Source organism: Dromiciops gliroides, chromosome 3 (assembly GCF_019393635.1).
Source record: "Dromiciops gliroides isolate mDroGli1 chromosome 3, mDroGli1.pri, whole genome shotgun sequence".
Taxonomy (NCBI): domain Eukaryota; kingdom Metazoa; phylum Chordata; class Mammalia; order Microbiotheria; family Microbiotheriidae; genus Dromiciops; species Dromiciops gliroides.
Window position 1 is genome coordinate 365,586,097 of NC_057863.1, and position 72,089 is coordinate 365,658,185.

The following is a 72,089-nucleotide window of genomic DNA, read 5'->3' on the forward strand; positions in this document are numbered from 1 at the left end:
GAAATTCTACAGAACTTAACACAATTTACCTCATTTTTCCTAAATGCTAGTTGACTTAGGGATAAAGGGGAAGTACCTGAATTATATTTCTCATGATTTAGGTGAAAGAGATGATGTAATTCTTATTACCCAAGAGATCACATAATGTTGACTATTTTTAAAAGAAAAATAAATACAAGTTTCTATAGAATGTTTCTTTTCCTAATTGGATACTTTAAAGAAATGAAATAGCCCTAATGATTGCCAGTGTTTCTAGGATCCATGATTTAATTAATGTGGATTTGCCCTCTGTTTATGAAGGTAGATTTTTCTCTACACCTTAGTAGATGTTCTTCTTGAGTTGTTCTTAGTGAATAATTCCTTACTCTGTAGCCAATGCATTAATGAGCCTCTGTGATTTTACTCTTTTTTTGCTGGGAAATGAGGGTTAAGTGACTTGCCCAAGATCACACAGCTAGTAAGAGTCAAGTGTCTGAGACAAGATTTGAACTCAGGTCCTCCTGAATCCAGGGCTGGTGCTTTATCCACTGTGCCACCTAGCTGCCCCCCGAGCCTCTGTGGTTTTGTCAAGGGTGGTCCTTGGATAAGAAATCCTACCTGCCACTGTGATCATACTTGAACCCTTTCAGCATAGTAGGACCTAAAGAATACAGAGTAATGTCTGTGCCACTAAGAGGTCCTGGAGGAGGAGCCAGTCTATGTATTTCACAAATGGCATTTTATATTTTGGTATTGCTTTATGTGACCAAGTCAAATGAAATAAATTCTAAACAGTTTCTTTCTGAACAGGCCTATATGATGAAGAGTGAATAGACCAGGGGCTAAAATATTTAAATTGGGATAATTTGCAAATATTTGTTTTAATGACAAATGAGGGAGAACGCTAGTTGTCAGGAGCCAGTTGTACAGCCTTACAATGCCAATGAGCCATGATTATTCAATACTGCCACATTATTTTGCACATTCCAATGTATGATGATATCATCCTGGCCATAGTATCTATGAAGCAAAACATAAGTAGGGGTTGGATAATTATTCAGTTAACTTGATCCATAGCCAAATAATGTAAACTCCAAAGTAAAATTGACAGGGGGTGGGGAACTGAAAAATGTTTTGACTTTCTATATTTAAAATAATAAAATTAAACTTCCATATTTCCTCTTCCTTATAACTTTTTTTTTCAAATCTACAATAATAACTCCTAACCCAAAAAGCTAGCATTTATACAGCACTGCAAGTTTTGCCAACCACTTCTTCACAGTGTTTCATTTGGGCCTCATATCAACCTGATGAACCAGAAGCTAGTCCCTATTTAGCAAAAGAGGAAAATAAGTCTCAAAAAACTTGAGTGATTTTCTTCTGGTCACACAGCTAGTAAGTACTTGATGTGAAATTTGAATTCTGTCTTCATTTAGCCAACGTCCAGTTTATGCTATTAGGGCAGGAATTGTGTCTTGTCTAAATGTTTTTACTCCCCCAGAATCTCGGTCAGTGCCCTGTATAAAACAGCTGCTTAATAAGTGTTTGTTGAAGTAAATTGACAAAAACCATAAAGTATTTGGAAATCATAAGGTCCTTTTTCTGACACTGAATATCTCAATGATCATCTTGGCATGTTCTTAAATAGTCTTGCTTGTGTTTATATATTTAAAAACAACAAAACTACAAATAACTTTCAAGAAAGTGGGAAAATTAAATCAGCTGTAGAGGGACTCTTTTTTTCCATTTTACCCTATCAATAACCAAAATGCTATTTACACTAAAGATACACAGATTTGATTTGAGAAGATACCTGAGAAGTGTTAAAGTAATATGGACAATGAGGCCATGCTCATTAGAAGACTATGAAATTCCACGTGTGGGAGGGGGCATTCAATACCAATCAGCCCTTGCAGTGACAGCAAAAATGCAAGTTGACTTTCCCACTCCCCCCCATGCAATGTGCACATGCAAATGCCTATATGTGCAGTTTATCTTCTACACAAGTAAGAAATGTTGGAAACTACAAATTTTTAATGGGCTATCTTCTAAAATCTAAGCCTTTCTCCACTTTTTTCTTTGGGGGGAGTGGGGGTCAGGGAGAAGAACTATCTCATAAGCTCAGGAGCCTCATTACAGTCTCCTTAATCATTCTTAATTATCTAAACATCCTTCCTCTCTGCTTTTCCTTGTCTGGAGACCTGAAATGCTTTCTCTACGCCCTCCCCCAACCCCATTTTCTAAAAGAGTCTGAACTCCTGACAGGCACAAGTATTTGGGAGGTTGTGTTTACCAGCACCTGACATCATTTTCATAAGTTTATTTTGACACTGATTTTAATCAACAGGATGGTGATTGAATAAGCCTGTCGAATGTTTCACCAAATTTTTTTAAAAGGAATATATTAAAAGCCCACAAAAGTACATTGATTGTGACTACAAAGACATATAATTAAAAAATATAAATCAAGGGCTGCTATTTTACACTTGACTTCAGTTATTTTGAACACTTGTAGCCTAGTTGTGTGTTCACTGTTAAGGATATGATTTTATGTGTTTAGAGTAAATCTGCTGTAAGCAATTTTATAGTTTAATGAAAATAATTATAGTTTGAGTAGTATGAAGTGTATCTGATGCTCCTTCTCCAGAATTAGCTGTGATATAAATCATCATGATTTATTATGGTTACTCTTGTGGTTATGTGTTTGTAGTGGATTCTGGCTAGTAATGATGATTCTAAAATTACAAAGAATAGCATTTCCAGCAATTTTTCTTCCAATATCATTTGTAATTTCTCTACAAAATTGATATGATTTCAACTGTGGTACAGTATGTGCTACCGGTAAGATGGCATTATTGTGCTGTCATTTTGACAGCTTACTTTAATTTACACCATTTGGTGAAAGAATACATTTTTAAATCTTTCTTAATATATCACATGCCACTGTTACCACTTTCTCTCCATTTTTTTTCTAGTCTATCAAATGGCAATGCCATGCCCTGATGCAAAGTCATGTAAACCACAACTTAAGCAAACTGTTTACAGCGGGCTGTGACTACAATCTCATTTTTTGTTGCACTCCATTCTTTATTTCCCTATTTTCTTCTGTTTGTCAAGTCATAAGCTTGCAAAGTCTTAAGTGATTTTTCCCTGAGAAATATGCTTTATCCATGGCCTCTGTATGCTTGAGCGCTCCCTATGGATAATAAATCCCTTGGTGATAATAGGACAGGGTTACGTGAAATCACAAAGTTGTAGAATCAAAGAATTGTAGAGTTGGAAGGACTCTTAGACATTAGCTAATCCAAACTCTTCATTTTACAGAAGGGAAAACTGACACCTCACTTTCCCCAAAGTCAGACAGTGAACTGATAACAAATCATGCCACAGTCCTCTGGGAGATTGGAAGCCAGGTCAATGGATCAAACCATTCAGGCTTCTCCATACTGGTAAGGTTTGTACAGCAAGCAAGCAGGGAAGTCCTATGGGAAGGCCCAACCCTAACTCTTTACTACTACATTTTGAATGTATTCTGTTTATGGAAAATAAAGGCCAAGAGTCATACAGGATTGGCATGAATGTGTGTTATATTCTACATAGTAAGAGGGAATATTCAAATCAGTGAATTCACAAATCCATGAGTATGTCAAGGCTGTAGCCATATGACTTGAACTCCTTGTATTGTTGTACAACTCACGGAAGAAAACTGAGCATAGAATTCACCAACCTTTGCTCCAATCCTTAGTCCTTGGGGGAGGGGAGGAGTTGGAGGGAAAGAGGGGGAAAAGGATGGCTTTAGGGGAAAATAAATTCAAAATAAGTCAACATTATGACAGGGTAGGGAAATAATCAATCAAATAATGTAACAAAGTAAACACTTGGTAAGTATGTAGTAATAGTCGCATAGTGTCAATATAAAAGCCAAGTATAGGTCAGGTAGAGCTCAATAGAAAATATAAGTATTGTGTATTTATTTATATTTGCTTACCACTTTGTGGCAATCAGTTCACCATATTTGATGTCATTATTTGCTTTCACACAGGAAGATAAAAGGAAGTGAAAAAAGTCAGAAGTAGGATGTCAATTTATCTGTCTACATTCCAAAGGGAAGTAATTTAAGACCTCATATTGTGTCCACATTTCAGTACACATATTGAATGGTTAGTACATTATAGACAAGCCTAGTATCAGTTTTAAAAAGTGTATGTGGTGTTCAGGGAGGTCTAGCACCTCTTGTGTGAGGTCTTGCCAAACTTTTTTCAGAACTGCTAATCCACTTTTGCCTTTCACCTGTCACCCAACTTTCACCTGTGGTTCCAAGAAGCTAAAGCATTGCTGCAGTCTCTTATCCCAGTAAACTGTCTCAGCATATGGGCTAATACCAGATAGAGAGTAACCAACAGACCTCAAACCTGTCAATGAGTTGGGAGATGCCTACCTCAAGCATATGAAGACTTCCCCAGTGGAATGCACAGGTGAGAGCAATTTGTCCAGTGGGCCATAAAAGCAGTGGAAGTAGGTATCATAGAACACTGAGAACTTGGTCAGACATTGATGATGTCAAGATCATTTGCTGCATCCTGGGCCATTATCAGTCATCTTCACGTTTATCTCACTGGACTGAAGTAGCAGTGAGATTCAACAGCCCCATGGGTGTCTGACCAACTATTTTTAAGGGTCATATTGATTACCTCCTGGGTACAAGGATTGTCTGCTTTACCCTACCTTGACCTGCTTACCAGAGCAGGTAACATATTTAATATTGCTCTGGCCTTTAATAAATGATGTCATTGTAAGAAGAAACAGGATGTGAGAGTGATGAAGATGCAGAGTGCTGGACTGATCACAGACTTATCTTCTCTAAGGTAAACATTCAAATTCAACAAAAGCCTCAGCCCCCAGGCAAGATAACTCTCAAGAGATTAAATAGATTAGAGCTCTTCTCTGTGTGTGAACAGTTTATTGTTAACCTGGAAAGAAAGTGGAGTCAACAATGGTGGAACAGAAAAGGAGTGGGCAGCTTTCACACATTTGGTGTACAGCATCACATTTGCTCATCTGGGCCAGAACAATTGCAAACATCAGAAGTGGTTTGAAGAAAATAATAGGGAAATTCAGAAGCTACTACAAGTAAAACAAGACTCCACAAGGTTTACCAGCAGGACAATTCATCTGTCTTTTAAGAAGGTAATGCTGGAGCAGCTGGGTGGTGCAGAGGATAAAGCACCAGCCCTGGATTCAGGAGGACCTGAGTACAAATCCTGCCTCAGACACTTGACGCTTACTAGCTGTGTGACCCTGGCCAAGTCACTTAACCCTCCTTGCCCCCCCCCATACACACACACACACAAAGGTAATGCTTAACTCTATCAAAAGTAAAGGGCAAGTAAAGCTTAGTGAGATACAGGATTCTTGGCTCAGTATGAAGGTATATGAGGTTTAGTTTTACATTGATAGCAACAATTCAAAACAATTCCATGATGCCCTGAAGGCTATTTATGGACAAAAAGACTGCTGGTACATCTCAAACACTCAATGCTGATGGAGTCACACTAATTGGTGATAAGGATATGATCCTGGAGAGATGGGCCAAACAATTTCATAGTGTTCTCAACAGATCATCATCAAGCAATGCTGAAGTCACTGACTGCCTCAGGTTGAAGTAAATCCTACTCTAGTCAACCTTCAGTTCAAGAACAGGTATTGAATGCTAATAGAGTTCTCTTGTGTGACAAAGATTTTGGCACTGATTCCATCCCAGCAGATATGTACAAAGCTGGGTGTCCACTGCTCTTTCAGAACCTGACTGAAATCTTCTGAGTTACATGGCAAGAGGAATTTATCCCTTAGGAGATCAAGGATGCCTCCATTGTCCATCTTTATAAAGGAAAGGGAGACAGGTTGCCTTGTGATAATCATAAGGGGGTCTTTACAGAGTCCTCCTTAATCAGCCAACCCGTCACTGGAAGATAGTCAGCTACTTGAGAGTCAGTGTGGCCTCAGAAAGAGCTGAAGAATGGTCAGCATGGTGTTTGCTAGCTGAAAACTCTGGGAGAAATTCCAGGAGCAGTACAGAGGTCTGCACACAATGTTCACCATTCTTACCAAGGCCTTTAATACTATCAGTTGTGAGGGCTTGTGGAAGATCATGGTGAAATTTGGTTGCATAGAGAAGATCATCAGTATTTTATGCTAGTTTCACGATGGTAAGCTTTCATGGATTCTGGATAATGGACGATGCTATTGTGCTTTCCCAGTCACAAATGAAGTAAAATGGGTCGGGTGCTTGCTCCCATACTTTTTAGCATGATTGTTTCCACAATGTCAGATGCCTTCAACAAAAACAAAAATGGCATCAAGGTCAGCTACTACACTGATGGCAAGCTATTTCTCTTGAAAAAGCTGTAAGCCAAAACTAAAATGGAAGGAGCATTGGTATACATTTTTTCTTTGTACATTATTGTACATTCAATGCAGCCTCTAAAGCTGAGATGCAACAGGGCATGGATCATTTCTCTGGTGCTGACAATCAGCACCAAGAAAACAGAGATTCTCTCCTATCCAACACCACACCATCTATATGTAGAATCATTGGTTATTGCAAATGGAGAAATTGTGAATGCTGTAAATAATTTCACTTATGTTGGCAGTATAATTTCTAGTGATGTCCACACAGATGATAAGGTTGATGGATGCATTATCTGAACTAGCTCAGCATTTGAGAGGCTCCTAAAGATACTGTGAGTGAGAAGAGCTATTAGACTGCCTACCAAACTAAAGGTCAACAGATTTGTTGTGCTAGCTTCATTGTCTCATGACTGTGAAACCTGGATAGTCTACTAGACACCATGTCAGATAATTGAACCAATTTCAGTTGAATTGTCTTAGGAAGATTCTGAAATTATCTGGCAAGATATGTTATGAAAACTGAGGTCCTTTCTTGAACTGAACTATCAAGTACTCAAACCCTGTTGCGGAGAGCACAACTTCAGTAGGCTAGCTACAAAGTTCATATGCTAAGTATATGTGTACCTAAAGAATATTTAATGGAGAACTCACACAAGGCAAGCACTCCCATGGAAGTCAGAAGAAACAATACAAAGTCTTTCAAGGTCTCTCTGAAAAACTTTAGTATCAATTTTGAGACATGGGAGATGCTGACAGAAGACTGCCTAGCATGGCATGTGTGCATCAAAGAAGGCTCTGTGTTCTATGAACAAAGCAGAATGGCAGTAGCTCAAATGATACATGAGATGCTACAGTCTAGAGACATCGCCATCCCAAATGTTCAAATGAACTATTTTCACTCAACCTGTGGTAGAACCTTCTGAGCTTGTATTGGTCTGATCAGCCACAGTCGGACACACTCTACTTTGCCCCCAACATCATGGTGCCATTTTGATCCTCTTTAAGGACATAGAAGCATGAACAACAACAATTTAGATTAAATAACTATGAAATTTTACAAAATATTTTCCTATTTAGGCCATTTCTAAATCTTCATTATGTAAGAGATATTTGTGGGGGCAGCTAAGTGGCACAGTGGATAAAGCACCAGCCCTGGATTCAGGAGTACCTTAGTTCAAATCAGCCTCACACACTTGAAACTTACTAGCTGTGTGTGACCCTGGGCAAGTCACTTAACCCCCATTGCCCCGCAAAAAAAAAAATAGAGAGAGAGAGAGAAAGAGATTTGTGGCATAAAGGGTCCTCATTAGATTCCAGGGATATTATAATTCTCTTGACCCCTCCTTCCACCCCTATTCCAATTTATGGGGGCAGCTAGGTGTCCCAGTGGATAAAGCACCAGCCCCCTGGATTCAGGAGGACCTGAGTTCAAATGTGGTCTCAGATACTTGACACTTACTAGCTGTGTGACCCCGGGCAAGTCACTTAACCCTCATTGCCCTGGAAAAAATACACACACATACACACACACACATACACACACACACACACACACACACACACACACACACACACACATATATATATATATATATATATATATATATATATATACAGAGAGAGAGAGAGAGAGAGAGAGAGAGAGAGAGAGAGAGAGAGAGAGGCAATTTATGAGTATTCAGGTCACAGTGTTTCATAAGAAAGTTTATTAAAAGAAAAAAGAATTCCCGGTGAGGTGGGGCTGTTGGATCTTGTGAGCTCAAGAATTCCAAACTTCAGTGGACTAGGTGAATCTTATGTCTACACAAAGTTCAGAATTAAGTAGGCCCTATATATTGATTGTATACATAGAGAAAAGGGAATTAGATGAGAGAGAAGCTATAGAGATATAAATGAGGGGTAATTGATTTGATATTTTTTTGAAGGAGAAGGAAGAGTCAAGGATGATTCTGAGTCTATGAAATGAGATGGAGAGGTGAATAAATACACTGCCTTCTAAAGAAATAAAAGAAATTTGGAGGGGCAACAGGTTTAGGTGGGAAAATAATCTTTTCCTCTTTAGGCATGTTGAGTTTTAGGGATGCTGAATTTAGAAGATGTCTATTAGGCAGTGGATAGTATGGGAGTTGAATTCAAGAGAGACTGAGTATATCTATGTCTGTTTGTAAATAACACTGATGTAGAGTTAATGCTTGACATAACCCAGTGGGAGCAAATGAGCTCACCAGAAGAAAAAGAGAGGAGAAAAGAGGAAAGGACAGGAGAGGAAGGGAAGGGAGGAAGAAGAAGAAAATCAGAAAAGAGAGGGGAGAAGTACAGGTGATATATGCACTAAGGGGAAAAGATGTGGTTGATGATCTAGCAAAGAAGACCAAGAAAAAGTAAGGAAGACCAGAAGATATAAAAGAGAGAGTGCCCAGGAAGACAGGTATGGTCAGTGGTATCACATGCTGCATAGAGGATAAGGATGATGACTGAGAAAAAACAATGATTTAGCACTTGGAAGATATTGGTAAGCTTGGAAAGAGTCGTTTTATTTGGGTGCTAGGGTTGAATCCAATTTGTAAGTGTTGAGAAGGGCATAGGTTGTAAGGAAGTAGAGAAAACAAGCGTGGAGATTCCAATGTGTGGACAATACAATGAAACCAAAGAGATAAAGGATAGAGTATGAAGGAATATCAAGGTCATGTGAAATTTCTTTGATGATGAAGACGACCTGAGCATGTTTTAATAAGTAGGGAAAAGACAGTAGACAAGCAGAAATTGAATTTGTTGAACTGAATTTCCTTTTTACTAGGTACATTTTGCACCAATTTGTTGTAAAAATTTTAAAACTATCAAGTATTTTCTAATGATCTAATTTTTCATAGTTCATATGCCAGACTCTATGAATGTATGCTACTAGTTATAATTATAAGTATATAATTAGTTATAATACATAATTAATATGCCATATTGAAGCTAATCATCCTAATGATTACAGAGCAATCCCTTTGCTTCAAGCAATTTTCTTTCTCATACACCTTTCCATTACCTTACAAATCAAAGAAATTTATAAGCTGATTGGTTTCCCCTCTGTGAAATAATAGTAACTAACAGTTATACAGTGTTTTAAGGTTTGCAAAACATTTTGCAACTGTTTTCTCATTTGATCCATTCAACCAATGGTGTCAAACTCAAATAGAAATGGGGGCCACTAATGTGTACATAAAGCTCCTTTCAGGCTGACTATTGACAATTATAAAACGTAATTTTATTCAAGTTTTATTGTATTTTCTTTTGTTAAATATTTTGCAATTACATTTTAATCTGGTTCAGGTTACACTCAAGAGTATCGTGGGCCTCATTCAGCTCATGAGTCTCATTTTTAACAACTCTGCTCTCAATAAATCTGTAAGGTAGGTACTATTATTACCCCTATTTTACTAAAAGGAAACTGAGGCTGAGGGAGGTTAGGTGATTTGCCCAGGGTCATATAGCTAGTAATGTTATGAAGTAGCAATAACACTAAGCTTTTCCTGATTCCAACATTCTTTCCACTAAGCCATCAAGGGGCCTACAACTATATACATTAACTATTCAACCATTTGGATGAGTCAATTCAAACAACAATAACTTATGAAGCACCTAATATGTGCCAGGTACTATGCTAAGGAAGAGAAGACAAATGCAATTGTGTAATAGTAGTAACCCTTGTTAGTTCCCAGACAATGTAATCCAAATGGCTGAAATAGGTCTGTGCCCGTAGATGTATCTTAGATAAAAGAAAGGAGCAGAGAGGATATGAAGGCATCAGTGCTTTGTGAAGAAAACAAATTGCTATAAATTATTAACCATAAAAGCATTAACTCCCCATTCTAAATAGACATATCATACCAGATTGACATATCAGTCCTGTTAGTCATTTGTCAGAACTATTTCTAGGATTAAGCATGGCTCAGATCTTGAGGACAAAACTTCCAAATTATTTCAGTGTTGGTTAATGTGATGATTTTTCTTTCTATAGTAATCACCTAATCTGTAAGTGAAATGTCATAAATTGATAAAGACTGTCACTTATAATATTTGATATTAAAATCTGGGTTGGGAATGTGTGAAATTTCTTTCTTTCTTTTTTTTGGCCTCTTTTCTTCACGTCAACTAGGAAATGAAAGCCATGCACACACATGGGACATACACACACAGCAGATAGATAAATTTTCATTTGCATAATCTGCTTTTCAAATATTTTTTCTTTTTATCTTTAGAAAATATCTGGAAAATAGAACCCATATGTCCTTCCTCCATGAAATGGAGAGACAGGATATCTGCTAGCAACAAATGTTAATCTTAGAGCCTTCTCTCAGAGATTAACTCCAATTTATCATATATATTTATGTGTATGCATATACATGTGTTTAACAACACATATACATATGTATATATGTGTGTATACATGTATAGACAGACAGACATGAAAGTTTGTACATATTTCTTTGCCTGTTGTCTCCCCTATTAGACTATGTGCTCCTTGAGAGCAAGGGCTTGTCCTTCCCCTTCTTTGCATTCTCACAAGGATATAAAGCATAGTGCCTGGAATATAGCAGGCACTCAATAAATGCTTGTTGACTTGGCTTGATTAATCAGTTACCTCTCGAGGTTGGGAAAACTTATAGCATTCACTGTTGTGCTCTATATCAAAATTTTGATGAATTTCTCATAGAGAGAAATATTTATTGCATGAGCTATAAAGGAAGTATATTAACACTCCCACCACCAGGTTTCTAGTCATTCCGGATTCTGAGTTTCTAATTCCCACATTTCATACACTTGGCATGCCAGGCAGTGTGTTACATGCTGGGGAGCAGAATTAATTGATCAGCATAGCTTTATAATGAAACAATGATGAGAATATTCAGAAAACTCAGTTGTTTATGTGTTTTATAGAAGATAGTTTCTATTTGTGCTTCTGTGGCGTGATTTCACAGGGATATTTAATAATTCATGTGCCAAAGCTGTTTTTTCTATTTTAATCAGAAAGACAGCCGTTTGGGTTTTATCAATAAAACACCTATGAAAGTTTTGAAGTTTCCAATTTGGGAACTATGTGTCAGAAAATATCATGTTTGTATGATTACAAAGCAATTGCTGATGACTACATTCTGACTCCAGAACAATTCTATCACCCCAAGTTAGCTTTAGATCACTCTCCCTCCACCATTATAACCTCCTGATCACTAAACAAAAAAAAATGAAACGTGACATGAGCTAAGAAATTTCCAAATTTCCACTGGGGGCCACGTTTTTGCCCAAGTTCAACTAATTCCTCAATTCCTTTCATTCTTTCATTACTTAAAAACAAGTAGATAAATCAACAAATATTTTTAAACATCCATTATGTGTTAGGCATATGTTCTACAGGATCTAGAGATATAGATAAAAAGTAATAAAATTACCATGAATGATCTTTTATTCACAATAATGAGAGTACGTAAAGGTTTGCAAAGCACTTTACAAATAATTCATTTTATCCTCAAAACAAACCTGAGAGGTAGGTACTAATATTATCCTCTTTTTACAGATGAGGAAACTGTCATTCAGATAAGTGAAGTAATTTGCCCAGGATCACATAGCTAAGTCTGTAAATGTATAAGGTCCAGTGCTCTATCCACTGCACCATCTATATGCCTCCCAGTGGTGTCTCTAGGAAGTGAGAGACCACAACATGCTGCCTTAAGTATGGGTTACCATAAGGAAGAATCCACCTCCTAATTTTCACAGATTTATTACCCTCTAACTAGTAGTATTCCATGTATATTTAAACTCTGTGTGCTATTTGATGAAGGAAGAGACAAAGGCAGCCAATATACAGGCTAGTTAAGCAGTTTGGGATAAAATAAGAACTGATCTTAAAACTTTTCTCAGTTTGAAAGGATGTGATTATCACTTCTCCAAATGCATTGGGCACTTTTGTATGTCCTGAGATCCATCATGAAATCCCCAAATAATCTAAAGACTATTCTTACAGTATTTCTAACCCTTTAGAATCCAGCAAGTAATGGGAATTTTCTGAAAAAGAAAAATTCTGTCATCATGAGATTTCCCGCTCAGTTTCTAACCCAAACAGGCTTCGATGCTTATCTGATCTGAACAGAACTGTCAAGTCTTCTGAATTTTCCCCATCAGTCACTGGCTGATTCATTCTCTGACATTATAAAGCCAAAAAAGAAAAAAGACACAATAAGTAGGTACTGTTGAGGGAAAAAAAATATAACTTTTCACAACCCCCTTCACTATTTACTATTATTTGTTTTTCGAGCAATGGCACATATAAAGCTGTATGACCCTTGGTTGCCCCTTTCTTTTTAAGTGGGTTGCCCCATAACCGTACTTCTTACATCAAAAAGCTTGGATCATTTGAGTTGTTTCTCTTTTATAATTATTGAGTACTCTTTAGCTTATTAGACAAGAAGGAAACTTGACTAAATAATTTGCATTAGATTGTTGTACTTAGAGCCAGGACAGTCATGAATTCAAACTCCACCCACCTTTCTAATACTCACTAGCTATGTGGCCAAAGGCGAGCCAATTAACCTTTAACCAATCAAAACAAGCAAACATTGACAGTGGTTCTTCTGTGCAAAGCACTGTGACTGGCATTGGTATTGAGGATACAATAGCAAAAGAAAGCAAGCAAAACAAAAATAGTCCCTGCCCTCAGAGTGCTTACAGTCTACTAGGGGGAGTCTATGTGTAAACAGATAGGGGTAAGTGTATAAATATGATCCTTTAAGGGAAATAGAGCTCTTGCAACTAAAGGGAGGCAGAAAGGTTTTGCATGGAAAGTTTGTTTCTTTGCAAAATAAAGGTAATAATAGTTGCAATATCTAATTCACAGGTCTATTATGAGGATAATGTACAGGGTTTCCCAAAAGTTTTAGGGCAGTTTCAAGTTTAAAGCTTAAAAGCTGAGTAAATATGAACTAAGACTTTTGGGGTACCTTGTATATGTAAATAACTTTATAGATCTCAAAATGTTCTAAAAGGTCAGCTATTTATTATTATTATTCATCCCTTTCTCAACTTTACTTATAGATTTTTTTTGCAGGGCAATGAGGGTTATGTGACTTGCCCAGGGTCACACAGCTAGTAAGTGTCAAGTGTCTGAGTCTGAATTTGAATTCAGGTCCTTCTGAATCCAGGGCCAGTGCTTTATTCACTGTGCCACCCAGCTGCCCCTTTACTTATGGATTTCAGAAAGAAATGGTTTGAGGACTATTTTTTATCTTTGATGTTTTTTTATTATTGTGTAGGTGAATAAAATATCTTTTTATAATTGAAAACTTATTAGAATATAAACCATTTATGTAGGCTCACTAGTACTAATAGTAGTCATAGTCATATTCTTACTGGTTGTCATCAACGTCGACATTGTCGTAGTGAAACTTATTTTCATCTTATCCAGTGACATTTAGGCAGAAACATAGAAATAGTTATGAACAAGTCACTATCCTGCTAATATTCTTTTTATATTTAATATTCTCTGGACTTGGGATCAGGATAAAATAGTATCTTTTTGTAGCTCAATGAAAGTATGAGTATATCTTCTACAGAGCTGCTGAAAGCATCCTCAGTACAAGTCTACCTAGTGGCACATTTCCCTCTCCTGAAAACAACCCCCACTTGATTCTGCCCTTCTTGCTATCATGCTATTTCTTCTCATGTACCAAAGGTGTCTTCACTTTTCCCCCTCTCACTCTCTTCTTAACCCCTTACGATTTTGCTTTCAACCAAATCCATTCTCTCCAAAGTTATTTTTTGATATCTTAGTTGCCAAATCCAGTGTGTGTGTTTTTTTTTTTTGTCAGTCCTCATTTTCCTTGACCTCTCTGCAGCCATTGACACTGTTGATCACTGCTTCCTCCTTGATACTCCCTTCTCTCTAGGTTTTCAGGATGCCATTCTCATATATGTATGTATAAGTATATATGTTTGTATGTATGTATATGTATGTATACATGTGTGAGTGTGTATATATATATATATACATACACATAACCTTTTACTGTTACCAAATTTTTATGACCCCCCACATTCAATTACATGACTCCATGTGGAGTCATGACTCATAGTTTAAGAGTCTTTCTTCTGAAGCATATGCCCTCTCATCTTAAGTGTCCCTCAGAGTTCTATTCTGGGCCCCGTTCCCTTCTATTGCTATACTGCTTTACTTGGTGACTTCATCTGCTCCCATGGATTGAATTACCATATTTATGCTGATCAAATCTCCAGCTGCCTTTCAAACACCTTGAACTACATATCCAGTAGATATCTTAAATTCAATGTGTGCAAAATCGAACTTATTATGTTTCCCCCTAAACCCTCCTCCCCCACCACACACACATATACCTTTCCTATTACAGTAGAGGGCAACAGCATCCTCTCAGTCCTCAGGCTGGCAACCAAGGAGACATCCTGGATTCCTCATTATCTCTCACCTCCATATCCAAGCTATTGCCAAGACCAAGCTTTGTAATATCTCTCTAATACATCCCCTTCTGTCCTCTGACATTGTTAGCACTCTGGTGTAGGCCCTCATCACCTCATGCCTTGGTTATTAGAATAGGCTCCTAGTGGGTCTGCCTGCCCATAGTCTCTCCTCACTCTAATTCATTCTCCATTCAGCACTGAAGTGATTGTCCTAAAATGCTAGTCTGATCGTGTCACCCCTTGCCCTCACTCAATAAACTCTAGTGTCTTCCTATTGCCTTCAGGAACATAATGCTCTGTTTGGCATTTGAAGCCTTTCATGATATAGCCTTCTCCTACCTTCCAGTTTTCTTACACCTTACTCCCCAACATGCAGTCTTCATTCTAGGAACACTGGACTCTTGGCTATTCCATGAACAAGATCCACCTCTCAGATGCAGGCATTCTCTCTGGCTGTTCTCCAAGCCAACTTAAGTCCCAACTAAAATCCTACCTCCCACAGGAGGCCTTCCCCAATCCCCCTTAATTCCAGTGTCTTTCTTTTGTTAATTAATTCTGATTTATCCAATATATCATAGTTCACTTTATATGTATTTTTTGCATGTTGTCTCCCTCATTAGATTATAAGCTCCTTGTGGGCAGGGACTGTCTTTTGTTTCTTTCTGTATCCCTAATGCTTAGCACAATAATGGTGCTTAATAAAATTTTATTGAATTGAATAGAATTGATACGTACCTCATCCTGCACCCACATGATTCTTTTTCTTCTGCTACATCTCTGTATTTTGGAAGCTTTTCATTTCATAAAACTTCAACAATGTGACCATTTGGTATGGTAAAATCTATCAACGGCATTGTTATTATTATTTTTAATTTCATGGATAAATGTTATGGCTAGTAAATTGTGGACAACATTTTGGTCTGTGACAATGACCCAGTTATAATTCAATTTATTGGTTTAGGTCACCACCTTATTTGTAGTATGAGGATTTTTCATGTGTTAGTCCATGAAAAGTAGTAAGCTTCCAATTCTAACCCCCATGTCATGTCTTTCAAAGTATTCAGCAGGTGCTTAATTTTTGCTGCAGAAAATGCTTTGCTGCCCTATCTCTAATATTTCCTTGTGTAATTTACATTTATCACTAAGTCTAGGCTCTTTAAATATAACACTCCTGTAATTTTTGGAGGTGATGATCTAAAAAATCATCAAAAACACCTGTGGTTCCAAAAACAAATCTACATTATTCAGCCATTTGTTCAATGCTTCTTTGTCAATCTGTTGGCTGTGTTCATGCATATGTCGTCCAGGAAGGGCCTTTTGATTCTGCTTTTGGATCTTAGTCATTCCTTAGGTTCTATTTGGAGGTAAGCCAATTTAGGCTACACTCAATCCATCTAATGGCATGTACCTTTGCTACTGCTTGGTGACATGATGCCTGTTCAAGTATTACTGTAGGTTTTTACCCCTTTGCCATGTGTTCTTAGAACAGCTATCAATCACCTTCCTTTTCTTGTGAAGTGTTAACCTTTCTACACCTGGATTAGCATGATGAGCCCTGCATTTTGTTAATATAGTAAGGGATTTTCCTAAAGTATTTTCCATATCCCTTTAGGCCCATTTTATAATTCCAAAGGTATACATTGATTTAAGTATGTTCTTCAAATTCAGTTTTTATTACAGAATGCCAATGTACATATTCAGTCACAACCTTCTATTTGATATCTTTATGGTCAATATTTCTTACCTTGACATTTTGATATCATTGAAGAAAAATTCCATGAGGTGAAAGATTTGTTTTGGTTTTGGAGGGTAGGGTATTTTGGTAGAGCCATATAATAAGAATAGTTATCATTTATATTGTACTTTAAGGTTTGCAAAGTACATAGCATGGTATAAGTATATACCAAGAGGCTATCAATAGGTTTGGATACAACTGCTTTTTGGATTTGAAAGTCATATATAGCTTTATATAGGAAAGATGATAATAGATTTAAGGCTAAACAGAATTATACTAAACTTAAACTGTTTACGTGAAAAATGGAATATTTCACATAAATTGTTTTTGATACCACCGTTTCAGTGTCATACCTCTTAAAATAGGTTTTCCATGTGGTATTAAGTGCTCTTAGCATTCCCACTAAAGTTGGGTACATTTTATGTATTTACATTATAAGAGTAAGCCATGAGTGGGGGCAAGATCATCCTTATTCTCATTTAGGCCATTTCTAGAAAATGTCAGAGATAACTGAGTGACTACCACAATGTAAAATTAAGACACACTTTAAAATAAACTGTCTGGTTTGTTTTTGCAATGATAAAATACTTTTTTCATCATTTCATCCCACCTACTATCATTAAAATATAGGACAAAAGTAGTAAAAGGCAAAGTAAATATGCACATATCTTTACACCATGTAGTGTGGCTATAAATCTCACTCTTTGATAACAGCTGTACTCTAGCAATCATTTGAGTCATGCAGCTGCCACAACAATATCAGATTTTATAGTTAAAAAGCAGTCAAAACTTTAATGTTACAGGGGAGGTCGATATATACTGTGCCATAAATAAACATTATCTAATGAAGAAGTGAAACATGTTTATTTTTTCTTTGGCAGAGCATTGAATGCCATATATCTCTCTCACTGCAAGCTGCTATAATAGCAGTCATTATACTTGAGCATCTATAACAAAAAATCTCCACTTAAACTAATTAGGTTAGGTTTCATTGAATGACACGAATGCTTGAAAAACCCTGTCTAGCAGGCAAACTTTCATTCTTTACCTCTCTTAGAAAGCCCTTTTGTTGTTGTTGTTGTTTTAAACGTTCTCTGGCATGTCAGCTTCACTTATATTTGGAGGGATTTGGCGCTTTCTCTTTCCATATGCTTTAAACTTGCGGGTTTGATTGGCAGAGGAGAGAGGAATGTGCAGTATGGTCAAACTCACTTTGGCAAATGTTTTAAGACTAAAATGAATAGCTCTATAGAAGTCTCATTCAAAGCCATATGATCTCAATCTAAAGATGGCACTGTGGTACCCCTTCCATCTCCTCCTTACTGTTGTGTGGGATACGGTTTAGTGAATGAATACAAAATCTGCCAATACACAGAGTTAACTCTCTGCACATATCTTGATTAATTTTAGTGTCCCTCTGAAAAAGAGGAGGGGACGGTACAGATATTTATACAAATGATGTAAGAGGAGATTCAGATAGATTCTGAAAAAGAGACTAAATCAACTCCTCTAGCCTACTGAGGTAAACTAAGATGTTTAAGAATGAATGAAGAAAGGGGCAGCTAGGTGGCACAGTGGATAAAGCACGGGCCCTGAATTCAGGAGGGCCTGAGTTCAAATACGGCCTCAGACATTTGACACTTACTAGCTGTGTGACCCTGGGCAAGTCACTTAACCCTCATTGCCCTGCCCCCCCCCAAAAAAAAAATGAATGAAGAAGGAAAAAATGAGACTTCCCCTTTCCACTTGGCTAAAGATTGTTATGTCCAATTGCTTGGCTAAAAACTAGAAGCACAATTTCCATCTTAACCTGACCCCAAAAGTTTTAAAAGGAGGCTTACTTTTGTATCATTCACACCTTATTTACATGGCAGGAAATTTCTAAGTACTAAATCAATAAACACCCAATTCATCAATAAATGATGTATCTACTCCTAAACATGCCCAGAATTAAAAGGGCAAGTGTATATGAAAACAGGAGGATCATAGGGTATAAAGCAATTTGACCAATAAGACAAAACTGCTTCTCTAAATTGTACTCTCAAATAGAGGTACTCACCTCACTCATTGCATTGTATTATAACTCCTTCTAGAGAAGAGAAGCAGCTTTTCTCACCTCACCCAATCCTGAACATATTTGTCCATGAACATATGAAGGGTCTATATGTATGTGTGTATATATATATATATATATATATATATATATATATATATATACACATACATATATATATACATATATATATATATATTTAGTGAGGCAATTGGGGTTAAGTGACTTGCCCAGGGTCACACAGCTAGTAAGTGTTAAGTGTCTGAGACCGGATTTGAACTCAGGTACTCCTGACTCCAGGGCCGGTGCTCTGTCCACTGTGCCACCTAACTGCCCCTGTAGCTATATATTGAAGGAGCTAAGTGGCACAGTCGATAGAACACTGGCCCTGGGGTCAAGAAGATTCTGTTTCAAATCTAGCCTCAGACACTAGCTATGTGATTATGGACATGTCACTTGAATCCTGCCTGCCTCAGTTTCCTCAACTATAAAATAGGGATAATGGTAGTACCTAACTCCCAGGGCTGTTGGGAAGATTAAATGAGATGATATTTGTATTTGTCACAAAGCACTCCCAATATAAATGCTTGTTTCCTTCCTCTCTTATGTAATTTGATTAGATGTTGTTAACCTTCGTTCATCTCTCCAAATTGGGTTTACCCCTAACATATATCAGATGCTATTATCTTTTTGTCCAGTTATGTTTTTGAAGAGTGCTTTAAAATACTATTGCTTACTCCTTGGTCCACAAAAGCATTTTTTGTCTCCACTGACAAGATGGTAGTGCATAGGGACTAGCTCCACAATAATTTTTATGAAGTACATAATACAATGCCATTAATAAATGGGTCCTTAAAAGAAATGGGAAAATGATAATGATATTTATCCTTGGTAGATATTGTCACTTGCCAGGGAATGAATGTACAATGAACCAGAATCAGCATGTAACTAGTAACTAGTCAAAAGTTACAATTTACTAACCTATAATAGCAATTTTGGAGGGGACTTTAATCACTGAAAAGTGTTAATACAGCATTCAAAGTTGCCTTTCTCAATGTATTCAGAGGTAGTTATTGTTTTTTGTTGTTGTTGTCGTTGATATTGCTATTGCTATTGCTATTGCTGTTGTTGTTAGTCCTTCATTCTCAAAGAGGACCCAGGACAGATTCATGACTTGCAATTAATTGGATTTAAGTGAGGAAAGGCTGTGCAAAGTCATCAGTCTCACTCTTTCCTCCAGAGCCACCTGGGTCCAGGGGCAAGATATATTATCAGGATGACTGAAAAATGGCCCCAGATGTTTAAGGTAATTGGGGTTAAGTGACTTGCCCAGGATCACACAGATAAACATTTCAAGTTAGATTTGAACTCAGGTCCTCCCAACTTCAGGGCCAGCACTCTATCCACTATGCCACCTAGCTGCCCCACTGAAAGGTAGAATGAGATATTAGAAATTTCTCTGGACCTAGGTCAGTGACTTACAGAATCTAAGAGTTGAAACCAACCTCAGAGATCAACTAATCCAACCTAGCTCTGAAGAAGAATCCCTTCTTCTCTGTCCCTAAAATGTTATCTAGCTTCTGTAAAAAAAAAAAAAAATTCTAGTAATAGAGACCTTGCTATTTACAAAGACCATTTAAACTACATTTGGAATTCTGTAATTGTTTAGGAGCTTTACCATAAGTCAAACTCGTACTGTATTCCTACAACTCCTTGTCTCATTTTGCCCTCTGGAACTGAACAGAACAAATCTGATTCCACCACCACAGGTCAACATTTCAAAAACAATAAAACAATAATCATGTCATAAATAGTCTTTTCTCTAGGCTGAATATCCCATTTCCTTTAATTCTCACTTGGCATGATTTCCCATCTTGATACCAACCCACTCACTTCGTGTAGATGGTCTCCATTTTGCCAAAGCTATCCTTACCCAGAATTGAACACAATATTCCAAATATGGTCTATCAAAGATGTCTCCCTTGTTGCACACAGCATGCTTACATTAATGCAGACAAAAATATTTCAGCTTTGAATTTGGTTTCTATGTTATACTGTTAGCTCCTGATGGACTAGTAGTCCACAAACATATTTAGGTTGTGGTTTTTTTTTTCATGAATGGTCAATATAGCCATACTATTGCCCTTGCAATCCTGTATTTGTAGAACTGATTTGTTAAAACTACATGTGAGAATTTGCATTATATTTTATTTAATGTAATCTCATTAAATTTTGCCCAAGATTCAAATTCTTTGACCTCTTTTTTTTGGATCATGGCCCTGTTTCCAATAGGTTTTCTATTCTTTCTAAATTATTATAATATGTAAATCTTTTAAGTGCATCATTTGTCCATCATCCAACTGTCCAAATTGACCCTAGACGGTTAATACAAATCCCTGGCGAACTTCACTAAAGAGGTAGCTGGGCAGCATAGTGGATAGAGCAACAATCCTCAAGGCAAGAAAACCCAAGTTCAAATATTCCCTCATACACTCACTATGTGACCCTAAAAAGTCACTGAACTTCTGTTTGTCTCCATTTCTTTATCTGTAAAATGGGGATAATTATATCATTTACCTCACATAGTTGTTATGAGGATAAAAGGAAATAATATTGTAAGCACTTAGCACTGTGCTTGAAACTATGTAGACACACACAGTAAGTACTATATAGATGCTTATTCCCTTCCTTTTTCCCCCATCCCCATCAACTATTACTCTCATATTTTTTCTCTCATTATATTTTAATAGTCATCACTAATCTTTGGTCATTCAAACTTTTTTGAATCCACATAACCATAAAATCATCGATCTCGCAGTTTTCACTGATAGCTTGATAGACTTTGTCAAGATATACTTTTGTTGGACCACACACATGAGTGTCTGAAATAGGACATATGCCCTATAGTATTGGACATGCAGGACCAAAGGGCAAGACCCTTGGGCTTGAGGAAAGGGAAGGTAAATAAAACAAGAGATTATATTGGAGTGAAATAGTGAAATCCTAAGAAAGACCCCTGAGGATGTCCCCAAATTTCAGGTTCCTGGAATGGAGAAGTAGGATGCCTGATTTAGAAGAGATTAGCCATTTAACATATATAAAAATTGGGATAATTTCTTAAATACGTAATAATGGTATTCCATTACATCAGGAATTTGCTAAATTATAGGCATTCTATTAGTTCCATTTCTTTCCAACTGGGACAATATGTGTATATGTATATGTGTGTAAACATGTACATACATGCATATATATACATACATATATTATAATAGCAGTGTCACTGGGTCAAAGGGTATAAGCAATTCAGTGACTTCTGGGCAATAGTTAAAAATTGTTTTCCAAATTGTACTGAGTCATGGTTAAACCACCAGTGCATTAATGTGCCCATTTTTATATAGCCCCTCCAACACTTACCATTTCTCTTTTAAAGTGAAAAATTTTAAAGAATATAAAATCTGAATTAAGAGGGTAGGAGACTCAAATAGCCAAGTTACCAGCTTCTTAATAACTCAGGTTCAAAACTTCAGGCTAATCTTTAGCTTTCCCCTTTCCCTTAACCTCTGTCACCAATCATTTGTCAAGTCAGATCAATTCTACCTACAAAGCTTCTCTGACATTTATCCTCCACTTCCCTCACCATCTCCACTCACATGGCCACTACCATGATATGTTCTGTAAAACAGGTTTTTTTGTACGTGTCAAGTTTTCTTCTTTTTATAAACATATCTTTACAATAAGAATAGGCCCTCAGCACATCTTGCCAAGAATATTGCATTTGTTGCCTCCAGTCTCCTCCCTCTCCAATTCATACATTGATTCACAACTTCTGCCATAACTTTGCTTGAGAAAATAAATCACTTAGCTTCTGTGAATTTCCATTTACTCACATGTTTAAAGTGGAAAAAAAAAGTAATAATATTTGCACAATGAACCTCACAGAGAGGTGGGCATCAAAGAAGACAAAGTACACGAGACACTTTGGACACTGTAAGTTGCTATGTTGATATAAATTATTGTCATTATTATTATTATTATTATTATTTCCAGGGAGTATTTTACACACTGCAAGAACCTGGCTCAAAGTAAGGAAACTATGTGAGGCTTTTCAGAATTGCTATGGACTACAAAGCATCAAGTTTGTTCCCTTCTTCATAGTCCTATGATTCTGAATCAATGTACAAGTAAAAAGAAAAAAAAAACCATACTCCCCTTCTCTTGGCTTTCTGGATAGCCACAAACTGTAGTCATGACCTTGAAAGGAATATGATCTTCCATGGACTTGATATGCTAATATGATGACAGAAAGGATGTGAAGGCCATAGGGCTTGGAATGGGGGGAGGAGAGGGCTGAAGGGACATGGAGGATGAAGGTGCTGTTTACCAGAAACCAATTCCCTGGTAAATCTTTTCCATAGTTAAAAATAGCAGCATGTCCCACTGTCAGAGAGTTTTGGTATGACCAGTCTTTCTATCCACATCTTATTTTTATGAGAAACACCATGACACAATAGCAAATAAATCCAATAACCATTGCCAGATGATGACAAATCTCTGATACCTTTTGTCACATTGACGTTTTATGTCGTTTGATCTGTGTTTACAAGCAAATGGTTACTCCTGATATTAAATGCTGGCATTTAGAGAAACATAGAAATTACTCACTTCCCTGGAATTCTGCATGACAAATTAGTGCTGGGCTTCAACTCTAATAAATGTAGCTGTAGCCGAGCTTTCATAAACATTCTTGAGATGCTCTTCTGGAGTAGCTTTATTTTGGCACCCCACTTTTCCTGCTTAAACAAATGAAAAGGCTGGCTGATATTGTCAAAATACAGCACTTCTTGTGAACCAAGAGTCATTTATTAAAATAATGCATTGATGTCGTGTCATAAAACACAAAATCGTATTTCTGCAGGAAAAACCTATTACCCTAAGCCAAGATTATTTTATTTTAAAAGACAAATTATTACGGTTGTGGATGCTGAAAGTAATATTCCATGGCTCAGCCCTTGGCCTTTCAGGGGCCGACAGGGTGGCTTTTAATGAACCGTGATGTGTTATGTAAAATAGATATTTGTAAAATTATCAAGTTTTCTTGTCTTTATATAAATGTTGCTTCTTTTTTTCTTAACTAAGAAGATACTGAGGATCTGATGGCTCAAAATAGATAACTTAAGAAAAACACCAAGATGATTTTCACTAGTGGCAGAGATGCTTTAAATCTAGCATACAGCCAACTGAAAGAAAAAAAAAATCCCAAACTACTCATGCAGGGTCGGGGACTCTCCAGCGTTGCCTGTTTTCCTGACACAGTCTTAATCTTGTCTTTTGTCATAGCCCTGCAGTTTTTGCTCTAAAGGTTTCTGCACTAAAAAGTGGGAAGGTGAAGCCATAGTTCAATTCAATTTATTTTTATATTGCCTCTCATACAAAGTCTCTCAAAACGCTTTACAGTGAGAGATAAAATAATCATATAACACTCCCCTGCATTTGGAACAACAACTATCATACAGACAGGGAGCAAGAAGGGAAAACCAGGTATTAGAATGAGCCAAAGTCCCCGAAGAGTCATCTCCCCACAATACCATCTCATTTATAAGTCATACAAAGAGCATTCCACGGTATCCTTACAGCATGCTTTTCGTTCTATTCTTTCAATTCTCAGAGAAAAGTAATGGTTTTTCTTTTGGATGCAAAAACCAACAACATGGACACTTAAAAATCTGCCATTATCTCCATTCCTGGCCCTTTTCATTTAATGTATAATTAATTTTTGTCATTTTATATCCTCTTTGGAAAAATACATTAGACTTATAGTTTCCTGCAAATCAGTTATTCTGGGATTTCCCATTTAGAGAGCTAAAATTAAACAAATAATTAAAAGGTAAGAATAGTGGTGGGGGCCATGTGGAACCTCTTTTGGACAATATTAGCTTGGAAAGTAGAAACCTGGAACCCAGCCTGAGTCAATGTCAACTAGGATCAGAAAGAAGGAATAAGTAGAGGGGTTTAAGGTGACTGAAAGAAAATTATTTGCTAGATAAGGCAGCACAAATAAAATAATACTTTCAATTGGAAAGAACTAACGTCTTGGTAAGACAATGAAGGATCCAATCTTGGTGAGGGAAATTAGGTCAAATCAATATATCAAGTTTGCATAGCACTTTTAATTTACAGAAAGGTAGGTCTGGAGTGGCCATAAGGAAATAGACGATGTTACTGTTCAGTTGTTCAGTGAGAACGATACAGTTCTGCTCCTCAAGAAGAAAATGCAGTCAGCAGTCGCAGGCAAACATTTGTAAAGCTGTTCTCTTTGCAGAGTAAACAGCAATTTTAAATCACCAAGACCCAGAAATCATAATTTAGAGGAGAAACCTTCCTTGTTTTGTTTTATTCTAATTTCACTGAAATATCCAGATCTGCAAGCAAAATTTTACCTTTTTAACATGTCTGTATATGTGTATACACATGTATTCGTGTATGTATGTATGTATATATGTATGTATTTAAGTTCAGGAAAAAGACACCTCAGATGAAAGTACATCATATCAATAAATAATCAAAATTTTAGTTGTATAGAGGAAAAATGTTTTCATCAACATATGCTTCCATCTTTATGCCTATGGTTCTCAACGCAAGCCACATCTTTATAATACATAACAACAAAGCAGAATATATTGTAACTCATTTTTTGACCTTTGAATATTTCTGTCACTGATTGTCAGACTTGAGAACTACTCTCTATCCCAAGGTGATGGATTATTTAATTAACCATTGACCTTTCCATAACATTTGTTGACAATGAGTATACTCCCATGAAAGCTAGCTGGGGTTGGATATTGGTTGGCTCTGTGTTGTTTGTCAGTATGAGTTTACCATTTTTTGTAACTTTGATCAAACAACCAAAATTACATTCTGCCTATTTACTTGCCAATTGCTTCCTAACTGACATTTACGTTTCCCATTGACCATCAGTCATATAGTGAGATTTAGGATAGTCCATTTAAGCAAACCTCATTTAAACCAAGACAGGTTTTTCAAGGTAGAAATAAAGTTAAGATTGTGGAAAAGAACACTGTTGGGGGGGTGGTTATAAAAACAAAACCTTGGAGAAAAGCCAGCAGTCATTCTTTACGTAAAGATCTCTTCATATGTGAATCAAAGCCAGGCTATGAGGAGGGGGGAGGGGGGGGGAAGAGAGAGAGAGAGAGAGAGAGAGAGAGAGAGAGAGAGAGAGAGAGAGAGAGAGAAAGAGAGAGAGAGAGAGAGAGTGTGTGTGTGTGTGAGTGAGTTCAGGCTCCTGATAGCCTCATCCCTTGTAGAAGTTACAGGTGTGTCATAACAGAAATAGGGAACCCTGTAACAATGACTAAGGAAGCTAAACCTTTGGGTCTGCCAGTGTAAAATGTCCATGATGCAGAGGCACAAGAGATGCTACCAGGCTAGGAGTCAGCTGCTACTGATTAGACTTAGAGAAACAATCACAGGCATTGTTTATAAAGCAGTGATCCAGCCTATCACCACTGGTGATAGTTTTGAGACTTGACACTGTTATTATGCCAAACCATTGTTCTGGTCTTGCTGAGGAATAGTAACTTAGGACAAAATCTGAGGCTTGGCTTTGCAGTAACAGCATTGGCACCTGCTTCCCTGACTAATCCCGTGTGTGCTATGTATGGCTCCCTGTATATTCTGTTCATATCATTAGAATCACAAGAAAGCCTGTGTGTATCTTTGGGAAAAGTGGACGTCTTTGGGGAACTTGTGCTTATTTGCTCATCTTGTGATTGATAGATATAAGGCAATTGCAATCACATTGGGAATTTTCCCTGATGTTAAGACTAACTCTAGGCTCTATTTTGATAGTGGGGAAAGCAACTCCTTTCTTTACAGCCAGGGCAAAGTAGTGGCAAAGCATCCATACCTGACAGCCTGAGATGGGACTAGTATTGCTTACCTTTTTAAAAAATTCCCTGTGCTTTCTCCCTCCTTTCATCGGAAAGGTACTATAGGTATGGAGTGCTGGATATTGTCATATGGGTAGCAGGTTTTACTGAACTAGTTTGTTTGATTTTTCCCTTTGTTACAAGAGAAGGTTCACTGGAGAACAGAAGGATGAGTATTTCCAGAAAAAAAAGTGTAATGGGAAAAAATCATCAAATAAAACTGTTTTTTAAATTAAATTTTAGGGTTAAAGAAAACATTGTGTTAATATGCAGGAACTGAACATGGCAAACTGTCAATCAGTTATATGTGCTGTTCCTGGTTTGATTTCACTTTCCTTACTTCTCCTAGTGCTGATGATTCACATTGTTGATTTATTGTAGGTCAAGATTCTGCTCTTCAATTAACAAGCATTTATTAAATGCCACCAGTGTGCCAGGCATTGTGGTAGGGACTGGGAAGACAAGGACAATGAATGAAAAAATCCTGATTCACAAGGTCCTTGTATTTTAATGAGGGATGTAACAAGTATGCATAAAAATATATAAAAAATAAATATAAAGTTAATATAAATTTGTATGTTATATATGTATCGATTTGTATGTGTGTACACATATACATATACAACAGAGTGATAGAGGCAGAGACAAAGACAGATTATGTTTATAAATTCCTCTGTATTGAACCCAATCTGTAATTCTTGACTCTCATCACTACCAACTTGGTGACTTTCCTCTACTCTTTGATTGTTGACACACACACATTAGTACACTGACCTTGCCTTGCTATCTCTACTACTAGGTTCCACCACTATTTCCCCCATACTTGGCTATAAACTGTCTCTCCTGTTACCGCTCACCAAGTTGTCACAGGATGTCTGTACATGACAGAAATCACATAAAATAACCTGCTTCACTGGGCCATCACATGGAATTAACTGATTGATATCCTTCTAGTACATAATCTGTTCCATAAAAGCAAAGCAGACACTTTGGAAAGTTAAAGTCATCATTATCTAAGGTCACAAAATCACATAATCTTTTAGAAATGCAAAGGGAACTCAAATTCATCTGGTTTATCATCTTATTCCATGTATGAATGCCTTCTACAGAACCTTGGTTAGTAGACATCTAGCCTCTACCCAGATACCTCCATTAACAGGAAACTCACTACCTCATAAAGCAACCCATTCCATTTTATTCATTTATTGGTACATTCATTTATTTTTTTTTTAAATTGACCATCTAGATGCAAAGCACTGTGCTAATGACTTGGAATACTACATATAACCCATGACACAGTCTCTTCTTTCAAAGAGTCTACACTCTATTATGCATTTGGTATGAATAGATGAACACAGCTACACATATTCTTGAGGAAGGAATAAAAAAATGTTCTAGAAAAATTTGAGAAGGTAGAGAACACTTTCAGCTGGTGGGATCATGGAAGGCCACACCAAGAAGATTGCAGCTGGGCTGAGCTTTGAAGGAAGGGACGAATTTTTAAAAGGAAAAATGAAATTAAAGTGTATTGAAGGCATGGGGTCTATCTAGCCTGCACAAATGTCTAGAGATTGAAGACAGAATGATTAGTTATTGACACAGGAGGTGGTCAGTCTGTACTAGAATATAGTTTATGGAATGATGTCAAATTTTGTTGCAAAGGTAAGTCACAGACAGACTGTAAAGGGTCGTAAATGCCAAGCTAAGCAGTTTTTAAGATGTTCTGAAGACAATAAGAAGACTGTCAAGTGTTTTGAGCAGGGGAATGATGTGGTCAGACCTGTTCTTTAGGTCTGACCCACATCCCATATGGAGATTGTTTTGACTTGACAGCTGTCTGAAGACTGATTACATTTAGAAGTTCTGACTTATATTGAACAAAAATGTGTTTCTCTGTAATTTCTACCCATGGTCCTTAGAATCACAAGATTTCTAGTTAGAAGAGACATTGAAGATTACTCAGTCCAAAACCTTCAAGTTAGAGATGAAATGACTGAGGCCAAGAGTGGCTAAATGATTTACATGCCAATCACACAAGCAGCATATGACAGCACCTGGATCCAAATTCAAATCCCCTCACTATGAATTCAAAGCTCTTGTAGTTAACTACATTAGTCTGTTCAATCTCTTTTCTAATAGCCTTGTTAGCGTTCTCACAGGACCTTACAGTCAGACAGTTAGTGCTGAAAGTGAGTTTAGAAGGCCATGAAGTCCAACCACCTCCTTTTACCAATTGTGAAACTGTTGTTATTCTTTTTCCTTCATTCTCAAAAGGGACCATGACATGGGGGTGATGGCATGACTTACACTGAATTGGATTTAAGTGAGGGACACCTGTGCAATGTCACCAGCCTCACTCTCTCCTCCAGAGCCATCTGTTTCCAGTAGGAAGTGTCTGAGGTGAGATTTAAACTCAGATCCTACTGACTCCAGGGAAAGTGCTTTATCCACTGCACCACCTAGCTGCTGCTGATTAAGAAACTAAGTCACAGATCAGTTACTTGACTTCCCCGGGGTGACATAGCTAGGAAGTGGCAGAGCTGTGATTTGAACACAGGTCTTCTGGATTCAAAATAGGTATTCTGTCCACTGCACCGAACTGTCTCTCATATGAACCTTCCACATCTGCTTTAAGGTGCTGGTGTTCTTTGTTTATCTGTGTACATGTTCCTCCTAATAGCACATAAAGTTGTTTCATTTTTGCCTTTGTATCTATAGGACCTATAGAAGATCTTTAATAATACTTGGTGACTTATACTGATAGATACTCATATTCCTCCCCTACTCTCTTTTTTTTCCCTTTTTTTCCCCTCCCCTACTCTCAATCCTCTCTTCTACAATCTAAACATAACCAGTTCCTTGGCCTTTTTTCTTATATGGCATATTTTTAGTTTCCTCTTCATTCTGGGAACCCTCTTTTGGGTGTATTTTAATTGATCAAAAGCCCTCTGCTTTACTCAGAGATAAGAACAATGTTCCAAAAGAACTTTGAAGCTACCTGTAGGATTTTGCTTTTATTATTATGATTGATTTTGTTTCAGTCCATCCATTTGTGGAAATTTATTTTGATTTGGGGACCCTACCTTTAGGCTGAGATTAGAAAGCCTTAGGCCCTCAGGGTCTCTTCCCCTCCTCCTCAGCTTCAGCTGAGCCAAAAAGCCCCGTGGGCTGTACAAGATGCCAGGTCAGACAGCTGGGGGGAAAAAGCCCCCAGCTCCCTCTGACCTGAGCGGAGGTATCTGAGAGATTCTGGGCTCTGGCATAGCCTGTGCTGAGGCACGTGAAGCTGGAGCACCCTCCCCCCTTCACCAGCCACAGCTCTGGCTGGTGGATTAGCTTGGTGTGTGGGCGCAGGAAGCCCTGAGATTTGAGTAGAGAGAAGAAAAGGTATATATAGACTGGGGAGTTAGACAGCAAGGAGTTCGGTTCAGAAAAGGAGAGACGGGGCTGAGAAGGAAGGGGGCTGCTGATGGAGGGCAGAGAAGAGGTCAAGCAGCGGCTGATGAGATTAGAAAGGTTGGAGCGTGGCAAACTAGAGACGGGGCTACAAGGACGCAAGAGAAGACAAGAAGGACTAGGAAAAGAGAGGCCAAAGGGCAGACTGACGGAGCAGACAGACAGAAGGTCCGTGAGAGAGGAACACAGGGGTTCAGTGGTGACAGTAAAGAGAGGAAAGTTAGAAGCAAGGGGATTTACAAAGTGAAAGGGGCTTGGCTAAGGCCCTTATTGTATTAAAAAGGTTACAGGCCTTATTACAAACAAGGGAAAGTGTATAACGTGCCCTGAAGCCAGAGGTGGCTAAGGCCCTTATTGTATTCAAGAAGTTCAAAGCGCAGCAGGTGGGAAAGAGATGCAGTGGAAAGAGACCCCAGGAGAGCAGTCAGGTTGTACATTTTATTTCCCTGTATTCTTAATTTTCAATAGTATCTCATAAATAAACTCTGCTTGGATTATTTAGTTAAGAGGCTTCTTCATCCTGTGCTTATCAATTTGGGAGTGGAGCAGTGTGGTGGAACTTTATAAACGGCCCATATTAAATTAAACGCAGTCAGGTGGCCAAGTAGTCAACAGTCCCAGAATTAGTACCCCAGTCAGATTAGCCCCCCAAAATTAGCCCATGCCATTTAAAAATATATCTACACACTGTTTCTGGATCCTGATTGTGACTAGCCCTTCTGGCTTCGTGTCATTTATAAAACTGATAAGTATGTTATTTTTGTCATTAGCCTAAGTCACTGATGAAAATGTGAAGCAGAAGATGTCTGAGGATAGTCTTGCAGGATGTCAGTAGAGACCTCCTTCCAGGTCAGTATTGACTCAACCTTCTTTGGGCACAGTCATTTATAAATTCCCTCTGATGTCACTGAGCCTAGTTCTTTATCTTTCCCACAGATTACTTCATGAAAGATAGATTTTTGTCAAACATGATACTGAAAGCAAGATTTTTATTACTTTTTGGGGTGGGGCAGGGCAATGAGGGTTAAGTGACTTGCCCGGGGTCACACAGCTAGTAAGTGTCAAGTGTCTGAGTTCAAATTTGAACTCAGGTCTTCCTGAGTCCAGGGCGGTGCTCTATCCACTGCACCACCTAGCTGCCCCAAAAGCAAGATTTTTAACAAAATAAATGCCTTTACAATCCTTCAAAGCCTTGCCCCAACTTCTCTTTCTGCCTCTCCCTCTTATCCTTTGCCATTCAGCCAAACAGGACTTCTCTCTCTATTCCTGAAACACAGCATTTATTTTCCAACTATGGTACCTTGCCCCCAGCCATCACACATGCCTTGAATGTGTTCCCTCCAAATTTTTTTTGGGGAGGGGGGGCAATGAGGGTTAAGTGACTTGCCCAGAGTCACATAGCTAGTACATGTCAAGTGTCTGAGGCTGAATTTGAATTCAGGTCCTCCTGAATCCAGGGCTGCTGCTTTATCCACTTCACCACCTAACTGCCCCCCCCCCACCGGCCGCCTCCTTACTTCTACTTTCCCAAATCCCTCTTTTCCTTCAGAATGCAGCTCCAGCACCAAAGTCTATAAGATGCCTTTCCAGATTCTCCTCACATGATTTTATCCTTCCTCCTAAACTACTGGTATGAAAGTACTTTAAATTTATTTATTCTATTTACCCTGTATATACTCATATATGACATTTACTGTCACCTCCATTACAACGCAGAGTACTTGCAAGCTGGAATTATTTTAATCTTTCTATTTGTAACCCCAGAACCTAACAGAGTGTAACACATAGAAGCCTCTTAATAGATGCTTATTGATTGATTGATTGAAGGGAAATTGAAGGATCTGTGATTTCTGCAATGTGGGGGACTCCTGGTGTGGGTACTCCCTTCTCCAAAGCAAACCACAATTACAAATTAATAGATAAGTCCTAAAAGAATTGCCTGAAGGCATAAAGAGATTAAGTGACTTTCCTAGTTTAATACAACTAATAAAGATGAAAGGCAGGTATAGTAGGACAGCAGTTTCCTGCTATAGTTTCCATTACACTGACCCAGATTCCTCCCCAGACACAACCTCCCAGACAACTCTCTTCAACCCCAGCTTTCTCATGGAAGCTTCCTCCCTCCATATAACCTGACTGACCTCAGCTTCTCTAGTCTAGGACTAAGAAAATATCCAAGCTATGTGGGGTCCTGGTTTCTCAAACTTAGTAGGTGCCTCAGAATGGGTCACTATGCCTTGATGAGTGACTGATCTAGATGGAGACATTGGGAATGCATACAGTGAAGCTATTATATCATTGTTGCAAATCCTTTCTGTGTTGGGGCAAAGTGATTATCCTCCTTTGTTTAACATTCAATGCTTTGCAAGTGCCCTATTTCAACATCTAACCTGAACTGAGGGTGCTGACTTTAAAACTGCACTTACAACAACAGGATTTGAACCATAGTCTTTCTGGTTCCACTCAGTATGTTACACCACACTGCCTCGATTACAGGGCAGCCATGTGGTGAAGTAGATGGAGTCCTGGGCTTGGAGTCAGAAAAATCAGAGTTTAAATCCGGCCTCAGACACTTATTAGCTGTGTGACCCTGGGAAATCCACTTAACCTTGTCTGCCTCAGTTTCCTCATCTGTAAAATAAACTGGAGAAGGAAATGAAAAACCACTCCAATATCTTTGCCAAGAAAATCCCAAAAGGGTTCACAAAGAGTCAGACATCTGAAATTACTAAACAACAACAACAAAAACAGAGCCTCTATTGCAGTCTAGTATACCTCTCCAAAAATGGAATTATTTATTAGTCAGTCATCTCCCCTCAATATGAGAGTGACCAAATCTTTCCAAAGGGCTTACTTCTCTCACAAGAATTCCCTTAAAAACAGATTGCCAGGATGGTCCAGTGTGAACAAAGATAAGCTCAATAGCCCTCTGGTTGGTCTCTAACTCAAGTCCCTGTCCTGCCCCTTATCCCCCCACACCCCCACTTCTACTCTATCTCCCATTAAGCTGTCAAATTTATCTTCGTCTAATGCAGGTCTAACCAAGTTATACCTCTCCCCCTCCCCCTGCCCTTGCCCCTGCACCCCACTGAAGAAATTCTAATGGCTTTCTTATTACCCCCAGAATCAACTCTCTAACTAAGCCTATGGCTTTTAAAGGCCTACATAACCTGATCCCGTCCCACCTTTCCAGTCTTCTTACACATTACTCCTTTCCACATACACTGCAATCTAGGGACATTAGCTTCCTTGATGTTCCTCTCATGTAAGAATCCACCTCTCAGGGGCAGCTAGGTGGCTCAGTGGATCAGGAGGAACTGAGTTCAAATCCGGCCTCAGACACTTGACACTTACTAGCTGTGTGACCTTGGGCAAGTCACTTAACCCTCATTACCCAACCAAAAAACAAAAACAAAACAAGAATCCACCTCTCAAATCTGTGAATTTTCACTATTGTTGCCTTTTTAGCTTCCTTGGGTTCTTCTAAGTCCCAGGCAAAATCCCATCTTTTACAAGAAGCTTTTCCTTGCCTTTATGCTGCTGTTTTCCCTCTTTTGATTATGCTTGATCCTGTATGCAGCTTATACGTGCATAGTTGTTTGCTTGTTGTCTCTCCCAATATGCTATGGGCCCCTTAAGAGAAGGACCCATTTTAATTTTTTTTTTTTGCCTTTCTTTGTATCTCTTTTCTTCCTTTCCTTGTATAGTAGAAACTTAATAAATTATTGAATAATGGTTTGTTGACTTTCTGAAATTATTAATTAATCATTTAAACTAATAAATTTAAGGTTAAAAAAAACCAGCACTCACATAGAAATGTAATTGTGTGATTCCTCTTCCTATTTTTCCAAAGCTAATGGTACCATTTTGTATCCACAACCTGCTCCTTTCTTTCTGTTTCTTTATCCTAGAAAAGAGATGTGGGGTGTTCAGAAGGACTAGCAATTCAGCTTTGAGGGCTTGCCAAGCTTCTTTTAGGGCTGCTCATCCACCTTTGGAGTCCACCTGATTTACCCAACTCTTGCCTGTGGCTCCAAGAAGCTGTAGCATTCACAGCAGCCACACCCTGGTAAAACCATCTCCCCAGATCAGCTACACCTGGTTGAAGGTAACCAACAAGCTTCAAACCTGTTGATGACTTAAGGGAATGTCTACCAAAAGCATGTGAAGACTTTCCCTGGCAGCATGGGTAGATGAGAATAATTTGTTCCAATAACCATGAAGGTGGCTAAAGCAGGCACTGTGGAACATTTAGAGTTTGGTCCAACATTGAAGATGACAAGATCATCCACTATATCCTGGCCATAACATAGACTTCTGTCCTGCCAGTGGACTTCCATAACTGAGGAAGAGAGTGAGGCTGATGACTTTGTGCAACTCTGCCTCACCTAAGTTCAATTCTCATGCAGGTCGGACAACATTTTTCAAAGTATTATGAGAGTGGGCAGCTAGGTGGCACAGTGGATAAAGCATTGGCCTTGGATTCAGGAGGACCTGAGTTCAAATCCAGCCTCAGACACTTGACACACTTAACTAGCTGTGTGACTTAACCCTCATTGCCCTGCAAAAAAAAAGTATTATGAGAAAATAATTATTAATAATGGATTTCTGGGACAAACTCAGACATTCCTTTTAGCAGCTCTCTCCCCATCACCAGAAACCAGACTGGGATGAGCCTTCAGTTTAATAAAAAAATTTCAGATTAATGTATCTGATTAGCTAGGGAAAGAAGCACAACTAGATGATTGGGATTTGATCTCTAGACCACCCCCCAAGTTATGTCAATCAATGGAGCTCAAGGATGCTCACCAATTAGCTTAGATCAATGTGTGGTGACCTGCCTCTACCAAAAAGAGGATAAAATCCTTGGGCACACTAATGTCTCTCTTTTGTCGCTCAGCACTCTTTTTCCCTGGACTCTTTGACTCTCCATGCTGGGTATGCAATTGTTTAGGCCTATAAACTTGGGACTAGTGGGAAAATCAGGGAGACATGTGTTCAATGCTTTAATAATATATAATATTAATTAATAATAAATATTTACTGCCAAAACTGGCATAATAGCCATTAGTTTATAATTAGCAATATTTTATTTTATTTTAAATTTATTTTTATGTTTATTTATTTTTGTGGGACAATGAGGGTTAAGTGAATTGCTCAGGGTCACACAGCTGGTAAGTGTCAAGTGTCTGGGACTGGATTTGAACTCAGGTCCTCCTGAATCCAGGGTTGGTGCTTTATCCACTGTGCTACATAGCTGCCCCAAGTAGCAATATTTTAGAAAACCCAGCCTAGTCCCCCAATGATTTAAATAACACAATATGAGAACAAATATGAACAAAATTCATAGAACCTTAGGGAGTCTAAGTTTTCTTCTCAAGCATGAAGGAAGCTTTCCTTCTGGCAGTAGACATATCAGCCCCCAGTTCAGCACAAAAATGTACATGTTATATTTCTTCAACAGAAATAAGTTTCTCAAGATCACAAGTCATTTCCTTTTTTGCCTTCATTGTCCGCTCACCAAGCACAATAAAGTGTACACCTCTGGCACTCAATAAATGTTTGTTGAATTGAATTGGTCACCATTAATTTTGAGAAACATAGGTGATCAAGCCCTATCATCTCAAAATGTTAAATTAATTTTTCACTTTATGTTTGGCGTTAAGTAGACAAGCATCTGAACTTTAATGCATCAAGGATCTGTGTTCTCTTCAAGGTATGTGTTCTTTCCACTGGTGCACACATCACAACTTATCCATGCCTTCTCATCCTTGGTAATTTTTGTTCCTGTTATTTCCACAGATGTTTCTCAGAAGATCTATCCAGTATGCTAGAAGACTTCCTCTGTATTTTTTTTTAATTTCCTGAGTTCCAGTGCACCATTCAAACTATGTTTCTTCTATCCACCCTTCTCATAATACAACCATCCACTCCCTTTGTTTATCATACGTTTCCTCAATAACATCACTTACATGTACAATTCATAGGAAATATGCTGCTGGTTGCTTGGCTTGCCATATATCTCTCTATCGTCTTTTTCCCCACAATGTTTTTTGTTTACTTGTGAGAAGTATATTATTTCCTCTCTCTTTCTATACTTTCTCCCTTGTTGATCTCATTCAATCTTTGGGATTCAATTATGCTCTCTTTGCCAATGACTCTCAATACTTCTTCCCAGAATTATAGTCCTACATTTTCCATTGCCTGCTCAGCTCAATATTTTACCTGAATACAAAACTAGAATCTGAAACTCAGCATGACAAAATTGAATTCATTGTCCTGAAAAAAAAACAAACTAAACTTGTCCCTCTTGTCCAACTTCATTATTTATTGAAAATATGACAATTCTCCAAATGACCCAAGATCTCTATTCTCAAGATCATTTTAGACCCTTTACTTCCCTACTCCTTTATCTTCAATCAGTTGCCATGCATTATTGACTCTACTTTGACAATTTTTCTCACATTCATTCACATCACATGTGTTTCTTACCACCACTAGATTTAATCTAGCTTTAGTCTTTTAAACTAGGTGTCTCTTCCCTACATAGTTCACTTACTGCCCTTTCCCTTATTCTCTCTAAACCATTCTTCACAAAAGAGCTTGAGTGATCTTCATGATGTGCAATTTTGATTATTTCATTCTTTTAATCATAAACCCCATTGCCTACAAAATATAAACTATGGTTCTGGCATTCAAGATCCTGCATAATCTGGTTCCAATCTACTTTTATAACTTTATCTCATTTTACTCACCTTCATTTACTCTATTTCCCATTCAGCAAACTTATTTTCTTTCCTCTATTTTAATCTTATTACCTGCTCTCTATCTCTGCTCATACTGCTTCATTCATGGAAAGAAACCCCTTTCATCTCTCTCTGTTGAAGTCCTTCCCCTCTTTCAAGGTCCAATTATCTCCAGGATGCTATTCTTAACCCCACCCATTATCTATCCCTCTTTGCTCTCATCTGAAAGTGGTCTTTTCCTTCAATTTCTTATAACACCTTGTTCAGTACTTTTTTTGCTGTCTCATCCTGTGTGATAGAATATTGTTATTTATATATTCATCTCCCCACTCTATGAGACTGTTAGCTCCTTGAAGGTAAGGGATGAATTGTTCCTCAGCTCTGAATAGTCAGCATATAGCAGAGTGCCCTGAACATTGTAGACATTTAATAAATTCCTGCTAAAATGTAAAATTGCAATTGTATTCCTCTGACAGTGATGAAAATAGCTAGAGAAATGCTGTAAAAATGTTCCAGTTTCCATATATTTTCTGTCTTACTGCCAATTTTATCTATTAATACTCTGGGGATCATGTGGCTCAGTGGGACTCAAGCCAAGATTTCTGTAGACTTGTTTTCACTTCCATTGCTTTTTGTTATTTCCTAAGGAAATGGTGCTTATAATCTTCCACTTTTGTCCTCTTTTGTAGTGGTTTAACAAATGAATTTCCAATATAAACCGGTTTTCTGCTTGGCAAGGAGGTTGAGTGTTCCGTGGCAAATGCTCTTTTTGAGCTCTTTTGTCCTCCATGTTGTGATGACTCTGACATCATATAGGCTTTCTCAGTAAACAATGATTTGATTCAATCCAACAGTCATTTTTGCTTATTTTTTTAGTGATAATCAAGGTTAATATCTTTGCCTTTTTTCAATTTCCCATTTTTCACTGCCAAATGTTTGAATATCAGGTTGAATATGCCTCAGTATTTTACTGTAACTCCTTATCTTTAGCCTGTCTTTCAGTTTGATGTCAACTTTAACCTTTGCCCTAATTAGTTTATGATATGACCACACAAAGATAACTATTTTAGATATCAATCCCATATCAATAACTAGGTGTTTTCACTCTCACATCTATTTAATTTCATTTTTCCCTGTGATGTTATTGATTGACCACTATATCCAGGACCTTTTATTTTCTTTTGGAGAATGAATATGTGTATGTGTGTGTGTACATATGTATATATATAGATATATGCATATATGTATATTTTTATTTGTGTTTATTTATATATGTACATGTACATATATACATTCATATATTTGTATCCATACATGTCTACATTGTGTGTATGTATGATATAGTTTTAGAGCTTCACAGTTACCTATAAGCCTGTGGCCTACTTTGCTTCTCACATCTGAGCTATACTTTCCAATACACTGTCTTTTTCTTTCCTCATCTTTACGATGGCATCATCAAGAATCAAAGGGTATCTTGATCTTTATGTAGAATCTTAAGTTCTTCAAGTCAAGTCAATAAGCATGTATTAAACATTTATTCTATGTCAGGGACCACATAAGAATTGTACACACACAAAAAATAATTTTTTAAAAAGTTCCTCCCCACAAGGTGTTCACATTTTAATGGAGGAGATAAACAACTATATCTATGTATCTTTCTTTCTTTCTATCTCTCCCTATCATCTACCTACATACCTATCATCTATCTATCAATCTATTGATCTATCAAACATGTAGAGAGAGTTAGTCGGAAGTTAATCAGAAAGAAGGCACTAACATTGAGGAAGACCAGGAAAGACCTGTAGCAAAAGGTCCAATTTAAGCTAATACTTGAAGGAAGCCATCGAAGCGACTTGGCAGAGATGAGGAAGGAGGGCATTCTGAGAGTGGCGGAGAGCCAGGGAAATGGTACAGACTGAAGAGCTGGATAGTGCCCTGTGAGAAAAAGGAAGGACTGCAACTATTGTCACTGGATTGGAGAGTACATCCAGAGAATACAGTGTAGGAAGACTGGAACAGTAGGAAAGAGACAGGTTGTGAAGGGCTTTAAAGTTCTTCAAAGAAATTCTCTACTTCATCATATACTATATGTTAGCACAGAAGCTGTAAGTATCATGGCATTTAAATGTTTCTGCTCTTGATCCATTTGGATCCATTTGAGCACTATAAGACATGATGACATAGCACCCTATAGGGCTTCCGCACAAAACAGTAGTCCTTGTTGCCTTTGGGCACATGATGAAACCAAATCCCCCAGACATTTTGTCTCTCTCTCTAGAGAATCTTTGAGTCATCTTCCTTTTATTTAGCTGTTACTTCCATTTGTAGTCTTTTTATTATAAGAATATTAGTATTACTCTGGATCAAGCAACATACAATCCACTCATTAATCATTAGCAAAGCAATTCACATTTATAGTTAACACTTATAAATGGTCTATAAAATGTTTCTTAGCACCCCCTGCCCCTTTCTTTACACCCCTCTATCTTCTTACTGTGGAAGAGAAAGAGAGTTGTAAAGGACTATTTTTTTTTTTAATATTACCATGGTCAAGAAATTGATCACCCAGAGGCCAATTCACTGATGGCAATGTTCAGTCAATCTATCATCAGGAATTTATTAAGCATGTACTATGTACCAATCACTGTGTTAAGCATTTGGGATGAAAGAAAAAGCAACAACAGTCCCTGTCCTCAGGGAGCTTGAATGGTCTTCTATCATCAAGTCTATCTATACTTGGAACCTTTACAGCAGAGTAAAATCTACTTGTACTCCACTAACACAGACTTTGAGAATCCCAGGGTCATCTGCACCTTGTAAGGCAGCATTCGTGGAGGACTTTGTGGAGCTGATGGGACAACCGACTAAATTTTCCAATTTTCATCTGAATGGACGTAGTCATTATCTCTGCTGAGTGAAAATACAATATACAAGATATCTTCTACAGCAACTGAAGTCCATTTCCCAGTCCCTAGAGTTTACAGGGTTTAAAGACTAGATATTATGGAAGTATATTGTCTTAATTAATTTATGTTAATTTTTAATGCTACAGGGAGGGTATAGCATAATACATACACTAACCATGAAATGCATATCTACATATATATGAATATAGCAGAAAAAGAAAATCATTTAGGGGTTAATGTTATAAGGTTGTTATTATTGTCAATAAATGCACATTGACCTAGAAAGCATCAGTAGTTCTTGTATAGTTTTCTATTTCATTGAAAGAAACAAAAATTCCTAAGAATGAAAGATGTTTAATAAGCAGAAAAGTGGTGGGCAATTTTTGTTTGTGTTTTATGCTGATGGGGCTCCTACATTGGACCCTGGAGTTTTAAGTTTCATGTCCAGCAGAAAAGATTATGCAATCAGCACTTGTAACATTCCTGCTTGGCCATACTGTGGATCTTTTAAATCACATGCTTCCTTTTGCAACTGTCAATTTTCTTTCAAACTTAAACATTTTAGCTACTGGTGGAAATGATCAGCCCCAGCATGTTATCAAGGTACCTAGATGCTTTAAGTTATAAGCGTGATACATGGGTGACATTAATGTAATATTATGATAGATATCTATTAACACGTACATCACGGAAACATATACTCTCTAATGGGTTTGACGGTGGCTGCTCTTCCCTTGTCAGTGTCAATCCACACCAGAATCACAGGGATGAACAAATGTGACAGGAGAGGGCTGTACCAATTATGGATGAAGGGATACTATCTACTCCCACTGTTTGATGTGATTTATTCGGCGGTCCTTCTGCATTTGTAGTGTGGCAGATTGTAGCTGCTTATGGAGTGACAAATAGTACTCAATGACATTGAATGACTTGCCTGATCAATTTAGCTTGTCTAAAAAGTGGCCATGAATTGCTCTCCTCACTGAATGTCAGTAGATACAGACCTGATTGAACTTTGTGCACCCAGAGCACACATGCCATTGAAAACAGTGGAGAGAAAAGATGTTGTTAAGCTTGTTGCAGTGATGACTATTCAGGAAAGGAGCTCTAAAATCATGCTTTGGGTATTTTATATACATTTAAAGTGCTTTTCAGGTGAGGAACACTTAAATATTGGATACTGTGTCTGCAATGAATGTTCTCAGGTAGTTATTTTTCAACTTTTGTTCATTTAACCAAAGGTATAAATCACTAGGAGGTAAAAAAAAAAAAGTACAACTTGATGACATATCTTAGGTAGCCATTAAATTGTTTAATTATTGGCTTACTGTTGTGATATAATAAAAACAAATTTAAATCTGTGTTTCTAGTACTTTAAAACTATTTTCATCCAAGTGTGTGTGTGTGATTTTTTAAATGTATTTCACTGTCAATGGGAGTGGCATTGTGCTGTCATGGTTAGAGACCCAGCCTTGGAGTCAAGGAAGACCAAGGTTCAAATACTTTCTGTGATATCTACTGAGTGACCACTGGCAAGCCATTTAACCTCTCAGTTCCCCAGATGCCTTTCTATTACCCTGTTTTGCAAACAAGTTCTCCATGAGTTCTAAATAGTAAAAGCTCTGTATCATGAGCTTCTATAGGAGGAGTTTCTTATGGAAATGAAAACACAGATCCAGATTTAAAAAAAAAAAAAGACTACTAAATTAACTATTTTATCAAGAAATTATTATGTATGTGCTGCTTATTAATTACATGGACCTCACATCCAAGAATATTTTTTTTTCATATAAACAATGCAAGTACGTAATCCTGGGGTGGGGGAAAGCTTAATGTCTTTTTCTCATTGTACCTACTTATCTACTTCCACATAGACTAATAGAGTATTAAGCTTTGCTCTTCTCACACAAGTATATTTAGATATATATTTCAATTTCTCAGAGCTAGGTAGTCCTTAACATCCTTAATACAAAGCACCAGCAACATAAGCCAAGAACCATTTTTCCCTATCTCAGTATTATTCAAATTTATTAAACAATATTTCACATTTGTTTGACACAATGTCAAACTCAAGACTCCTAAGGAACGGCTGCAGTTTTGGAACTGTTATGCTTTCTTGGACTTTAATCATTTTTGGCAAGGGTCCATTTCCTGTCAGAAAGTGAAATAGCTTTGGAATGTCATTTTCACGAAAGAAAACAGAGAGAATCCGAGCGGAAGTTGTCCTCCACTCCAGAGCCCCTAAGATACTCAAACACGCTCACAGGAGGGCTGGAATACATCAAACATTAGCAGAGGGAAAAGGACACACTTTTCCCACATTAAAATACATGGATAAAGTTGAACTTCTGCTAAAAATAGTTCCCATGACTAATCCTATTAAGTTTAAAAAATTGGGCAGTATCCTCCTTGAAGCAGAATGATTCTTCGCCACCCTAGTGCCCACCCCCATTCCCTGCCTCTCTTTACTCCATTTGTAATGACATTAACAAAATAAAGGAGGACTAGAACCTGTCTTTTGACTTAAGTCCCAGAAATCTTAGGAAACTGGAAAATGAGAATTCCTTTATTGAGGAAAGACCACAATTCAGATGGCTGAGCAATTCACTGGACTTATTGACTCTCTGATAGTTTTTCACTTTTTCTTGGCCTTAATACATTCTCTGCTCTTAAAAACAGGATCCCTAGAGAGAGAAGAGGTTATAGGGACAAATGGAGACTAACTCTGAGTTATTCAAGTTCAGTGCCTGTACTGTGTTGAATGTACAGTTTGAAAGGTAATTTGGAGAAGGACAGCACATCGCTCTGTAGGTAGGTACCTGTTATTTTGTTTTGTCTCATATAATAGTGTCATACTAAAAATAAATTGGGGAGTTAAAAAAAACGTTAAGAAAGTAAGTCTGTAGGAAGTGTGCTATGTTGAGCACATATTACCTTATCCCCCTGGATCCCAGAGAGAAGTGAGCACTGCTGGTTACATCACAACTAACACCAATAGTAAATGTTGCTATGATCTTAAAATGGAGAGATGGGAATATAAAGCAGGTTGTGCAGAAGGAGTCATTTGGTACTGTGGAAATGGCATATGTTAGCTGAGTGATTAGCAATGGTGAGGTTCAGCTGCAATGAAACCTAAGCCCAGCTGATGCCACTAAAAACACTAGCTCTAATGAACCCCAAAGACAGCATTAAAGCAAAGAAAGCAAAATGACAATAGAACAGCTTTTAATGAAACCATCAATCCAAAAATTTTTAAAAAAAAGTATAGGTTCCTGACACTTGAGAAACCTTTTGTGTTGCCAAATGTCAGTAACTTAGGTACTGCCTAAAAGACAGGACAACCCTAATAATTACTGCACCTCTCAACATTTATTTCCGGCTAGAAAAATCTGCTGCTCCTTTGAGCATTTTGAGTCTGCTTGTTTCTTGATTTGTTTGAACATCTCGTGTAAGAAAAAGAATCAGATAGGTCAACTGATTTGGAATACTTTTATTCATTTATTCATGAAGTTTTTATTAAAGCCTATTATGTTCTGGGCTCAGTGTTAGTAAAGACAAAACAGAAACTGTCCCTGTCCTCAGGGGGATTTCATTCTACCTTCTTCTGAATTTTCACTACAAAGTGTAAATGTCTGAAATTCACCTCTGACAAAGTGGAAACAAAAAATCATTACAGCCTAGATATAATTCGCTAGACTTACATTTTGGGTCACATTTTGCCCTGTAGCACACATAAGCAACTGTTAGAGAAGTCAATGGTTCCAGTTTTGGGAAAAGAATTCAACTTTCAGTTTATGCTTTTGTCCTATTAATTTAAATGCCTTTCATTAGGATAATTCTGGAAAAGTCATGAAATTCAGGGTTCAAGGTTCTTCGGGGATCTGAAGTCTAAAGGCTAGAGAAACAGCACCTGTCTTAATGAATACGCTTAATCTTCAGAATAATCATATCCTGTGATTTGGCTTCTTTATGTTATGCTCTTTCATGCCTACTCCTTGCTGATGGAATTTAAAGCCAAAGGCAGGATCGAGCATTTAATTATTGGGGACTAATGATAAAATTAAATTCGATTTGTGGAAAAACCTAAAAATAGCGGTTAGTATCTCTCAGTAAGACTATATATCTGTTATATTTTTAAGTTTTCATTTGTATTAGAAATAGGTCTGTTAGCATCAGCCCTGGGCAAAAATTGTGAAGCAAGTCACTTTGACCTTGGCACCCTCAGCTTTTTCTATGCCCTTTTCTTCTCTTTCCAACTTGCCCTAATGTTCCCTCTTCCAGAATCCCCTCTTCAAAAGGTGTTTCTAATGAAGGCATCTGATATCAGTCATTTGCACTTTTACTGTGAATTTAATTTGAAGTGTTACATTTCCCATAGTTGTTAACTTTCAAATTCTAATTGTGGAAGAGAAAGTTCTGCCTCCAATTAGAGGAATTCCATGCAGCAGTGACCATGGTTCACCTGGAAAGCAGAAGTTTTAGTGAGGGAATAATGGATGTCTTCAAATAGGTGAAGGGCTTTTATTTTCAGAGGAAATAGAGAGGCTTCATCTCTTCCAAGAAAAATGAGGATACATTGATGAAAGTATTGTAAAAGTATACTTGGAAGTTCTTTTGTATGTGGAAGAAATTTGAATCCCTTTGGATTAATCCAAAAATGGATCAAAAGTGAATAGCACTGAGAGGTAGTAAATTCCCTGTCTTTGGAAGTGTTTTATGCCTAGATTGGATAACTAGTTATTGTAGATACTGAAGGTTTTCAGGTATTTAGTGGGAGAAAAAGGGAAAACTAAACTAGATGACCCTTAAGGTACCTTCCAACTCAGTTATTGAATGGTTTTGTGATTATAGTCGGCAAATCCCATGGTTCCTACTTTCATAGCATCGCTTGTATATAACTCGCCCATTCCTTCTGACACTGTCACTGTCACTACCACCACCTAGTTATAGGCCCTCTTCACCTCACGCCTGAACTATTGTAATAGGTTGCTCTCCTTGCCTCAAATCTATCCCTACTTCAGTCTGTCTTTCACTCAGTTAACAAATTAATTTTTCTCCCATTTAATAAAAGGCAGTGGCTCCCTATTACCTCCAGTGTCAAATATGAAAGCCTGTTTTGATTGCAAAGCCTTTCATAACCTTATGTGTTCCCAGTTTTTCAGTCTTCTACTTTGTGATCCAGTGACACCAGCCTCCTTGCTGTTCCTCTCACAGGACACTGCATCTCCCAACTTATTGCATTTTAACTGGCTTTCTCTACCTGCAAGTGTCTCTTCCTCATCTCCATTTCCATCTCTATTGGCATACTTTAGTCTCCAAATAAAGTCCCATTTTCTGCAAGAAGTGTTTTCAGGTCCTTTTTAATCTTAGAGCAGGACTGGTGAGCAGGGACTGTTTTTTTTCTTTTTTCTTGGGGGGTAGAGCAGAGGGACTTTCTTTGTAACCCCAACACATAATGGCTGGCATATAATAGGCACTTAATAAATGTCTGTGTGCTTACTTGTTGACTTCTACACATTATTGGGGAAGAGAGGTTCAGTATTTGTGGAAGAGCATCACAAAGAGGTTTGGAACACAATCTACTTAATCCTACCTATCTCAGATGCTTATTTCATTTCGCATAAAGACACCAAGTTTGAAAAGAATTGGGAAAAAGAAAAAAAAAGGAATTGGGCAGGAAAGGAGAGAAGGGTCATCAGGGAATAATCTCCACAAGGAAGTAGGAGAAGCAAAGACTGGAAAATATTTCCAATTGAATCAGACTTCTCTGAGACCTCAGGTCTTTTCTGCTTTCTTCCTTGTGCTGAATTAATGCATCTTCCAGTATTCTCACTCCCTCCTGCTGGTAACCCCCTCCTTCCTTGAGAAAAATCCTGTTTATTTTCAGTATGAGGTTTTAAAGCTGCTAACAAGAGAGCTTGCAGAGAGGTATTTCTGCCTTGCTCTGACTGGTTTATCCATATGAAAATAACTACATCGATGGTATGTTAAATCCTTCTTTCTTGAGTCTATGTAAATAGTACAGACACAGGAAAAGATGACTTAGGTCAGATAGGCTTTTCTCCCATAGACACAGGCTAAAAGATGACTAAGCATATATTTACTGTGGAGAGGTCTGCTGCACACATCTCAGTCTTTTCCATAACACTCAAAAGCATAGATGAAATTACTCCTGTTAGACAATTCATCTTACAAAGTCATAGCCAATAACAAAGGTATAGCTATACATGTGCACATCTGTATATACCAGGGTTTTAAGACTGGGGTTATACCTGAACTCGAGTTGCTATGATTTTTACTGACTGTGTAGGAGCTACAAAGGGGGCAAGAAGGACTTTGAGTCAGGACATGTGAGGAATAACTGACTGTGGGGGAGAATCGCTTTTCTCCCTCTTCTGAGTGGCTGATCTTTGACTCCTTCGATGCTGACTTTGACTTTTTTTTTTCCTTTTCCCCTCATGACCTTCTATGGACATACAGAGTCTGTCCTCTGCCTGAACCACTGAACTATAATATCAGAAATTGCTTTCCTCTGGGGACCAGGGGATTCAGATCCTTGCAAATTCAAATTCCTGAAATAAAGATCAGAGCATTGTAGATCTAGCGGGAGAAGGAATCTTGGAAACCATCTTATCCAAATCCTTCATTTTACATATAAAGAAACTGAGGCATGGGACTACTTAAGTCACAAGTCCCACAGCTAATAGCTAACATTTATATAGCATTTTAAGGTTTTCTAAGAACTTCAGACATGTTAATGAATTTAATCCTCACAACCACCCTGTGGAGTAGGTGCTATTTTTGTCCCTCTTTTTAAAGATGAAGAAACTGAGACTGATAAATTAACTAACTCGTCCTTGGTCACACAGGCACTAATTGTCAGTCAGGATTTGAAATCAGGTCTTCTGGACTGAAAGTCCAGCACTCCCTCTACTAAAACACCTAGCTGCCTTAAAACGATCAGAGATGGGATTTTAACCTAAACCTTCTAACCCCAGAGCTTGTGCCCTTTCCAAAGTACTGCTCAAGGTACTGAATGTTGATAAATGTCCAGATAACTCATCTGGACTAGTTGTCAGTCTTTGGAATAAGGACACAGAAATTCAGAAAAACAAAGCTGGCATTATAGATACCTTAAAAAAAAAAAACAACCTGGATAATGTGATGCACAATCAAAAACTTTTTAGTGTTTATTTTAAGGGACAGAATTAAGGTAGTGGTTTTTAACAATGATTTTAAAATAAGCAAGTGAATCATGTTTTAGCAACATGATCTAGTGGAAAGAGCACAGGTCTGGGAGCTTTGAGAGGTTTGGCTTCTAGTTTGGGTTTTGTTTCCAACTAGTTGCATTAAGCACAGACAAGTCATTTAATCTATACCCAAGCCTTTATAGCCTAGATCTCGGAAAGGAAAGCCACATGATTCCAAAGGATAATTTCCCTAAATTAACTTCTGAAGTTTCATTCCTTTAGGCCCGCCTTGTAAGTAACCTGTGCTATGCAATTTAAGAGATTATTTCAAGTCCCTTTTCTGGGATTGCGTGCACCCGGGCTGACCCTGTTTGTAAACGACTTGCAAGACCAAAGATTTTTTTCCTTCAGTTCCTCCTCAAACCCTACCGGCAGCAGCAACAATTAATCTTTCTAGGAATCCAGTGAAACTGTGATCTCTTGCTCTTCACCTTCCCACTGCCCTCTTCCCCACCCCACCCCCCATAACCCCACCCCATTGCTTCATTGCTTTCTTTAGCTTTTGACTGTCAACTTTGGTGTCCCTGCCTTAAACAGCCCTGGCTTGCAGAGGGCACAGCCGAAACTTCTCTCTTTTTATTGGCTTGAGGAGTCCCACTTTTCTCTCATGTTTTATAGTCGCTTTTGTGTCTAGGTCTCTGCAAGCCCAGCACAAGTCTAATGAGTGATCAGAGGCTTAAACCCAGATTGCTTAAGAATGCCTGTAGGGGAATAGTCACCAAAGTTCGACTCTCTGACAGAACAGCTTGCTGCAGCTCTAATGGTAAGGCATATAAAATGCATCATACATTAAATTTAATGTTGCCTCATTAGTCTTAATTAGATTCCTACATTACACCAGGATTATGGTTTCTTCGTGTTTATGTTTGCTCCTAAAATAAAGTCTACACCAGATAATACTTTGGTGGTCTTTTCTAACCTTTGAATAAAAATGTCCAGTAATGAATTTATATCAATAATCCCTGCAACATTCAAAAAAAATAACAAAAGAAAGACAACAAAATTATGAAGTTTCCAAGTAGTTTGGTGTCAGTTGCGGAGGCTATAAATGGCAAAGTCCTAGAACACAGGAGTAAACTTAAAAGTGACAAACATTTGTTCACAAAGAAAAGTAATTGGCCTATTATTTCCTTTATTCCCCTCTCTATCATTATGTGTAATATGTAATATGTTTTTCAATAAAAGAGTTATTTCCCCCTCCCTATTCCCCCATATATCCTAGCTTCTCTTCCTAATGGAATCCACCATGAAGTCATTATGCTATGTTTATGACATCACATTTCTCTCTCACAGACCGGCACAGCAGCACTTAGCTTGGGGCCCAGGAATTAAGGACTCTGGGTTCAAATTTCTACTTGGCCACTACTCAGGGCTAAGCACTGAAATGCTGATTGAATGACCTTTTTTTTTTTTCCCTTTTTTCCCTAAATGTCTTTAAAGAAGAACCAATAAATCAGGATAAGCAAAGCTTAGGAAATGTTTTCTCGTGTTTCTCTGAGCACCATAGTTATAACCAGGGACACTTCTGCCCCGAGAGAAGCCTTGAGAAAGTTTGCCTCATTCCAACAAGGAGAAGGTGGGGAGGTGAGACATGACCCCATAGTGGGAAGGGACAGTAACTCCAAGTTACTTCTGGTTAGGCCACCTCAGGCCAGTGAGGAGGCGCTCACGTCAGCATACCATCTGGTATAAGCTATATAAAATAGCTCACTATTTTAACTAATTAACTACTAACTAGGTACTGAGCTAAAGCTCTGTTTCTATGCTTCGAAAGGACTGAAAAATGCTGCCAGCACCCTCTAAATTTGGCACCCTGGGGCAAAATTCTATTCACAATGCTCCAGTAGCAGCTCCTCTGAATACTTAGCTGCTACTTTCCTCCCCATCCTAGAATTTTGAGGAAGATTTGAAGAACAGAGACCTCCACCTTCAAGGCTCCCTGGTACTAATTTAATTGACAGGATAATGGGCTACCTAATTCATAACAACAACAACACCCTGCTTGAGGTAAGCTATTGGTGAGGAAAAGTTATTCTCTCCTTTAAACCAGTCTGCTAATAGCTATTGCCCTTAATGAGATCAGGGCAAACTGATCAATCTACCAATCAATAAACATTTATTAAGCACCTACTAATTGCCAGGCACTTTGCTACATGCTGACCCAGAACAATAACAACATTTGTAGTTTACTTAACATACATTGACTTATTGTATCTGTATAATAATAATGATTAGAAAAATATGTAAAGCATTTCACAAAGTCTTATAAACTTGCAAATTACATTAAGAACTGACCATACTAATAACTGTGGTTATTATTGTTATTAGGTCATATTTGGATAAAGCTTCAAGATTTGCAAAGTACTTTACATGTCTAACTTATTATTGTTGTTTAGATCATATTTGTATAGGAATCTAAGCTTTGTAAAGTGTATTTCATATAGTAACTCATTTGATCCAGTTTCTCTCAGAACATTTGGTCATATTATGATCAGGAAAGGGAATGAAAATGATAGGTGAAACCTAGTCCTGACCTCTCCATAAGAGACTTCATTATCATAAGCACACACATCCATCATATGTTCTTATTATCCATATATGCATATGTTTGTAAGTATATAAATATGAGAGGGGGAAAAGTGGAGAGCTAGGGTTAAGGCTAAAGAAGCCAGTATGATTTGCAAAAGCAACAATTTGGCATAGACCATATTTTGACAATCTCCTTCCATTGCAATAAGAATTGGTTAGAGAAGGGAGAAGTACTAGTGAACATAAAAGGCAAATTTTTCAATCAATTTTTTTTTCTTTGGGTGCTGAATAAAATAGTTTTAGTCCATTTGCAAAGCTACCAAGGATGCTTATTGCCTAGTTGTTCTTTTGTTAATCAGGCATTTCACTTATGAACTGTGCTCATTTATATGTGCCAGGTACTGAATAAAGAGTCGGATTTGAAAGTAAGACCACAGGGTTTCAAAGTCAATGTCTGTTGACCTTTGTGACTATAGTCAAATCGCCTAAACTCTCTGAGCTTCGGTTTGTGGTGTTTTTTATCTTATATAAGATAATATCTCACAGATGTTAATGTTATATCTCTTATGTCTATGAATAATCAATTTATCTAATAGATATATCTATTATACCTGAGGAGGATATCCTTAGATAATAGGCCTACAGTACCTACCTTGGAAGAATCAAATGAAACAATGTATGTAAGGGACTTTGCAAACTTTCATTTACTATTGTAATTGTTATTGTAATTATCATCATCACTACTCCTATTGTTAACATCTAATGCTTCATTATAAGTGCCTTAGAATCTCACATGGTAGCATATGCAGTCAGACACTTTCTATTTTTTTTCTTTTGTTTTGCTAGGCAATGAGGATTAAGTGACTTGCCCAGGGTTACACAGCTAGTAAGTGTCAAATGTCTGAAGCCAAATTTTAATTCAGGTCCTCCTGAAGCAAGGGCCAGTGCTTTATCCACTGTGCCACCTAGCTGCCCCCCAGACACTGCTTCTCAATAAAAACTACAAAATTACATTTTAGGAAAACTAGAAGGGACCTTAAAGGTTACTGAATACAACTCTCTAATTTTACAGGTGAGGAAACTGAGGTCCATAGAACTTAACTTGACCAAAGTTGGGCAGGTAGTGAGGTAGTAGAACTTTTACCCCAGTTCCTCCTATTCCTAATTCAGCACTCCTTCCACTGAGTGACTCAACTCCAAATAGTCCCACAGGTGGAAAGCTATAGAACTAAGTTTGCATTTTTTATGTGAAGTAATTACTAATTACAAAATGGAATGTTGAAGAAAAGTTACGGGTACATGAGTTCATTAATATCTTAAAGGGAAAAAACTCAAGGAAAGAAAGAGTAACACAGACATTTAATTAAAAATGACTTTTACTCCTCCTTGGAGTCAGGAGGACCTGAGTTCAAATTTGGCCTCAGACACTTGACACTTATTAGCTGCATGACTCTGGGCAAGTCACTTAACCCCAATTGCCTCACACACACACAAAAAGATTTTAACTACCTACTATATATGTCAAGCACTGACCTAGTTACTAGGGATAGAAAGAAAATAAAAATAAAAATATACCTTGTTCTCTAGATTAAGGGTTCTTAACCTAGAGGTTCATTAACTTTAAAAAAATTCAATACCTGTATTTCAATATAGTTTGATTCCTTTGTAATCCTATGTATTTTGCATTATACATTTACTTTATATATTATTCTGAGATGGGTTACACAGATTTCACCAGTCTTCCAAGAGGAGACACATATACATACATATGCACAGACACACACACATGGTTAGGAATACCTGCTCAGCCTCATTTCTTTTTTTTTTTTTTTTGTGGGGCAATGGGGGTTAAGTGACTTGACCAAGGTCACACAGCTAGTTAAGTGTCAAGTGTCTGAGGCCAGATTTGAACTCAGGAACTCCTGAATCCAGGGCCAGTGTTTTATCCACTGCGCCACTTAGCTGCCCCTCAGCCTCATTTCTAAAATATATAGGGAACTAAATCAAATTTATAAGAATCCAATTCATTCCCCAATTGAGAAATGGTCAAAGGATATGAACAGGCAGTTTTCTGATGAAATCAAAGCTATCTATTGCCATATGAAAAAATGCTCTAAATCACTATTGATTAGAGAGATACAAATTAAAGCAACTCTGAGTACCACCTGACAACTATTAGATTGACTAATATGACAAAAAAGGAAAATAATGAATGTTGGAGAAGCTGTGGAAAAATTGGAACACTAATGCATTGTTGGTAGAGCTGTGCACTGATCCATCCATTCTGGAGAGCAATTTGGAATTATGCCCAAAGGGCTATAAAGCTGTGCGTACCCTTTGACCCAGCAATACCACTTTTAGGTCTTTTCCCCAAAGAGATCATGGGAAAGGGAAAAGGACCTACATGTACAAAAATATTTATAGCTGCTCTTTATGTGGTGGCAAGGACTTGGAAGTTGAGGGGATGCCCATCAGTTGGGGAATGGCTGGACAAGTTGTGGTATATGAATGTAATGGAATACTATTGTGCTGTAAGAAATGATGAGCAGGAGGAGTTCAGAGAAACCTGGAGGGTCTTGCATGGGATGATGATGAGTGAGATGAGCAGAACCAGAAGAACATTGTACACAGTATCATCAACATTGTGTGTTGATCTACTGTGATGGACTAGATTCTTCTCACCAATGCAGTGGTACAGAAGAGTTCCAGGGAACTCATGATGGAAGAGGATCTCCAAATCCAGGGAAAAAAAGAACTGTGGAGTATAGATACTGATTAAAACATACTATTTCTTTTTTTTTTTGTGCTGTTTTTCTATTTTGAGGTTTTTCCTCATTGCTCTAATTTTTCTCTTATAACATGACTAATGCAGAAATATGTTTAATGTTATATATATATATAACATGACTAATGCAGAAATATGTTTAATGTTATATATATATATATATATATATATATATATATATATAAAACCTATGTCAGATTACCTGCTGTCTAGGGGAGATGGGAGGGAGGGAGAAAAAATCTGAAATTAGGAAGCTTGTATAAATAAATGTTGAGAACTATCTTTACATGTAACTGGAAAAAAATAAAATATTTTTATCAGGAAGAAAGAATACCTGCTCTAAGATCTGATAATTGCAAATATATACAAATAAAATACAGGACAATAATGGTGGAGGAATGCTAACTGGTGAAGTGTTCAGGTAAGGCATTTGTATTGGGATTTGAGCAGATCTATGGGTTTATTCAGGTGAGGAAACAGGTCTTTTGTGGCTGGTTCTAGAATAGCATGGTGACAGAAGATCAGACTTTTGTGTAACAGGGACAGCAAATCAAGACATGAAGGAACATAGGATGTGTGAGTGATTTAAAATCATTCTGGACAGAGAGGTACAAACATGTCATGAAGAAGTTTCTGGCAGTATAGTGGAGTTTGGGAGTCAGAGGACCTCAGTATAAATCCTTCCTCTGCCTCTTAATTATCTGGAGGACCTTGGGCAATTCACTTCCCTTTTAGAATGATAGATTTGGGCTTGATACTCTGAATGTGTCATTGATCTGTATATCCTTTCCTGCTATCTTTGGACAGACATACAGTCAGTCAATCATTCAATAAGCAATATTTAATGGTCACAAAACTAACTCATAGTAAGCTAAGCTCCGAAACGACAAAAAAAGGCAAAAGCAGAGAAATGAAATACACAGAAACTAATACCAATGCATTTATCATGTTTTACCAAATGCAAAAATGAAATTCAATATATTTCAACAAATTTGTATCGAGGTCTCTACATCTCTAAGCTTGGGTAATGAAATGAACAGTAGTGCCTATTATCATAATAACTCTTCTGCCCTTAGGTTAGTATACACTGTCAAACCAAGCATGAAATGTCAAGATATTCTACACACCTCTACAGCAAAGATCTCTAGGATACTCTGTTTTATGGAAACAGGATGTGTAACTTCTCCACTGTTCGTTTCTGCCTTGTACTACACCTTTCATAAAGCTACTGATTAATATCAAACAGTGAACAAATCTGACAAGCAGGATTACCAATCCAACAAAACTGTTTATAGTGTGAACACTATTTCCAGCCAGTGTGCTTAATAATAAAATCCTGTTGTACTTAAGTGGTGAAGGGATTACATAACTGTCAGAGTGTCTTTAACTGTTAAGAGTAGCCATATTAAAGATGGGCTATACAGAAGCTCAAGTGAAATATTTCATGTCACTTTATCATTATCCTATTTCTCTATTTTAATAATAGTAGCATTGACACATGTAACAGAGACAAAAACCCAGATGTTTTGAATTCATTTATCCTGTTTCAGTCATTTCTGCAGGAGACAAGAATGTGACTTTACTACCTTTGTTGCTGTTGCTGTTGTTGTTTAGTTGTTTCAGTTGTGTCTGACTCCTTATCACTCCATTTGGGGTTTTCTTGGCAAAGATACTGGAATGGTTTACCATTCCTAATCCAGCTCAATTTACAGAAGATGAACTGAATCAAATAGTGTTAAGTGACTTGCCCAGGGTCACACAGCTGGTAAGGCCAAATTTGAACTTAGGAAAATAAGTCTTTCTCACTCCAGGCCTGGCAGTCTAATCCATTAAACTACCTAGCTGCCTTTAAAAAAGAAACCCTCCCTGTATATTAATATCATGCAATTTTGTCTTATTTTTTAGAGAGTACTACTTGATATCCAATGAAAACTATGAGTCACCTTTGACTGTTTTTTTCAACACAGTCACTTCATTATTGTGAATTTTTCAATTCAAAACTTCTGTGAGACACAGTAGCAAAAACGTTTCTCTGATATACAACAAATACGTATGTCTAATTTCTTCAAATGTGTCTCCAGAATTATAAAACTGAGCTACAGAGGAACAAAATAAAAGTTAGTTAGCCTCACAAGCAGCAAAGATAACTAAGGAGTACCAGCAGCCAACCAAATAACTATTACTGACTTTGTCTTTTGCTAACAAAAACAAACTTGACAGACAAATGCATAGTTTAGTATAACTAATATAAAACTATTCAAGGCTATAAAGCTTGTAAAACACTAACTAGAAAAATGACCTTGAGGGCCACCCACAGGATCATTTCAAATCATACCTTTGGCATAGTAAGCATTGCCATTTTTCTATCATTAATTTTAGGAGAAAAGCAGTTTGGTTTAGTGAGTAGAGAACTGGCCTCTAGTCAAGGAATCTTGAGTTCCAGTCCAATCTTGGGAAGAGGCTGGCTGTGTAATCCTGGACAAGATTTTTAATCTCTCAGTACCCCCAGGAACTTCTCTAAGACTCTCCATTGCAAAGTTGTATTGGTAGGGGTTTATTCATCAGGAGTTTCCTAAACCAATGAAATCACAGAATCAGACCCAAAAGAAAAAAATATAGATTAACAGCAACTTCCTTTATTTTTCCATTAGCTTTGATCCTAAATCCATAGAATGAAAAATGGCATATTCTCTCTCCTCTCTCCTCCCTCTCTCTCTCTCCCCCTCCCTGTCTCTGTCTTTGTCTCTGTCTCTCTTAACTAGGTTCATAGAAACTTTAGGAGGGAAGGCCTATAAGACTTTATAGAGTAGGTAGATACCAAACCATGCTAAAATCAGTACTAGATGTCTAGTCTTTGCTACTAATTATTTGTGTGGCCTCACTGTGCCTCAATTTTTTAATCTGTAAAATGAGAGAACTGAACTAGATTATCTCTTTCAACTTCAATTTCTATAATCCTAGGGCAAAGGAAAAGAGTCCATATAACTTGACCCTTTCTTCCTGCCTTCTCTATTTCAATTGTCCATCTAGAAGCCTTCTTACGAGCCATGCATGCTCTCATAGACACTCATATTAATGCTCTACACCACATTGCTCTTGCGATTGCCTGGAAAATCACTGAAGTAAATAGCCACATTTATGGTCCACTGATTTGAAATGGTGATTCTCTAAATCAATAATTTGCTATGGCAAAAGGTAACACATTTATATAAAGCACCTGGGCTTGAAATCTAGTACCATTTGTGCATCATTGCAATTACCCACTGCCATCCTTCGGGCCTCACACTTCACACCAAGACATTTGCAGTAACCTAATTGTATATCTACATACACATACTCACAATATTTGTTGTTTAGTTGTTCAATTGTATCTTATGCTTCATGACTCTCTGGACCAGAGCACACTAATACTGTCCATGGGTTTTCCTTGGCAAAGATACTGGAGTGTTTTGCCATTTTCTTCTCAAGTGGATTAGGCAAACACTTGCCCAAGGTCACACAGCAAGTAAGTGTCTGAGACCAGATACAAACTCAGGTCTTCCTGACTTTAGGCCCAGCACTCTATCCACTGAGTCATCTAGCTGCCAATCACATATATACACATACACATACATACTTTATTCTCTCTACATATGTTTGTCTATTCTATAGTCATCTGTTTGGCAAGATTTAATACTGGTTGGCTACAGTGGTTTCTAGACTTTTTGGTTTCTTTTCATTTCTATTCCTTAAATTTCTTTGGGAACTGTTAAAACACTTGTTGATATCTGTTCTTTTATTGACTTCCCTTTTTTTTTCCCCAGGATCAATAGCTTGTTTAAATTGTTCAGTTTGAAATTGTTTTACGTGTATATATCTTTTCTGGATATTTTTCTTCTAGTTTTGTACTGATTGTCATCCTTCCTCTAACAAAACAGTGGTCTGATTGAGACAGGCCTCTGATTTGGGAATGAGTTACACATCAGTGTACATATTTTAAATGTAATTGATTCCTTTCTCTCTTTTTTTTTTTTGGTTATTTAGTGCTTTGCATACCCAGCACCTCACAAATTATTGAAAAAATATTCATAATATAACCTGAAATACTCCCTCTTCCCGATTAATACCTATATGCTGCCTCTTCTCTGAACTACCCACATGGAGAATCTTTTTTGCTGGAAAATTCCAGCATCCTAACTAACTGATGCCTGCCTTCCTATGCTATTAGAGGTTAGAAAACAAAATATATCTGAGTCAGACCCCAATACCTTTCTATAAAACATACAACTCTTTTCTGCATGTAACTTTCCCTGTTACATGGCAATAATTATGGCCTGCCCATAATGAATTAAGTAGGCATGGTAAAAACCTAGCATAATTTAGGCATCAAATCCAGGGGATTTCCACCTTATCATTTATCCTCTGTTTTTTCTACCATATCCTCAAAATTATCCCATTTAGTGCAATATTATTGATTTTTGATTTTTTGGTTTTTGTTAAACACTTCCAATTACATTTTAATCTCATTTGGGTTATCCTCAGCAGTATTGGGGGCCGTCTGTTCCCATGTATTTGACACCTGTGAGAGGAAGCAGCCATGTTAATAAGGTCATAGCTACACTGGAGTGTTGTAATATTAAAATATGAGAGTCACGCAGTAGCTCTTTGGATCCCCGTAAGTCCTTACCAAAAAGCACTTGCCTCGACCATATCAATCCCTGTTCTGCTTCTGCTTTGCGCGTCTAAGGTGACTGACTGAAGCATGAATATGCAAGCTCTATAAATGAGTACATGCCTTTGGGGGTAGCACTTAGGGTGTAAGAGCATTATCTCACAAGTGGTGGGGTGAGAGAAATGCACAGCAGAACCAAGTGGTGCTGGCACTCAAAATGTGAGCAACACAGCACTTACGCCAGAAGAGGTTTCCCTAGAATGCCATGCATTCATCTATTCTAAATCACTCCAATGTGTTTTTGCTTACCACGTTGATAGCTGCTGACATTTCATGTCTATATGATTTTTACAGTGAAAACACTCCAGTTATAACAAGGGACTGTTCCATTTGTTGGAAAATGTGCTCCAAAAAGCAAAGGATGACACCCTCCGGAAGTCCTTAGGCTGCATGAAGGTAAATATAAACCTCTTGAGGGGTAGAAGTGCTTGTTAAACTTGGCTAAATGGAATAAAGGTTAACTGTAGCTTGTACCTCAGAACTTGTCATGAATGTCATTCATTCAAATCAAAAGCAAATATAATCAAACAAATTCTAATGTTTTCCTCATGGATAGTGTCAACTATCAAACAAAAATCAAACTGCTTGAGGTATAATCTCCAAAGTTTATTTACAAAGTCCATGGAAAAGTAATAGAAACAAAAGGATATTTGTAAATAGCAATCTAACCTCAGCAGCCTTTCCCTGACCACATTCAGACTCAGACTGCCTTAACTGCCTCTAGAGAGAAGGTTTTAAAACCACCAATTCCCACAATGCACTGCTGTACCAAGATCAAATAATATGATGGTATCCAAATCACCATTAAATGAAAGAATCCTACCTTAATGTATTCCAAACTCCTATTGACTCCAATGGAACAAATCTTTCTATTTGTGCTCTTGTTTTACAGAAACTCTTATTTCTCCCTGTCCCATGACATTCTTTAGTAGTCTGCTTTTGAAATGTTTTTACATTATACTATTTTCTTTCAATATGACCACTTGATAAAAGAAACAAAGCGTGGCAATCAATGTCTGAGTTGTTCCCAAAGACAAAAGCAATCCCTCTATATAGCTTTCCTTCCAGTTTGATGCTAGGTTATGCTACATTCATTAGTGGTGGGCCACACCTTATAATGCATTCCCAGAGGGCAATTTCTTTCCTACTAATTATAGTGACATCAAAATGCAAACAAAGGGTGTTACTAAAGGGGATATTTTACCACCTATACATACACCTAACCAGGAGAGCCTCTGGAGTCACTATGGAAAAGAAAAGTGAATATTACTCATGCAGGGTATCCTAAAAGCCATACCGCTGTTTTAAGCTATTAAAGCTTATTTATTTAAACTATCAAAGCGTAAAGCAGCACTAAGTCTGTGGAGATAGTCTGTATATATAATACTGTGATTTGGTTTACTTAATAAGATTAAAATACCTAATGGTTAGATACATGTGGAACAATGATGACACATTTCCTTATTAACTAAAGGGTTTGTTATTCTTTAGTTGTTTTCAGTCAAGTCCAACTCTTCATGACCTCATTTGGGGTTTTCTTGGCAAAGATAATGAAGTGATTTGCCACTTCCTTCTCCAGCTACTTTTACAGATGAGGAAACTGAGGCAAACAGGATTAAGTAACTATGTGAACCCCGGTCTTCCTGACTCCAGGCCCTCTGTGCTACCTAGCTGCCCCACGTAAAGGGCAAATATTTCCCAAAAAATCATGAAAAATTGGAGAAAATGGCTGACATAAATGACATACATGTAGGATCATATACAGGATAATTTATATGAAATGAACAATAACAATTTAAATTTATAAAAAAGGATAAACAAATATAAGAACAATAGAAAAATAGGGTATTCTTCATATATCATATATTTAGTAGGCCACACTAATTATTGCTATCATTTAAAAGTTCAGTATGATTCTAGAATAAAACATCATGACTATGGAATATACAAATTTTAATATGGAAATAAGTTCTAGTCATTTTTTAGTAGATTATGCTATAACACATTTTAGTTCTATTCAGCAACTGTCTTTAAGACTAACAGAGTAATAGAAAAGGGCTTGAGAGGACAATGAAAATGATGAAAGCACTGAAATTAGGGACTATGAGGAAAAGTAAAACAAATAGAGGACTCTTTTAGAAAGAGAAAATTACGAGGTGAATATGCACTAACTTTTTTTTGCATTTTATCATGACTTACAAATGAAGGCTACCATTTACTATGTCCTCACTGATATCAGTTCCCTAGCTCTTACTGTTATTTATTCTCAACATGCTATTTTATTCCTCATGCTGACTTGTTTGAAATCTTTTCTTCACTCTCAAATTTCTAAGTTTACCCTGAACCCCTCTCTCAACAGACTTAACAAAGAGATCACAAACTTGGTAACTTACAATCTTTGACAATTGCCTGGAACACTGAATATCTAGTAGTAGTGGTAGTAGCAGCAACAGCAGCAGCAGGAGCAGCAGCAGCAGCAGCAGCAGCAGCAGCAGCAGCAGTAGTAGTAGTAGTAGTAGTAGTAGTAGTAGTAGTAGTAGTAGTAGTAGTAGTAGTAGTAGTAGTAGTAGTAGTACTGCTAGAAACAGGAGCTAGCATTTATAAAGCAGTGGTAGTAGCTTTATATAGTAAAGATACAGGAGTGGTTTGCTATTTCCTTCTCCAGCTTATCTTACAGATGAGGAAACTGAAGCAAACATGGTTAAGTGATTTGCCCAGGATCACACAGCTAGTGTCTAAGGCCAGATTTGAATGCAGAAAGATGAACTCTTTCTGATTCCTGGCCTGGTACTCTATCTACTGTATAACCTAGCTGTTTATACTACTACTACTACTACTACTACCACCACCACCACCACCACCACCAGCACTACCACCACCACTACTACTACTACTACTGCTGCTGCTACTGCTTCTTACATATCTATCTACCTACCCAGCATTTATATAGTACTTTATGGCTAAAAAAGCACTTTACATATATTATCTCACTTAATCCTCACATCAGCCATCTGAACTAGGTACTATTATGCCCATTTAGTAAATGAGAAAATTGAGGCAGGTAATAAGCATCAGAGATTGGGTTTGAAACCAGGTCCTCCGACTCTGGAACCAGTCCTCCTTCCAGTGTACAATGCTGCCATTTTGCCCATAGTCAGAATTTAACAAATGCTTGTTGGACTGAATCAAATGAAGGTAGTGCAATGGAAAGCATCCTTGATTTGGAGGTTAAGGATCTGGTTTGAACCCCAAATCTGCCACTTATTACCTCTGCATACCTTTGAGTAAATCCCATAACTTGTTTAGGCCTCAGTTGGCTCATTTTTAAATTAAATAATTGGGTTAGATGACTTTAAAGGCACTTTAAGCTCTAAATGTATGTCTACGATCCTAAAAATCAAAAAGGCTTGCTGACTAGTAATCTATTTGGAGGAAAGGCCAGAGGCAAAGAAAGATGCCAAGTTTCAAACCTAGAAGCACATTGAATGGGGAAGATGATCAGTTGCACTCTCTTTCTAGTGAGAAGAAAATAGGCTAAATAGAAAAGAAATTTTAAAAGGAGAAAGTCCAATAATAGAAAGTTTCTCTGCCCTCTTTTGCATCACCATCTTTTTTGGTTCATTTCACATCAGCACTTTCAATATCAACCTCACTTGAAATTCTTCCTTATGTCTCCTAAATGTGGATTCTATCCTTGATCTCCCATAACTTCTACTTGGTGGATTTGTCATCATGATTCCTCCTATCATTTATATCCAGGTGGTCCCCAGATTTCTTTCTCTACTCCTGACCTTTTTTTTCCATTTGAATAATCTATTTTCTCTTAATGGTTGCAGGGCATTCTCAGCTGGCTGTCTTCCTGTCTTTTAAAACTCAACTTGACAAAGAAAGAACTGCCTAATTAAATCTAAACCTTTCCTATTATCACACTTTTCCAATAATATGCAAAGTATTCTTTCCATTAGCTTTAAACTATGGTGTCCCTCTCGATAATTACCTATTTTGCTTACATATATTCAATAATTTTTGTACTTAATCAAAATTATATATCAAGTGTTCATTGTGTACAGTGATAGGACAAAAGAAATAAAAGCAACAAGCTCTTTCCTTGAGTAACTTATAATCTACCTTGAACACATACCATAGAAATAATCATACTCATAATATACAAATAAAATATAATTCATTCAACAACCATTTCATGCAGGATTTCTTAACATTATATTTGTACGTCATAGACCATTTTATTAGTTTAGTATAACTTAAGACACCCTTAGTGCAGTTTATCAATGAACTTGGCCCAGAGTTGAACAAAAAGAAGAGAGTGGTCTGGGTGAACTTTTATAATATAATGTTTTTTTAATTTTTTTTTTTTGCAGGGCAATGGGGGTTAAGTGACTTGCCCAGAGTCACCCAGCTAGTAAGTGTTAAGTGTCTGAAGTCAGATTGGAACTCAGGTACTCCTGAATCCAACACCAGTGTCTTATCCACTGCGCCACCTAGCGGCCCCCCTATTATATAATGTTTTTAATTACATCAAACTTCTCCATATAATAAAACCTAATGTCTTAGAATACCATAGTCACCAAAGAGCTTATGACTCCCACATTTACATGTCGAGTCCTAGAAGCTCTCATGACTTCCAGTCATACCTAAACAGCTGCTTATTAAACATCAATTAGCAAGTAGATGTCCCATAAGTACTTCAAACTCAACCTGTTCAAAGCATAACTCATTTTCCCCAGTATCCTTCTAGTCAGTCAGGTGCTTATTCCTCTTACCTTGTCAATTCTAGCTCCACAACATCTTCTGCATCTCCCCTCCTTTCTCTGCTCATAAGACAACGACTTTGGTTTAGATCGCCTTATCTCTCACCTAGCCTATTGCAATCATGTTCTGCTTGGTCCCTCTGCCTCAAGTCTCTCTCCTCTCCAACTCACTCTATACAGAGTTTCCAAGATGATATTAGAAGAGAGTGTTACGTTATCTCCTTTATGTAAATTAAAGGGAAATAAAGAAATAAGAAAACCTTATATTTCACCTTCCCTCAGAAGAAAAATCTTAGTCTTTATTAAAGTCTGAAATTTTCAGATTACATTTTATACATACATGACAATTTAGTAAAACGATATCTGCAATAACAGAAGAGCACAATTTTTTAAAGATTTCCTATAATTAGTAAGCAACAATGTTATATTGTAACACCAAACATCAATTAATCATTACCTCTCTTTTTGTTCAGTAACTTGGGACTGATTGAACTGTAATGTAGGACAAGGGGAAAAAAGTAAATTAAGTAGGCCCTACATTTCACTTTGTTTAGTGAAGTCTTGAGAATTTAAATTTCTACCATACTAACCAACTTGAAATTCTGTAATTATTGAGTCTTGGAATGCCTTATAGTTTTTCTAGGTAATAAATATTTATATCTAGAGATGTATTACTTTAAGGAAATTTAAAAGATATAAAACAAAAAAGCACACAAGTCACTGATCTAAGTATTTTTCTATTAGTGAAGCTGTATTTCTTACTAATTTTACTTGATGTAGACATGGTTTATTGTTTAATAATTTAGTTATTCTTTCTTGGAATCATTAAAGTCTGAAAATTGTTGACTGATATGATCCACTATTGGAACATTAATATCATTGATTATATTGGCATTTAATACATTTTATTTTTATTATTTTATTTTTATTTTTTGTGGGGCAATGAGGATTAAGTGACTTGCCCAAGGTCACACAGCTAGTGTCAAGTATCTGAGGCTGGATTTGAACTCAGGTCCTCCTGAATCCAAGGCCAGTGCTTTATCCACTGTGCCACCCAGCTGCCCCAGCATTTAATACATTTTAAAAGAGAACTAGGGGCAGCTAGGTGGTGTGGTGTATAGAGCACTGGCCCTGGATTCAGGAGGACCTGAGTTCAAATCCGGCCTCAGATACTTAACACTTAGTAGCTATGTGACCCTGGGCAAGTCACTTAACCCCAATTGCCTCATTAAAAAAAGAGAGAGAGAGAGAGAGAGAGAGAGAGAGAGAGAGAGAGAGAGAACTAACTTCTATATGATATTCTTAAATTTTAAAAGATGGTGTGTTGAAGTATGCATAGGAAAAGAGTTTCCAGATAATTCAAAATTGAACAAAAAGATTCACTAGTAAATCCAAAATTTATTCAAGGAACTCTTATTAGCTAACCAGCCAAAGTGGATATCTCACATATGTGACTAGCCATCCCATGTGCTTGGGATGGACTCCCTGCCTCTTTCCATATTGTAGAGTCCTACCTTTAACACATAAGTCAAGAACCATCTATTCATGAAAACTTTCCTGTTCTCTCCAAATACAGGTGTCCTCCTTCTCAAACGAACTTGCATTTAACATGTTTATATGTATTTATACTTATCCTCTAACTAAATGGCCTCTGAGATCTCTTTTCAACTTCAAAATTCTGAGTGTGCATGAATGCATGTATGTGTTGTGCATGTAAATCCATCTATGTATGAATACATATGAATATATACATATACTGACAAATATACAGATGTGGACTATGTGCATGTGTATGTATATACATGTATTTCTGTATATTAATATTATATCATGCATTATATATACATACAAATATATCTGAGTGTATATATGCATATGTGCTTATACACTTATATGCACATATATACCCACACAATCATCTTGACTTAGTTGAATGTTAGTACTTATTGTACTCACTTTGTGACAATATAAATGTTATGATTATAATTTATAAGGTAAGAAGCTATTTCTAACAAGTAAGTAAAATCAGGAAAGGTCACTTGAAAAAAGTGATATGCAAGCACAGTCTTAATATCAAACTAACATTCCTTACAATAGTAAAGGCACTTTCCTTAGTAAAATAGTGCAATGATTGTTAAACTCATTTTACAGAGAAGGAAACTAATATTCAAAGAATTTAAATTACCTGACCAAGGACTCACAGACAGTAATTGGCAAAACCAGGATTTGAACTACAGTCCCCTCTCTCTCTGAATTGAGTAAATTGATTGATCATTCTGGCAAGAGTGTCTGGAAAGGAAAGGAGAAACATCAATTACTATGTATTTGTGCTTATTAATAAATGAATGAGCAATTAATAAGCATTTATATTTGTGAACACTTTATAAATGCCTGTTACATGCCAAACCCTATATAACACTAAGGATGCAAAGAGAAACATTTCTAAAGGACATTCTGGGGAATAAATGCCCAATACCTCTTCTAACCTGTGTGCCTTACTTTCATGGGCTTTTATTATAGATTATTGTTGATTCAGAGTAAACAAAAATACCACTATTTAATACTGACAGCACATAATCTACTGTAATATTCCATATTGTCACATATTCTCATTGAAGGTGAAGAGGTATTATCTTCTGAGAACCTCTTTGGAATGTAACCCTAAATTGTAAGGCAGAAAATTGTTAAAGTTCTATAGGTTATGAATTTCCTAAGAAGACAAATGTGAAAATAATGGATTTTTCATCCTACTCAATCACTTTATCCGAGGAAACTATTTAGATCTCAGAATTTCCATACAGTCATAGACATGATAGAATTTCCCTAGCACTCATGCAGAAGTCAAAAATCCAATACCATTTTTTACAAAAGATGTGAAATCTGGAGATGTTCGGCCATCAATATGAGAATTGATCTCTGATTAATTAAACTTAAAATTTCATGAGTAAAATGGCTGTTTAAATAACATTGTAGAGTTGATAAGAATATATAGAAGAAAATTCAATATTCTTTATAAGAATTAAAAGGCCAAATAATAATAATAGACAAGTCAGTTATGGGAGTCAAGATGGAAATGAAGAGGAAGCAATATGTTTGACCTCTCACAATAATCCCCTCCAAACAATTTTAAAGTAACATCTCAAATTGAATTCTAGTGTAAGAGAGCCACCAAAAGGTAAAGGTAAAGTATTTTTCCATCCCAAGACAAGTAAGGAGTTCAAAAGGAGAGGTCTAGGGCACTGGGGTGGGTGCTGACCTAGAGCTCATGTGGTGCCGACCCCATTAGTAGGTCTTGGAGGCAGCAACAGCAGTAGCAGTAGTTTAGGGAACTTTTAGTTCAGAGATGATGAAGAGATTAGACATTGTCAAAAAGAGATTACAAGAAGGGGCGGCTAGGTGGCGCAGTGGATAATGCACTGGCCCTGGTTCAGGAGTACTTGAGTTCAAATCCGGCCTCAGACACTTGATACTTACTAGCTGTGTGACACTGGGCAAGTCACTTAACCCCTATTGCCCTGCAAAAAAAAAAAAAAAAAAAAAAAAAAAAAGAGATTACAAGAGCCCCTTGTGCTAGCACTGGACACAGGATGGGCACTATTTGGCAACTGCATTGCCTATATCCAATGGAACTGTGCATCCCAGGAGAGAAAGGCTTTAAGGATCAGTAGTGCTTGCATTTAAAAGTGATCAGGGGCCCTTTCTTGGTGAGGACCAGAAAGCAGACCAGAAAAGCAGTGACCACACCTTTCACTGGATCATATCACCTTGGAAGCACCAAACAACTTTCAAATCTGCAGATGTAGTTCTGAAAACAGCAGTATGGAAAAGTCTGGAGCTTGGGACGGTGCCCCCCCAGCAAATAACACCTTCCAGTTCAGAGCCCAACTTTAAAATAAGGTCCAAAGTCAAGAAATAGGCTGAAATACATAGGCAAAAAACAACTACAACAAAAGAACTTGACAGTAAAAAAAAAAAAAATAGTAAATTGATACAAGCCCAAGAAAAATTCCTAGAAGAACTGAAAATGATTTAAAAACTTATAAGAGTGATAGAGGAAAAATTAGGAAAAGACATAATAGTAATTCAAGAAAAGGACAAAAAGACAATTAACAGTTTGGTTAAAAAAAAAGTCACAAAAAAACACCTTAAAGATAGAATTGGCAAATAGTAAAAGAGGTACAAAACTTCGATGATAAAAATAGCTCCCTAAAAAGCAGAATTGATCAAATGGGGAAAAGAGGTACAACTACTTATTGAAGAAAATAATTCTTTAAAAATTAGAATCCGGTAAATGGATGCTAATGACTCCATGACATATCAAGAGAGAAAAAAAAGTCAAAGGAATGAAAAAATAGACAAAAACATGAAATTTACCATAATGAAAATAACTGACCTGGAAAACAAATTGAGGAGAGACAATTTAAGAATTATTAATCTACCTAAAATCATAATCAAAGAAAGAGACTAGACATTATATTTCAAGAAATTATCAAGAAAAACTGCCCTAATATCCTAGACCAAAGAGTAAAATAGAAATGGAAAGTATCTACCAACCACTTCTTGAATGAGATCCCCAAAATGAAAACTTGTAGGAATATTTTAGACAAATTCCATTGCTTCAAGGTAAGAGAGAAAATATTTCAAGCAGCCAGAAAGACTATTAAAAAACCATGGTGCCACAGTCAGGATCATATAAGATTTAGAAGTTTCTGTGTTAAAGAAAAGGAAGACTTGAAATATGATATTCCAGAATTCAAAAGATCTAGTATTACAATAAAAAATAACCTGACTATTTAAACTAAGTATAATTCTTTAGGAGAAAAAATGGATGTATAATCAAAGGATGGACTTTTAAACATTACTGATGAATAGGCCCAAGCTAAATAAAAAAAAAATTGACTTTTAAATTTAACACTCAAGAGAAGCATAAAAGGTAAATATGAAAGAAAAATCATAAGGCACTCAATAAGGTTAAACTGTTTGTTTCCTCTATGGGAAGATGATACAAATAACTCCTAACACCTTTATCATCATTAGGATGGTTAAAAGGACTCTGAATAGACAAAGGATACAGGAGTGAGTTAATTATCTTGGGATGATATAAAAAAATGAAAGGGCAAGAAAGAGGGATGCCCTGAGATACAAGGGAAGGGAGTAAAATAATGGGTAAAATTATCTCACATAATAGAGGCATACAAAGAAAAGCTTTTACAGTGGAGGTAAAAATAATGGGCTGGGGGGGGGGGTAGGCAAATTGCACTTTCATCCGCATTGGTTCAAAGAGAAGAGAATACACACACACTCAATTGGGGAAAGAAATCTATCTTATACAATAGTGAAGTAGGAGGGTAAGGGGATAAGAAAAAAACTAGGAGTGATAAAAAAGAAGATTAGATTAAAGTATGCAGTGGTCAGAAGCTAAACACACTTTTGAGGAGAAACAGGGTCAAAAGAGAGAGAAAGATAAGCAGAAGAAAATAGGATATAGGGAAATGAACAGTTAGTGATCATAACTATGAATGTGAATAACATGAATTTACCTATAAAATGGAAGCAGATAGCAGAATGGATTAGAAACCAGAATGCAACAATACGTTACATAAAGGAAATGCACTTGAAACAGAGTAATACAAACAGAATTAAAACAAGGGGCTGGAGCACTATCTATTATGCTTGAGCTGATATAAAAAAGGCAAGTATAGCAATCATGATCTCTTAAAAAGTAAAGGCTAAAATAGACCTAATTGAAAGGGATAAGCAAAGAAACTACATATTGCTAAAAAAGCACAATACACAATGAAGTAATATCAATACTAAACTTATGCACAAAATCACATAAGCATCCAAATTCTTAAAGAAAGTTAAATGAGTATGGGACAGAATAGTAAAATTACACTACTGGGTGAAACTTAATTTTCCCCAATCAGAGCAAGATAAATCTAACCACAAAAGAAGAAAGAAGTTAAAGAGATTAATAGAATTTTAGAAAAGTCAGATATGATAGACCTCTGGAGAAAACTAAATAGGAACAGAAAGGAATATAGCTTTTCTCAGCTGTATATGGGATTTTGACAAAATTGATCATGCATTAGGGAATAGAAACCTTACAACCAAATGCAGAAATGCAGAAATATTAGATGGACCCTTTTTAGACCATAATGCAAGAAGATTACATTCAATAAACAGTTGTGGAAGCAGATTAAAAATTAAATGGAAACTATATAATCTAATTTTTGGTTTTTGCTGAGGCCATTGGGGTTAAGTGACTTGTCTAGGGTCACACAGCTAGTAATTATTAAGTGTCTGAGGCTGTATTTGAACTCAGGTCCTCCTGAATCCAGGGCCAGTGCTCTATCCACTGTGTCACCTTGCTGCCCCATAATCTACTTTTAAAGAATGAATGGGTCAAAGAACAAATTATAAAAACAACCAAAAATTTCATTAAAAAGAATGACAAAAATAACATACCAAAATTTGTGGGATACAGCCAAAGCAATAGAGGAAATCTTGTATCTCTAAATGTGTACATTAATAAAAGAGAGAACAAGAGATCAATGAATTGAGAATGAAACTTTTTAAAAACTAGAAAAAGAGCAAATTAAAATTCCAAATTAAATATCAAAATGAAAATCTTGAAAATCAAAAGAAATATTAATAAAGTTAGAAGTTTTAAAATTGAACAAATAAAAGATAATAGCTTTTTATGAAAAAAATCAATTATATATATATATACCATTGATTAATTTGCTTTTGAAAAAGAAAAAATTAAATAAATAAAACCAAATTACCTGACTCAAAATTGAAAAGGGTTAATTCATCAACAAAGAAGATAAAATAAAAGCAATTATTAAGAGCTATTTTGCTCAATTGTGTCAGTAAAACTGCCAATCTAAATGATATAATTGAATATTTACAAAAAATTTAATTGCCCTGATTAATGGAAGAGAAAATAGAATACTTAAATAACCCTATTTTAGGAAAACAAATTAAACATGCCATAAGTGAGCTCCTCAAGAAAAATTCACAAGACAAGATAGATTTACAAGTACATTCTACCAAATGTTGGAGGAACAATTAATCCTAATATAGATAAACTATTTGAAAAAAAAAAGTAAAAGAGTCCTGCCAGATTTCTTTTATGATGCAAATATGATTTTTATATCTAAACCAGGGAAATCAAAAACAGAAAAAGGAACCTATATGCAAATTTCCCTAAAAGTTATTGAGGGAAAAATTTTAAATAAAATACTAACATAGATTATTATAATATATCACAAAAATCATACACTATGACAAGGTGGAATTTATACCAAGAATGTAAGGATATTTTAATATTAGGAACCTATAAGGATAATTGCCCATATAAATAACAAAAGTCATATGACTATATCATTAGATGAAGAAAAAGCTTTTGACAAAATACAACATACATTCCTATTTAAAAAACAAACAAACTATAAATGTGAATAAATAGAGCTTTAATTGTTCATGTGTAGGCCAAGCCAATATAATAAAAATGACAATCCCACCTAAATTAATTCAATTATTCAGTGCCATACTAATCTACCACAGAATTATTTTATAAAGCCAAAAAAATAATAACAAAATTAATCTTAAAGGCAAGGTCAAGAATATTAAAGGAATCAACAAAAAAAAATCTGAAGGAAGGCACCCTAGCAATACCAGATTTCAAACATATTACAAAATGGCAATCATCAAAAGATTCTGGTACTAGCTAAGAAATAGAGTGGTGTATCTGTGAAATAAAGTAGATATATAATACACAGTAGTAAAAGACCACAGTAATCTATTGTGTGATAAACTCAAAGATCTAAGGTTTTGCAGCAAGAATTCACCACTTGACAAAAATTGCTATGAAAACTGGAAAGCAGTTTAGCAGAAACTAGGAACAGAACATCTCAAACCATATACCAAGATAAGTTTTTAAAAAGGATAAATGATTTAGACATAAAGGATGATACCATAAGTAAATTAGGACAACATAGAAAATTTTACCTCTATGACCAAACAAGTGATATAGAAGATCATGGGAAGTAAGGTGGATAATTTTGATAACATTATATTAAACAGATTTTGCACAAACAAAATCAATGCAGCCAAAATTTGAAGAAAAGCAGGAAACTGGGAAAATGGTCACAAATTTCTCTGAAAAAGGCCTCATTTCTCATATGGGGATCTGAACTAAATTTGTAAAAATAAAAGCCTTTCCCCAATTGATAAATGGTCAGATATGAAAGGCAGTTTTCAGGAGACATCAAAGTTATTTATAATTATATGAAAAAAATACCCCAAGTCACTATTGATTAGAGAAATGCCAATTAAAACAACTCTTGGGTACCACCTCAAACCTATCAGATTGGCTAACATGACAGAAAAGGAAAATAGTAAATTCTGGAGTGGATGTGGAAAACTTTGGATTCTAATAAACTGTTGGTAGGTTGTGAACTAGTCTAATAATTCAGGAGAACAATTTGGAACTATATCCAAAAGGCTATAAAATTGTTTATACCCTTTGACCCAGCAATACTACTAAAATGGCCATATCATAAAAAATCAAGGAAAAGGGGGAAAATGGTCTACATGTAACAAAAATGTTTAAAGGAGCTCTTTTTGTACTGACAGAAAAATGGACATTGAGGGGTCCTCATCAATTAGGGAAATGACTGAACAAGTTCTGGTATATGATTGTAATGGGATAATGTTGTGCTATAAGAAATGATAAGGGTGGCAGCTAGGTGATGAAGTGGATAAAGCACCAGCCCTGGATTCAGGAGTTCAAATATGACCTCAGACACTTGATACTTACTAGCTGTGTAATCCTGCACAAGTCATTTATCCGTCATTGCCCCGCAAAATAAATAAAAACTGAAATTATATGAACTGATGTAAAATAAAGTGAGCAGAACCAAGAGAACCTTATATTTAGTAACATCAATATTGTAAGGATGATAAGATATAAAAGACTTAGCAACTCTGCTCAGTACAATAAACCAAAATAATCCCAAAGGAGCCGAGAGACAGAGAGAGAGAGAGATCCGGTGTATTCTAAGTACACATAGAAGCATATTTTTTCACTTTATTTTTCTTGGGTTTTTACAACTTGTTAACATTGAAATATGTTTTGCTTGACTTCACATTTATAATTGATATAAGATTGCTTGCCCTCTTGATGGGTAAGGGAAGGAGAGAATTTGGAACTCAAAATTTTTTAAACTGAATGTTAAATTTTTTAATTAAATTCAGTTCTATTTTATAAACCTAACTAAAATCCATTATTCCATTTCAACATTATCCATGCTTAGAATGGATAAATTGCTACCAACATAAAACACTCATATTTCTATTCTCCCATTTTCTTCACATAAAGTTGAAATGAAATTCCAGAAAATAATATAGCTTTGTACTATACAGTACGGATTACATGATTTCTCCAGCTCAGTGTGTATTAGAGAGACAATTTAGTGGTTCAGTTTTCAATTCAACCAGAATTTTAAATTTATGTGATATACATTGTGACAGGTGCTAGAGATAGAAAAACAAACAAACAAAAAATAGACTTTGCCCAAAAAGAGTTTAAGAGCTAGTGGAATAACTGTTCATGAGCAAGTACATTTTCAAAACTGATTTTTAGTGCCCAATAGATTTTAATGCCACCCTTAGAACCTGATACAATTTAATTGTCTAATTAAGTCATATACTCTATGAGATAAAATCAAATCAAATGAAGACATAAGAAATTCTACCTATTCCACTATAGCTTTCTTTTAAATAGGAGGAAAAATTAGAATATGTGCTACCCAAATCTCAATTTTAAAAATTATATGACCTTCTTAGCTACACAATGAAGACAAAGTATTATGATGTTTGAAATCTAAATGTGGGTCCTAATCTGCTCTCCCCCCCCCCCCCGCCCGCCCAGTTTTGGGAGGGAAGCTGGCTAAAATCAACTGATAAATTCAGCAAGAGTTTAGGCTTTTAAGGATTTATTAAAGAGTAAAGACAGGGCAGCTAGGTGGCACAGTGGATAAAGCACTGGCCCTGGATTCAGGAGGACCTGAATTAAAATCCAGCCTCAGACACTTGACACTTACTAGCTGTGTGACCCTAGGCAAGTCACTTAACCCTGACTGGCCAGCCCCCCCCCAAAAAAAAAGAAAGAGTAAAGACAACACATGGGATCCCGTAACACCAGAAAAATCTATCTACTTTCTATCTTCTTTCCTCTCTTTCTCTGTCCGCCTTTTCTCTGTCTCCCACCAAGCTGAAGTCACAAAGGACAAGAGGGACCCTCCTTTTTTCTCCGTCTCCTACCACGTCCTTCAA